Source organism: Azolla caroliniana, unplaced genomic scaffold (assembly GCF_043228905.1).
Source record: "Azolla caroliniana isolate FFs.n. ecotype wild unplaced genomic scaffold, voAzoCaro1.0.p SCAF_9, whole genome shotgun sequence".
Taxonomy (NCBI): Eukaryota; Viridiplantae; Streptophyta; class Polypodiopsida; order Salviniales; family Salviniaceae; genus Azolla; species Azolla caroliniana.
In genome coordinates this window covers 10,931,507-11,003,595 of record NW_028230444.1, presented here as the reverse complement: position 1 = coordinate 11,003,595, position 72,089 = coordinate 10,931,507, and the positions used below count along the sequence as shown (strand labels likewise).

Here is a 72,089-nt window from a genome sequence, read left to right as displayed (position 1 = left end):
TGCCGAAAATCTTCACGACACCGTGAGCTTAGCCAAGGTATCCTGAAAGCGTAGCATGAGTGGTAACAACTTATGTAATGGTAGCGAGATATTAGCGCTTGTAAGGGCTTCCCACAGATGGTCATCTTCTACCGTGGTGGATGGTCCTGCGGCCGGTGGTGCATCGATGGTCACGTCCTGCATCTCTGAGTGCATCCGTTCCACGTTGCTTTTGTTGGCGGTCTCAATCCATTCCTTGGCCTCTTGTCGGACGTCATCTTGTTCTTGCCATTGGTTGGGGTGGGTCTTGCTATGTGTAGTGACGTGTTGGACGTCAGCCATAATCGTATTCACAATCGGGGCCTTGCCGCGGTCCGTGGTTGGGCATTGGGTAGCGTAGTGGCCGGCTTGGTTACACTTAAAGCAGATAACGGGTGCCGAGTTGCTTGTGTCACCGTGCTCAGTGTGTGGGAAGGGTTGTGATTGATTCCCGGCCGCTTGGGTAGGCGTGTTGGCCCGTGACGCGGTGTGCGGTGTGCGGGTGTTTGGAGGGAGGTCCCAACAACGATTGTCGTTCTAACGGCAATTGTTCCGCGGACCTCTATAAGAGTTCCGTCAGTCGTTTCGTGAATATCGTTGATCGTACCAGTCCACCTAGTCGTCACCGTACTCATCGTACTCATCGTTTGCTCTATATTGGTCGTCGTGGTACTGATCATGGTCGTCTGATCTCCTGCGATTGTTAGGGCGGTACCGGTCGTCGTAGCGACGATAGTCGTCGTCGCGGCAGTGACGATTCGGGGATCATGGTCGCTCGTTTGCCCGATGTCGGTATGACTGACGTTCATCCTGTCGGGAGTACATATTGCGCAACTCGATCTGGCGAACCGGAGTCGTGATTGTGCGGTTGAGCATGTTGTACTAACATTGTTCGATCGTGTGAGCTCAGGACTGACATATTGGGCAGTGTGGCCGATGAGGGCACTCAAGAGCCAGATGTCCTGAGCCTAAGCAAGTCGTGCATTGAAGAGCTTGTTGCAAACGATTCTCCCCCTGCGGAAGGGAACTTTGCAAAGAGCCCATGGAGAAAGTCATGGTATGTTGTGTCTGATCGATTGCAAGGACGCGTGCGATGACTTGCTTGATAGTCTGGTTCGAGAAATCTGTAAGTGCGAGAGTCGTCCGTAGACGCTCCCTTAAGCTGGATAGGAAGGTATCCGAAATGTGATGAGTGGGGACGTCATCGACCAGTTGTCGGTAGAGATCCTGAAACCGGATCATGAACTAGGCGACCGTCTCGTTAGGTTCTTGGCTCATGGAAAAGAATTGCTAGAGTAGTTTCCGCTTCGGAACTTAGCGGTGAAATAATTGGAGGAACTTTGTCCTGACGTCCTGGAACGTTGTGACCTTCCCCATGTCGAGGCGGGAGTACCATCAAGCAGTTGGGCCATTGAGGGATAAAGCAAATTCTGCGAGTTTGGAGGCCTCGATTTCGGCAGCCAATAACCGCTGCGTCGAGTGGTTAGCCTGCCATGTGGACACGAACGCCCGGGTGTGTGCTTCCGCGTCGGGGTCGTCGGTATATCAGGGGTAAGGGTAAGGCATGGTATCAAGATCCGGTTCCTCGGGTAAGGCCGGAAAAGGGTTAGGGTCAAGTTGGGTGACCTCTGGGGGCTCGGCGGGGAGGTTGGTGCGGAATCAACTCGCGACTGGGTATCGGGTGGCGAGGATTGCAACCGTTGAGTCTCCAATAGCTCCTAGAACGATTGGTCAGTGACCACCGAGTAAGAAGTTCCTTCAACTGGCTCAGGGGGTCGGGCAGGTGGCCGAGAACGCGTGATGCGATGGGGCGCCGTAATGGCGGCTGGAGTTTGCTTCCAACGTAGTTCGTTGTGACCTTACCACTGTAAACGGGCGTGCCAAATTGTGTTAACCATTTCTAGGGAAACACCTTCGATGAGCCCACAGAGGTACGTTGCACTTGAGGGGGAGAACCGGAACAAGTAAAGGCACTCAGGCAGTTGGAAACGAGGAAACGACCGAAACAGGGGGAAACAAGAAGAAAAAGGGAGCCGAGTCGACTGAAGAAGTCGGTGTTGGGAGACAGGTTCCTCCGAATGGGAAGGGAGAAGAACAGTGCCGATGAACAAACTCGGCCGAGGCCGAAACCGGATGAGGAGTACCCGGCTACGGAGAGCCAGATGGTGAAGACCCGGTGAGGAGTGCTCTCCGGATGAAGAGACATATTCGTAAATATGTCTCTGAGAGTCCATCGTGGCTATATTTGTAAATAGCCGAAAAGTCATATTAGTATAAATATGACTTAGGGCAAACCTTTTGATATAGTTGTTGTCATTCTTGTTGGTGCAAGGAGAGAGAGAGAGCGTAACTGTGTATAGAGCGAGAGAGAGAGAGAAAGAGGTTGTTGCCTCTGTTGTAACCACCGCCTGTGGCGAGGATCATGAGCACGAGGTCATTGCCTCCGTGAACTCAATGTTGTACATTCTCACATAGTGATAGTTTGCAGCCTGTGGGCTGCCGTGGTTTTTCCCTTAGTTTGGGTTTTCCACGTAAACATCCTGCGTACTCGTCTCTTCTTCGTGTCGTTCATTATTTCCCGTTTTCTGTGTATGATTCTAAGCTCGGTTGTGGCCGAGCGTTGCGTATAGGGAGCATGCAGTTCTCGTCAAGTGGTATGAGAGCAAAATGACACAGAAAATGGACGAATCGTTTGGCGGCGTGTTCAAGCTCACCAGCTCCAACTATTCAGTGTGGAAGTCGAAGATGAGGGACATGCTCGTGGTTAAAGATCTTTGGTTACCGGTTCAGTTCGGGGACAAGAGACCGGACAAGATCGACGCCACAATATGGGAGGTGATGCACATGAAGACAACGACGTACATACGGTGCTTCATCAACATGAGCCTATACAACAACTTCAATGAAGAGAGCAAGGCTCATGAGCTCTGGGAGAAGATCAACATTATGTTTCAAAACAAAAATGTTGTTAATCAAGTTTCGGTATTCCAAAAGCTAGTAAGACTCCAGTACCAAGATGGCTCCAGCATGGCGGAGCACATGAATGCCTTCCAAGGGTTGATCCACCAGGCAACTTCATTGGAAGTACCTCTCGTCAATGAGGTACTAGCGCTACTCCTGCTCGGTTCCCTCCCGAATAGTTGGGAGACGTTGGTTGTCACTTTGGGCAACGCCGGGCCGGAAGGAAAACGGTTATCCCTAGCAAGAATAAAGTCGAGCTTGCTAGATGAGGAGGCGCGTCGAAAAGATAAAGATACAAGCTCAGACTCCAAAGCGCTCCTTACCGAATCGGAACGCGGAAGAAAAAGAAACCGTAGTCCCCAGAACCGGGAGAAGTCGGGGACACGGTCAAAGTCAAGGGGAAGGCCTACTTGCTTCTATTGTGGCAAGCCGGGACACTTCCAAAAGAACTGTCGGCATTTCCGAAAAGACAAGGAAACCGACGGTACCAATTCGAAGCAGACCCCGGACCGGAACTGTAAAGACCGGAGGGGGCCGGACCGGAAGGGAACAACGGCAATCGCGGCAAGTGAAGAAGAGTTGATGCTCATCACCGAGGAGAGTGAGATAAACCTTGCCGGCGACGAGATGACCTGGGTGGTAGACTCCGGAGCGTCGTTCCACCTTACCCCGGACCGGAAATGCTTCTCATTCTACGCAGCCGGTGATCACGGTTGTGTCCGGATAGGGAATGAAGGTACATGCCGAATTGTCGGCATAGGAGACGTGTGGCTGACAACACCAACCGGATGCAAGTTGTTGCTGAAGGATGTCCGACACGTTCCGGAGGTTCGTCTGAACCTGATATCAGCCGGTCGGCTAGATGATGAAGGCTACACGAGTAGCATCCGGAACGGTGTCATGAAGTTCAGCAAAGGGAGCCTGATTGTGGCTCGGGCCCGGAAGGTCAACACACTGTACCTGATGAATGCTCGGTTATGTCCGGAAGAAGTGAACGTGGCATCCGACACTGCTGGTGAGTTGTGGCACACGAGGCTGTGTCATATGAGCGAGAAAGGGATGAAGAGGCTTGCAGACGACAACCTAATTCCAATGAAGAACGTGCACTTGGAGAAGTGCACTGATTGTCTGGCCGGTAAGCAAAACCGGACCTCCTTCCGACCAAGGCCACCGATGAGACGTAATGCACCACTGGAGTAGGTGCATACGGATGTGTGTCAAGTAGACACGAAGTCACATGCCGGAGCACAATACTTCGTGACATTCATAGATGAACATAGCCAGAAGTTGTGGGCCACACCGTTGAAGACGAAGGATCAGGTGCTATCCGTCTTCAAAGAGCTCCACGCGAGAGTGGAAAGAGAAACCAGCCGGAAGCTGAAGGCGGTTCGAGCAGATAACGGAGGAGAATACTGGGGGCAGTTTGAGGAGTACTGCCGCTCGAAGGGAATCCGACTCAAATTTACCATGCCGAAGACGCCGGAACTAAACGGGCTGGTCGAGAGGATGAACCGGACCATAATGGAGAGGGCCCGGAGTATGCTGGCGCATGCAAAACTACCCAAGAAGTTTTGGGTTGAGGCACTGTCGACGGCGACATATGTGATAAACAAATCACCCTCAGTACCCTTGGACGGAGACACGCCACAAAGAGTCTGGACCGGTAAGGAAGTGTCCTACCGGCATCTGAAGGTATTCGGGTGTCTCGCGTACGTGCATGTAGCTAAGAACCGGAGAGGAAAGTTAGATCCAAAGACCCGACCATGCATATTCCTCGGTTACGGTGACGATGAGTTCGGCTACCGAGTGTGGGACCTGGTCGACAAGAAGGTATTCCGGAGCCGAGATATTATCTTCATGGAGGACAAGACGCTTGCCGACTGGGAGTCGGAGAAGAAGATAATGAACTCCGAGTCGACCGGTAAGGATAGACTCTACAATGAACAGACCCAACCGGCAAGAGACTGGTTAGCACTCGAGGAGCCAGCCAGTTACGGTGAGGATATCGAACCGGCAGAAGAAGAAGTAGAGGAAGCTGAAACCGGAACCCACCAAGACCCCGAATCAGATTCGAATGAAGAGCAAATAGAGGAGCCGGTTACTGAAGCCCAGAGACGGAGATATCCTCTAAGAGAGAGAAGGGCCCCCCGGAGATTTCCGGATGCAGAGCATGTGCTGCTAACCGATGAGGGGGAGCCAGAAAGCTTCGAAGAAGCGAAGGATGACACCCACAGCCACAAATGGTTAAGTGCCATGCAGGATGAGATGGATTCCCTGCATGAGAACCATACGTACGAATTGGTGGAGTTGCCGAAAGGAAAGCAGGCACTCCGAAACAAGTGGGTGTACAAGTTGAAACCGGGAGATGCCGGCAACCCCCCGAGATACAAAGCCATGATCGTGGTGAAGGGGTTCCAGCAGAAGAAGGGCGTGGACTTCAACGAGATATTTGCCCCGGTAGTTGATGGAAACTCGACGTTCCTTATGTCCGACGCTCGGCCTCAACCGAGATTCTTTTCATACACAGAAAAACAGGTAATGTAACGCGACACAAAGAGGAGAAATGGTACACAGGAGGTTTACGTGGAAAACCACAAAATAGGGGAAAAAACCACGGCAGCCCACAGGCTGCAAACTGTCACTATGTAGGAATATACAACAGTGTGATCACAGAGGCAACGACCTCGTGCTCACAGATCTTCGCCACAGGCGGCGGTTACAACAAAGGCAACGACCTCATCTCTATCTCTCTCTCACTGTACAGTTACGCGCTCTTCTCTATCTTCTTGCACCAACAAGGAAGAATAACAACAATAAAAACGGCTCACATAAAAGTTTGCCCTAAGTCATATTTATATAATATGACTTTTCGGCTATTTACAAATGTAGCCTCGATGGGCTCCCATCCGGTTCATACCGAGCCTACACCATCCAGCTCTCCGCAGTCGGGTACTCCCCATCCGGTTCATATCGGGCCTACACCATCCGGCTCTCCGCAGTCGGGTACTCCCCATCCAGTTCATACCGTTTCGGCCTCGGCCTGTCGTCCTCGGCCGAGTTTGTTCGTCGGCACTGTTCTTCTCCCTTCCCATCCGGAGGGACCTGTCTCCCAACAAACTCCCCCTTCACTCCGGCATGGGGTGTCTTTCCAGCCCCATCCTCTTCCGGCATGCATCCAGCTTGTCAGGTGTCAGCACTTTGGTCAGCATATCTGACCCGTTCTCGGCCGTGTGGATCTTCGCCAGTGCGAACTCCTGGTCATCTACCCTTTCCCGGATCCAGTGATACCTCCGCTGGATATGCTTCGTCCGGGAATGGTAGGCCGCATTCTTAGCAAGGTGGATGGCACTTTGACTGTCGCAGTAGAGTCGGTATTCCTCTTGCCGAATACCGAGCTCTCCGATGAAGTCCTTCATCCATAATATTTCCTTACCGGCTTCTACAGCCGCCATGTACTCCGCCTCTGTGGTTGACAATGCAACTGTCTTCTACAGCCTCGACTGCCACGAAACAGCTCCCCCTGCATATGTCATCACATACCCGGATGTAGACCGGCTGGTATCCACATCAGCCGACATGTCCGAATCGGTGAAACCGTCCAGTTGAGGTTTCCCGGAGCCGAATCAGAGACACATATTTGAAGTGCCCTTCAAATACCGGAGTATCCATTTGAGCGCGTTCCAATGCTCCTTGCCGGGATTACTCATGAACCGGCTCACCACTCCGACTGCGTATCCAATGTCTGGTCGGGTACAAACCATTGCGTACATCAAGCTCCCGACGGCAGAGGCATATGGAATCTTCATCATATCTGCCTTCTCTCCTTTTGTCTTCAGGCTTTGCTTGCCGGACAACTTGCAGTTTGCCGGAAGTGTCGATCCGACCGGTTTTGCATCTGACATGTTGAACCGGTGAAGCACCTTTGTCACATACTTCTCCTGTGACAGCCATAATTGCTTCACTGACCGGTTCCGAATGATGTGCATCCCCAACATCTGTCTTGCCGGACCCAAGTCTTTCATTGAGAAGGTCCGGTTGAGAGCCTTCTTCAGCATCCGTATTTTGCCTTGGTCTCGTCCGACGATCAACATGTCATCCACGTACAGGAGAAGTATCAGGAAGTCCCCTCCTTCGAACTTCTTCACGAACACACAGTGATCGGCCTGCGTCTTATGGTACCCTTGATCGGTCATGAAGGAGTCGAACTTCCAGTACCATTGCCGGGGAGCCTGCTTCAGTCCGTACAGGCTCTTCTTCAACCGGCATACCAGGTGCTCCTTCCCTTTCTCCACAAATCCTTTCGGTTGTTGCATGTAGATTTCCTCTTCGAGGTCGCCGTGAAGGAATGCCGTCTTTACGTCCAGCTGCTCTACCTCGAGATCTATGCTTGCTGCTATACTCAACACCGTCCGGATGGAGGTCATCTTTACTACCGGGGCGAATATATCATAGAAGTCCACGCCCTTCTTCTACTGGAACCCCTTCACCACGATCCTGGCTTTGTATCTCGGGGGGTTGCCGGCATCTCCCGGTTTCAACTTGAACACCCACTTGTTTCGGAGTGCCCGCTTTCCTTTCGGCAGCTCCACCAATTCGTACGTATGGTTCTCATGCAGAGAATCCATCTCATCCTGCATGGCACTTAACCATTTTCAGCTGTGGGTGTCTTCCTTCGCTTCTTCGAAGCTTTCCGGCTCCCCCTCATCGGTCAGCAGGACATGCTCTGCATCCGGAAATCTCCGGGGCGCCCTTCTCTCTCTGAGAGGATATCTACGTCTTCGGGCTTCGGTAACCAGTTCCTCCATTTGCTCTTCATCAGAATCCGATTCGGGGTCTTGACCGGTTCCAGTCTCAGCTTCCTCTACTTCTTCTTCTGCCGGTTCGGTATCCTCACCGTAACCGGCTGGTTCCTCGAGTGCTAACCGGTCTCTTGCCGGTTGGGTCTGCTCATTGTAGAGTCTATCCTTACCGGTCGACTCAGAGTTCATTATCTTCTTCTCCGACTCCCAGTCGGCGAGCGTCTTGTCCTCCATGAAGATAATATCTCGACTCCGGAATACCTTCTTGTCGACCAGGTCCCACACTCGGTAGTCGAACTCATCGTCACCGTAACCGAGGAATATGCATGGCCGGGTCTTTGGATCTAACTTTCCTCTCCGGTCCTTTGCTACATGCACGTACGTGAGACACCAGAACACCCTCAGATGCCGGTAGGACACTTCCTTACCGGTCCATACTCTCTGTGGCGTGTCTCCGTCCAAGGGTACTGAGGGTGATCTGTTTATCACATATGTTGCCGTCGACAGTGCCTCAGCCCAAAACTTCTTGGGTAGTTTTGCATGCGCTAGCATACTCCGGACCCTCTCCATTATGGTCCGGTTCATCCTCTCGGCCAGTCCATTTAGTTCCGGCGTCTTCGGCACGGTAAATTCGAGCCGGATGCCCTTCGAGCGGCAGTACTCCTCGAACTGCCCCCGGTACTCTCCTCCGTTATCTGCTCGAACCGCCTTCAGCTTCCGGCCGGTTTCTCTTTCCACTCTCGCGTGGAGCTCTTTGAAGACTGATAACACCTGATCCTTCGTCTTCAGCGATGTGGCCCACAGCTTCCGGTTGTGGTCATCTATGAACGTCACGAAGTACTGCGCTCCGGCATGTGACTTCGTGTCTACTTGACAAACATCCGTATGCACCAACTCCAGTGGTGCATTACGTCTCATCGGTGGCCTTGGTCGGAAGGAGGTCCGGTTCTGCTTACCGGCCAGACAATCAGTGCACTTCTCTAAGTGCACGTTCTTCACTGGAATGAGGTTGTCATCTCCAAGCCTCTTCATCCCCTTCTCACTCATGTGACATAGCCTCTTGTGCCACAGCTCACCGGCAGTGTCGGAAGCCACGTTCACTTCTTCCGGACATAACCGGGCATTCATCAGGTACAGTGTGTTTACCTTCCAGGCCCGAGCCACAATCAGACTCCCTTTGCTGAACTTCATGACACCATTCCGGATGCTACCCGTATAGCCTTCATCATCTAGCCGACCGGCTGATATCAGGTTCAGGCGAACTTCCGGAACGTGTCGGACATCCTTCAACAGCAACTTGCATCCGGTTGGTGTTGTCAGCCACACGTCTCCTATGCCGACAATTCGGCATGTTCCTTCATTCCCCATCCGGACACAGCCGTGATCACCGGCTGAGTAGGATGAGAAGCATTTCCGGTCCGGGTTAAGGTGGAAAGACGCTCCGGAGTCTACCACCCAGGTCATCTCGTCGCCGGCATGGTCTCCCAACAGTAGTAAAGATGACCTCCATCCGGACGGTGTTGAGTATAGCGGCAAGCATGGACCTCGAGGTAGAGCAGCTAGACGTGAAGACGGCATTCCTTCACGGTGACCTCGAAGAGGAGATCTACATGCAGCAACCGGGAGCATTCGTGGAGAAAGGGAAGGAGCACTTGGTTTGCCGGTTGAAGAAGAGCCTGTATGGACTGAAGCAGGCTCCTCGACAATGGTACCGAAAGTTTGACTCCTTCATGACCGATCAAGGGTACCACAAGATGCAAGCCGATCATTGCGTGTTTGTGAAGAAGTTCGAAGGAGACGACTTCCTGATACTCCTTCTGTACGTGGACGACATGTTGATCGTCGGACGGGACCAAGTCGAAATACGGATGCTGAAGAAGGCCCTCAACCGGACCTTCTCAATGAAAGACTTGGGTCCGGCAAGACAGATGTTGGGGATGCATATTATCCGGAACCGGTCAGTGAAGCAATTATGGTTGTCACAGGAGAAGTACGTGACAAAGGTGCTTCACCGGTTCAACATGTCAGATGCGAAACCGGTCGGATCGACACTTCCGGCAAACTGCAGGTTATCCGGTAAGCAAAGCCCGAAGACGAAAGCAGAGAAGGCGGATATGATGAAGATTCTGTATGCCTCTGCCGTCGGGAGCTTAATGTACGCAATGGTTTGTACCCAACCGGATATAGGATACGCAGTCGGAATGGTGAGCCGGTTTATGAGCAATCCCGGCAAGGAGCACTAGAATGCGGTCAAATGGATACTCCGGTATTTGAAGGGCACTTCAAATATGTGTCTCCGATTCGGCTCCGAAAAACCTCAACTTGACGGTTTCACCGATTCGGACCTGTCCATTGATGTGGATACCAGTCAATCTACATCCGGGTATGTAATGACATATGCAGGGGGAGCTGTTTCATGGCAGTCGAGGCTGCAGAAGACGGTTGCATTGTCAACCACGAAGGCGGAGTACATGGCAGCTGTGGAAGCCGGCAAGGAAATATTATGGATGAAGGACTTCATCGGAGAGCTCGGTATCCAGCAAGATGAATACCGACTCTATTGCGACAGTCAAAGTGTCATCCATCTTGCTAAGAATGCGGCCTACCATTCCCGGACGAAGCATATCTAGTGAAGATATCACTGGATCCGGGAAAGAGTAGATGACCAGGAGTTCGCGCTAATGAAGATCCACACGGCCGAGAACGGGTCAGATATGCTGACCAAAGTGCTGATACCCGACAAGCTAGATGCATGCCGGAAGAGAATCGGACTGGTAAGACACCCCAATGCCGGAGTGAAGGGGGAGTTTGTTGGGAGACAGGTCCCTCTGGATGGGAAGGGAGAAGAACAGTGCCGATGAACAAACATTCTAACATAGTGATAGTTTGCAGCCTGTGGGCTGCCGTGGTTTTTCCCTTAGTTTGAGTTTTCCACGTAAACATCCTGCGTACTCGTCTCTTCTTCGTGTCATTCATTATTTCCCGTTTTCTGTGTATGATTCTAAGCTCGGTTGTGGCCGAGCGTTGCGTATAGCGAGCGTGCAGTTCTCGTCAGTCGGCAAATCCGAAAAAGTCGGAACAAGCGGCAACGGCGGTAGAGTCAAGAAGGACATAGCCGACTGGAAGACGAAGACGAAGACGAAGACGAACATGGTTTGATGTGGTAAAGGCCCTGAAGATTGAGGACAAGTTGGAGACAGCCAATTCGAACAAGAGCTGGAACAAATTGGAGGCGTTTGTTTCGAAGGAGCCTGTGAAATGTAATGTGCGGAAGCTATACGAAACACAGAATACCGACAGAGAAAAACAGGTTTAATGGAGAGCTTAAGACACAATGTACGCGGGAGAGACAGAGAGGGAATAAACACATAGAAAAACTAAATTCAAAATAATGTGTAAACTCTATACATAGGATGTGCTTAGGGAGCACTTTTATACAAGTCCATACGGACTGACAGAAGTATTGAGACATACTTCAATGCTCATAACTGAGCTCCTACACTAACTCCCAAATATATTCCCTCGCGGATTATCTGTTCAACGGCCTCCCGGTTTCTGCACCGTTACGGCCTCTTGTTGCGCACCTGGTTTACGCACCTAGTCTACGCACTGGTTTATGCACCCAATCTATGCACTAGTTTACGCCAATGTTGAGCTTGTATCTCAACACTCCCCCTCAAGCATAACTTGAGGCTCTTCCGATCCTTCACTCCGGTTTCTCTTGACTTCACGCCTTACTTGCGCTCCTCGACCCGTTCGATTCCGCGTGCCTCGACCCTTTCGGTCGGCTTGTCTGCTCGTGCGGCCTTTTCCAGCTCCCTTGTTGTCACAGTGTTGGCGCCTCTTTTGCTGCCCATTATTCCACTTGGCCTTCGGTTGATTCGGTGTCTCCAAATCAAACATCGGAGCCAAATCGGTTTCTGCACCGTTACGGCCTCTCGTTGCACACCTGGTTTACGCACCTAGTCTACGTACTGGTTTACGCACCCAATCTATGCACTAGTTTACGCCAATGTTGAGCTTGTATCTCAACACTCCCCCTCAAGCTTAACTTGAGGCTCTTCTGGTCCTTCACTCCGGTTTCTCTTGACTTCACGCCTTGCTTGCGCTCCTCGACCCGTTCAATTCCGCGTGCCTCGACCCTTTCGGTCGGCTTGTCTGCTTGTGCGGCCTTTTCCAGCTCCCTTTTTGTCACAATGTTGGCACCTCTTTTGCTGCCCTTTATTCCACTTGGCCTTCAGTTGATTCGGTGTCTCCGAATCAAACATTGGAGCTGGATCGGCTGCCTCCGATTCATCTCCGCTTTTGTCTGAATTGGTTGTCTCCAATTCGTCCTCAATTTTGGCTTTCTCACCCTTGTTGGCTTCATCTCCCCCATGCTTGGCTGGCTCCGGCTCTTTCTTTCGGCTGTTACCCTCTCGTCCACTTTCGGACTCTTCCGTGGATCCGCCTTCGGCTTCTTCAACCGACATCAAATCGAATTCGTCATCCGATTTGATGTCGAGGTCACTTCCGCTCCTTTCCTGCTCCTTTCTGTGGTCTTGCGGGACTTTTCTCCCCCTCAAGTTCGGCATGTCGAGGCGCCGCAAACCAAGCACACCCAAGAATTGCCGTAACTTTTCTAGACCAAGGGGCTTGGTGAAGATGTCGGCGTTCTGCCGATCCGTCGAAACATAGTGAAGTTCGAATTCACTGGAGAGGACACGCTCGCGGACAAAGTGGTTGTGCACCTCAATGTGCTTAGTCCGGGCGTGGAAGACGGGGTTCTTCGTGTTGAGAAGCAAGCTCAACATGGTATGTGATGCTTATTGGGAAATAAACTATAGTAGCTATTTAGCTACTTGTGAACATAAAGGAGAAACATCTAATTAGCTACTAACAGCTAATTAGCTATTGACAGCTATTTAGCGACTGACAGCTAATTAGTTGCATATGTAAGTAACTTATTACTTAGGTAAAAAGTAAGAGAGTAGGTAAGTAAGATATATACAAGAAGTAGAACTCTGAGAGAGAGAGTGAGGATAGAGAGGAAGAACTCAGAGAGTGAGAGTAGAAGAGAGGAATAGACGAGAGCAAGTAGAGCTCTGCGTGTAATGAAATAGAAGAAGTTTTGGCTGCTACAGAGGTAAGGTCTCCTTCCCCCTTCCCTTCTGTGTTTGAGCACCAAACGATCCAGCACACCACGATCCGCCGCGCACATAAGAAAAGCCTGAGTACCTTCTTCACGTTTTCTTAACCCTTCGCAAGTTGGATGTTGTTGAGGTTATCACAGTAGATCATCGTCAGCTCGGACACCTCCACTTGCAGATCCTTAAGTAGCCACTTCAACCATATGGCTTCGCATTTTGCGACAACCGCTCCTCGATACTCAGCCTCTGTGCTCGACAGTGCAATTGTTGGCTACTTCTTGCTACTCCACGCGATCGCGGCGCTCCCAAGGGAGAACGTGAATCTGGATGTGGATCGGCGATCACCGGCGTTTCCGGCCTAGTCGGCATCTGTATAGCTGACTAGCTACGCGGTAGTACCAGTCCGATATAGTAGCCCCCGGTCCTTAGTGCCACTAACGTACCTGAGTACGTGTTGCGCGCACTGAAGGTGCTCCTCGGTTGGTCGCGCCATGAACTGACTAATCAAGCTGACCGGGTAACTGAGGTCCTGTAGTGAAGCTCTTCGTCTAACTGGTCAAACTGACTAATTTGCTCATTCAGTCCACTTAGCCGAAATGAGATCGGACTCTCTTCAAGATTTTCGACTTTGCGTTCATTAGGAGGCATCTCAACCTCGCTAACCTCCTCTTTAGAACTCGGATTGCAGTTGAGGTCCGGATTGGAATGCTCCGAACTTCGATGCCAATCCTCTGAGGCAGATCTGCACCATTTCGCCCTCCTCAATGTTCACATCGATGGAGGCGAGGGAATCGCACATATCCTTTATCTTGGAGGTGTAGTCAGCCACCGTCATGTCGCGTTGACGCACATTGCTCAACTCTTGTCGGAGTTGGAGCTTCCTGTCTATGGTGCTTGCGGCGAAAATCTTTTTTAGATTTCCCCAAGCATCCTTCGGCGTTCTTGCATCCCGAATGTAGCTCAAGAGTTGTTCGCTCACACAAGACGTGAAGTAGTAGAGAACTCTGCTCGCCAACTGTTCCCAGGTCATGAAGTCTCTGTGTGTCGATTCAAGTGCTGCATCATTCGCTCCATTAACATAGCTCTAGTATCCATGTCCGAGCAGGTATTGGTGCATCTTGTACAACCAAGATGCATAGTTACTTCTGTCAAGCTTCTTAGTTGGAAGCGAACTAGCCATACCTCTATCCATTTTTTCCTTTTCATTCTTCACTGAGATTAGGTTTTTTTGTTGTTGTTTCGAGCTGAAGTCAGTTGCAAAGGTTCTCAACCCTCGCGCTTTGATACATGTGAAATGTAACGTGCGGAAGCTATACGAAACACAGAATACCGACAGAGAAAAACAGGTTTAATGGAGAGCTTAAGACACAATATACGTGGGAAAGACAGAGAGGGAATAAACACACAGAAAAACTAAATTCAAAATAATGTGTAAACTCTTTACGTAGGATGTGCTTAGGGAGCACTTTTATACAAGTCCATATGGATTGACAGAAGTACTGACACGTACTTCAATGCTCATAACTGAGCCCCTACTCTAACTCCCAAATATATTCCCTCATGGAATATCTGTTCAACGGCCTCCCGGTTTCCGCACTGTTATGGCCTCTCGTTGCGCACCCGGTTTATGCACCCAGTCTACGCACTAGTTTACGCCAATGTTGAGCTTGTATCTCAACAAAGCCGAATCAACAGAAGGCTAAAAAGACTGCAAGGCAGCGGAATTCGACATCGACACAGAGGAACCGGCGGGTCGAGAAGCGTTGAAGTCACAGCAGCCAAGGCGTTGAGATGGGCCTTGGAGCAAACAAGCCGACAAGAAGGTCAAGGTGCGCAAAACTGGACGGGTCGTGGGAAGCAGAACCGGACAGGTCAAGGAGCGTGAGCAAGGCGGGAAGACTCTAGGAAAAGCCGATTGCAACGATCAGCAAAGTCCAACACTGAGATCCGACCTATGGTTGAGCTTGAGGGGGAGTGTTGAGTGGACAAGCTCAACCTAATCCGGATCAGCTGAGTGAGCCAAAGCTGAATCGGTATCCAGAACCATAGCCGAATTGGTGTCCGAAGAAGAGCATTGGATTGGAGAGTCAGACCCACATGCGAATCGATAGGTCGTTGGAGGTCTACACACCTAGACTACTAGGTAGTTATCCTAGGAGTTAGTGTCAGTAGCTCAGTACGATGTTGAGATACAAGCTCAACATTGGGTGCGTAAACCAGTGCGTATATTGGGTGCGCAACGAGAGGCCGTAGCAGTGCATAAACCGGGAGGCCGTTGGATAGATATTCCGCAAAGGAATATATTTTTGGAGTTAGTGTAGAGGCTCATTGATGAGCATTGAAGTACGTGTCAGTGCTTCTGTTAGTATGGACTTGTATAAAAGTGCTCTCTGGGCACATCCTATGTACAGAGTTTTAAAGTATGGTTTTGGTATAGAGTTTTCTGTGTTTTGCTCTCTCTTTGTCTCTCCCATGTACGTTGTGTTGATTAAGCTTTCCATTAAACCTTCCTCATCTTCTTTGTCTTTTGTCTGTTGTTACCCGGTTGTGTCTGTTAAGCTTCCGCACGTATTCTTTTTCATGGTATCAAAGCGCGAGGATTGATATCCTCTACTATCGACAAAATAGACAAACCCTAATCATGGTGAAAGAACAGAAGAAGAAAAGAATGGACAGAGAAATGGCTAGCTCGCTTCCGACGGAGAAGCTCAACAGAAGCAACTACGCATTTTGTTCGATGGAGCTAATGACGCAACACCCGAATTGACACATAGAGATTTCTCGGCTTGGGAACAGGCGGCAAGCAGAGTTCTCTACTATTTCGCATCCTATGTGAGCAATTAACTTCTGAGCTACATTCGGGATGCGAAGACGCCGAAGGATGCTTGGGGAAATCTCAAAAAGATTTTTGCCGTGAGCACTAGGGATCGGCAACAGTTCGGTTTAGGCTTAGCTGGTTTGGCCTGATCGAAGCCAAAACGGCTAAGCCTAAACCGTTTACGGGATCTCAAACCTAAGCCGAACCGGTTCACAAACCGGTTTAGCCTAAACCGGTTGGTGAACCGGTTTGGTAAACGGCTTGTAAACAGGTTTCCAAACCGGCTTGGAAACCGGTTTAGAAACCTCCCTCCCTCTCTCTCTCTCTCCCTACCTCCCTCTCTCTCTTAGATGATCCACTATATACTATATACTATATACTATATACTATACATTGTACAAGCTCTCCCTCCCACTCTCTCTCACGTCTGTGGTCTCGACTCTCTCTCTCTCTCTCTCTCTCTCCTTATATGTTGTCTCCCTCCCTCTCTCTCTCTCCACTTCTGTATAGTTCTCCCTCCCTCACTCTCTCTCTCTCCCATCGTCTGTTTAGTCTCCCTCACTCTCTCTCTCTCTCTCTCTCTTTCCCCTTGTCTGTTGTCTCTATCCCCCTCTCTCTAAAGTTTATAAACGGCTTAAACGGTTTAGCCGGCTTGAGCCGGTTTGGCAAGGCTCAAGCCAAGCCAAGCCGAACTCAAACCGTTAAGGCAAGTTCAAGCCTAAACCGAGTCGAGCCGAGCCGCCAAGCCATTTTCAATCCGGCTAAGCCAAACGGTTTAGGCTTGAGCCGAGCCGTTGCCGATCCCTAGTGAGCAACACACCCAGAAAGCTCCAACTCAGGCAAGAGTTGAGCAATGTTTGACAATGAGATATGTCGGTGGCTGACTGCACCTCCAAGATCAAGGACATCTACGACTCTCTCGCCTCCGTCGATGTAAACATCGAGGAGGACAAAATGGAGCTGGACTGCCTCAAAAGGTTAGCATCGAAGTTCGGAGCTTTCCAAACTGTGGTCTGTACGATGGAGAATACGTCGTCATTTGTCAACTTATAGTTGATGCTCCTAATAGAGGAGTACAACGCGGGTGTGTCAACGAGTACGCACGCGACAATAAGATGTTGTACACGGAGGAAGATAGGCCCCGTTGTCGTGGTGGACGAAGCGAGTCGGCGCACAATGGAGGCAGCCGACAGGATCAAGATGAAAGGCATGGTCGTAATACCAACAGTAGTTCCGAACCTTCCAGAAGCAGGGGGAGTCGAGGCGGCGTCAGAAACCAGCAAGGAAAACCTGTCCCGCAATGCTGGTACTATGGCAAGAAAGGGCATAGGGAGAGCGAGTGCTGGAAGAAACACGTTGATTCGGAGAAAACCACATCCGGATCCGGGCGGACCGATCAAGGAAATCAGTAGCGATCGTTCTACGTTGAGGGCTCTGAACAAGCCGAAAATGGATTGGGCGCAACCTTCATAATGAAACACAAGGCCAATTCGATGGCGGTGAACACCTTGAAACCAAACGAGGTGTAGTATGGTGACTCTGGAGGTCAAATCATATGACAAGTCACGAGGAATGGTTCTCGTACTTGGAGAAACCGGAAAAACAAGGAGTGGTCGAAACTGGAGACGACACTCCGCATACCATCGAAGATGTTGGAGAAGTTCCCCTCAGTCATGTCGGGCAGAAAGGGAAACTCATGAATGTGCTACACGTCACGACAATAACCAAGAACTTGGTGTCGGTCGGATAGATCGTCGGCTAGGGGATGCAAATTCAATTCACGCATCTCAGTTGCTACATTGAAGAAGAGGGCAAAGTCATTGCGCAAGGGCGTCGAGAAGGGAGGATGTTCATCCTCAACGCCAATGAGTCGGAACTGCATTGTTCGCGAAAGGACAAAAGGTCGAGTCAGACATCGACCTATGGCACAAGCGGTTCAGCCATCTTAACTTCCCGTGGTTTCGTGAAATGCGGAAGAAGAACTTTGTTTTCGGATTCCCGAAATTTAGTGACCGGAATGACCAAGTCTGCGAAGCTTGCCAGCTTGGGAAGCAACACAAACTTCCATTCCCCAATGAGCATAATCGGAGTCGAAATCCGCTCGATGTGATCCTTTCGGATGTATGGGGACTGGCACAGAATGTGAGCATAAAGGGAAGTCGTTACTTCATAACCTTCACCGATGACTTCACTCGGCACACTTGGGCGTACTTGATCGCGAAAAAGAGCGAAGTGTTTGCGTGTTTGCTAAAGGTGAAGAGCCTTGCGGAAAGGGAAACTGGGCGAAAGATCAAGTGCCTAAGGTCCGATGGCGGGAAGGAGTACTTCTCCGACTAGTTCTCGAGTTATCTACAGAAGGAGGGAATTCGACGTGAATTCTCATGTAAATACACGCCGCAGCAGAATGGCGTAGCCGAGAGGAAAAATCGGACAATAAAGGAGGCGACAAGGGCAATGCTTGAAGAGAAGCATCTGTTGAAGTTCTATTGGGCTGAAGCGATTAGAACAGGTGTCTACCTCCATAATCGGGCATCTGCCAATGGAGGAGTGTTGCCACATGAGTTGTACTTCAAGAAGAAGCCGAACTTCGCACACTTGAGGGTTTTCAGTAGCATCACGTATGTGCATGTGCCGAAGGAGAAATGGAGGAAGGTGGGTGCCAAAGCCAAGAAGTGTATCTTGGTTGGCTACTCGGACGAACAAAAGGGTTATAAGTGTTATAACCCTTGAACCAAACAAGCTCGAGTTAGTCGTGATGTTGTGTTCGACGAGTCCGCGTCGTGGTACTTGTCTTCGCCTCCAACCCCTAACAACTCCATTCCGATCTCTGACAAAGAGGTCAGTGAGGCTGAAATGCCTCGATATGAAGGAGACATTGGAGCTCCTGAAGAGAGTATGATCTCATTCAGGCTAAGTGCGCCGAATGAGCGTCTGAGTCGGCATGACCAGTCTGACGTAGAGCCAACGAGTAGTGGAGACTCGGTCGTGCAATCCCCATGCAGGAAGTCGGGGAGACAGTTTACCCGCAAAGAGAAGGGAAAGAAGAAGATGTTGGAGTATGACTTGATAAAGACGAGTCGGATCGAAGCGAATCCGACTCAGAGAAGAACGAAGATGGACCTTCGGAAACGAAGTCCGCGTCGACCAAGAGGGCCTCAAAATCAGTTAATGAGCAATTATGCCGATCCACCCTCCATAAGAACCCCGTGGCGCGGTTCGGATACAACGAGTACATGGTGCATCATTACGCGTACATGACGCGAGTGGCTGAACTGTGTGAGCCGGAGAGCTACGTAGAAGCGGCGAAGGACGCAACGTAGCGTGTTGCAATGGCGAAAGAGATGCACGCATTAGCGGAAAATGAAACCAAGGACCTGGTTGACGCTCTGAACGGTGTAAAATCAATTGGATGTAGGTGGGTGTACAAGGTCAAGTACAAGACCGACGGCTCTGTCAACCGTTACCAGGCCCGGTTAGTGGCGAAGGGATACACACATCAACACGGCATCGACTACGATGAGACCTTTGCACCTGTCGCGAAGATGACAACCGTTTGTGTCCTACTTGCGATAGCCGCAGTAAAGGGGTGAAATTTACATTAGATAGATGTAAAGAATGTGTTCATGCAAGGAGAACTTGAGGAATAGGTGTACATGGTACAACCCCCCGGATTTCAGTCCGAAAAGAACACCTCGGCAGTATGCCGACTGAAGAAGTCCCTTTACGAACTAAAACAAGCCCCGCGTGCGTGGAACGCGAAGATCACGCAGCGCCTGTGTTGGATGGGGTTTGCGACGTCCAAATCGAACTCTTCATTGTTCGTCCAGCAAGGTCGACGTGGACCGCTTAGTATTTTACTTTATGTTGATGATTTAGGCATTGTTGATGCCAACCTAAAAGAAATCGCCCACGTAAAGTCCTAGCTCGCGGCATCATTCGACATGAAGGACCTAGGGGACCTTCATTACTTCCTTGGGATCGAAGTGATCCGCACCCCTGAAGGCATATTGATGATCAGCAAATGACATTACGTGTTGAGTATGCTCTTCAACTTCGGGATGGCCGACTGTAAGTCCATCTCAACTCCTCTAGACAGAAACATCAAGCTTCACCGAGATTCGGGAAAGGCGTGCGACCCAACACAGTTCCGAGAGATTGTCGGAAGCCCAATTTATTTGACGATCACTCGGCCGAATCTCAATTACCCGGTCGGCCTAATCAGTCAATTTATGTCACAGCCCACGGTCGAACACCTTCAGTGCACGCAAAGGATATTGCGCTATGTCCACGGCACTAAGGATAGGGCGTTGTTATATCGAACCGGTATTGCCACACAACTTGTTGGCTATTCGGATTTTGATTGGGCCGGAAATGCCGGCAATCGTAGATCCACATCTAGGTTTGCTTTCTCGCTTGGGAGCGTTGCGATCGCCTAGAGTAGCAAGAAGCAACCAACAATTGCATTGTCGAGCACAGAGGCTAAGTATCAAGGAGTGGCTATCGTGACAAGTGAAGCCATTTGGCTCAAGAGGCTACTCAAGGATCTTCAAGTGGAGGTGTCCGCTCCGACAACGATCTACTGCGACAACCTCAGCAACATCCAACTTGCGAAAACCCCCTGCCTTCCACACCCAGACCAAGCACATTGAGGTGCACTACCATTTTGTCTGGGAGCGTGTCCTCTCCGGTGAAGTCGAACTAGTGTATGTTCCGACGGATCGGCAGACTGCCGACATCTTCACCAAGCCCCTTGGTCTCAACAAGTTGTGGCCGTTCTCGGGTGCGTTTGGATTGCAGCACCTCAACGTGCCGAACTTGAGGGGGAGAAAAGACCAAAAAAGGGAGAAGGAAAGGAGCGAAAGTGACTGTGAAGCTGAGTCGGATGAAGAATTCGATTTCGGGTCGGCTGAAGAAGCTGAAGGCGGAATAGAGGGCAGCAATGGAAGGAAAGAGTCGAAGTCAGCCAAACAAGGGGGAGTTGAAGCCAAGAAGGGCGAGAAGGCCAAGACCAAGACATGGTCTGATGTGGTTAAGGGCCTGAAGACAGAAGACGAATTGGAGACAACCAATTCAGGCAAGAGCGGAAACGAATCGGAGACAGGCGATTTGGTTCGAATGTTCGATTCGGAGACGCCGAATCAACTGAAGGCCAAGCGGAGGAAAGGGTAGCGGAAGAGGTGCGCGGAATCGAACAGGTCAAGGAGCGCGAGGACAAGCCAGAGCGAAGATCCGGAAGAGCAGGCGGAACCTCAAGTTGAGCTTGAGGGAGAGTGTTGAGATACAAGCTCAACATTGGGTGCGTAAACGAGTGCATAGACTGGGTGCGTAAACCGGGTGCACAACGAGAGGTCGTAGCAGTGCGTAAACCGGGAGGTCGTTGGATAGATATTCTGCAGAGGAATATATTTTGGGAGTTAGTGTAGAGGCTCATTGATGAGCATTGAAGTACGTGTGAGTACTCATGTCAGTATGGACTTGTATAAAAGTGCTCTCTGAGCACATCCTATGTACAGAGTTTTAAAGTATTGTTTTGGTATAGAGTTTTCTGTGTTCTGCTCTCTCTTTGTCTCTCCCGCGTACGTTGTGTTGATTAAGGTTTCCATTAAACCCCGGTTGTGTCTGTTAAGCTTCCGCACGTATTCTTTTTCATACGAGCATTGAAGTACTTGTCAGTTCTTTTAAGGACTTGTATAAAAGTGCTCATTCAGCACATTGCATGCATACAGACAGAGTAATATTTTTAAATTTGAATTTATGTCATTCTACTCTCTCTGTCTCTCCTGCGTACTCTGTGTGTGTGTACTCTGTTGTTATCCGGTTGAGCCCGTTTGTCTAAGCTTCCGCACATTAACTTTCACAAATCTTTCATGTAATGTTATTATCTTTGTACTTGCTATTCTCTACTCCTTGTCAATATACATCTTGGGTATTCTATTTTCCTATCTATCTTGTGTCTCTCATCTCTCCTCTTTCACACACACATAACACACATCTCTAGTCCATTCCATTGCATAGAATCACACTTGATTCTTTACAACACTTATAGGTAACGCGTTGGGTCCTACCCCCCCCAACTTGAGCTTGGTCATCCCTATCATGTTCAAGCTCCGGTACTTGGGTTCCAATTTGATGGAGTGGTGGTTGTTGTGGGAGGATTGCAGCCAAGGTCAGACGATTTGGCCTAGGTGGCGACCTAAGTGTTCAATTATTGGCCCTTGTCCGAACCTTCCATTGGGTGGTTACCAACAATTATCTTGTGCACGTAGTGGTGGGGATGCCATCAATGTAGGAGAGGGCACTCATGTCCTGTATTGTATCCTTAGCATGTCGGACAATGAATGATCTCTCTTGTGGCATAAGCTTGGGGCCATTCCACTCAAGGAAGCCTGGGTGCCGCTTTCTATGTGGGTTTGGGGACATTTGCACAGTTGTTAGTTGGGGCTTGAGTCGGCACTTGTATGTCATAGAGTTCTCAAACATCATCACCACCATGCATGCCTCGATGAATGGTTGACGCATTCTCGCTATGAGGAAATTTTTCAAGGTACGGTTGTAGAGTCCATTGATTAACCGACTCACAAGCTTGTCATCAGAGGTTCTTTAACTTGAGTTTCTCCAACTCTTGTGAGCACACACACATGCCTGCATGGGTCTTGACACTTCGCTAGCCAACATGGGTGTTGCTTTCACGCTCCTATGTAGCCGCAGAAAGCCATTATGTTAATGAAAGCAACACGTCATGCCACGATGAACCGCTTCATCGAAAAGTGATAGGGCCCATATCTGCTCGCGAGGAAAACCTGGGAAATCAAGTCAGACATCTTGCCGCCTACATTATATCAATTATGTAGGCTCTTGGCACAACTTATGTAGGCATGAACCATTTCCTTCACATCTTGTTTGAGTGTGAATAGTTGGTCTACTAGGGTCCATTTGTTCCCACGCCAAACGAAATTCATCAAGAAGTGCTTGATGAAGTAATCGAAACCGATCACAATGTCCTCGATGAGGGTTCGAAAGCATATGCCAACTTGGTCATTGAGCATGAGATTGAATGTTGCCACCTTTGTGGCCTTTATGATTGATTCATATGCTCAATGTATTTATATAAAGTGATGTACATGGTCATATGCATCCTTGAATCCAAGTAAAGGGGGACAAACTTTGAGATTGTGACGCTTTTTCCGCAATCATTTGTGTGGTTTCTCGAGCTTGCGATCGCGGTTCTCTCCCGTTCCATCAATGAGACTAGAGTTTGGATGGATTGTAAGGCGCTGGTGAAGTGGGCATTAGGAGGTGAGGTGAGGTGGGGTGTTGGTTTGTGTAAAAGATTGCTTGCAGAAGCGTTAGAAAGAACAATACACAAAGAGAGAGAGAGAGAGAGAGAGAGTACGCGGGAGAGACAGAGAGTTAGAGACCAAAACACACTATTTTTCAAGATTATATTAATACTCTGTGCTCTGTATCTACAACACGCTCATCAGCGCTATTTATACAAGTCCACACGGGACTGTTAGAAGTACGGTGTACTTCAATGCTCACACGAGCGTCTGACACTAACTACGAGACTATAACTACCTAGTAGTCTAACCTATACTAGGCTTCTGGTTACGGATTGGATCCGGCATATCAGCTCCTCTTGCTTACCGGTCCTTACTGCTTACTAGCTCGGTTGCTCACCGGCATACCGATTCCTCTCGCTTACCGGCTCAGGCTTATTCAGCCGATCCGGCTCCGGTTGAGCTTGCCGCTCAACACTCCCCCTCAAGCTCAACTTGAGGTAGGGTCGTAGTGTCAACCTGCGGCAACCGGTTCTTCCAACTGACTTCTCCTGGCGTCGCTTCACCTTGCTCGCGCTCCTTGTCCGGTCCGGTTCCGTTTGCCGCAACCCCTTTGGTTTTGCGCGCCTCGACCTTCGGCATGTCTGCTCAATAGGCACATCTCACCTCCTTCGCTGCTATGACTCCGGCGCTTGCCGATCCATCGGTTCCACCGTGATGGCATCGACTTCCGCTGCGTCCGTGTCTCCTTGGCCTTTCGTTGATCCGAATCGGCTGTCTCCGACTCGTTCCAGCTGTCCGAATCGGTATCCTCCGATTCGATTTTCGGCTTCAGGCCTCTCACCACATTGGACCACGTCCGGGTCTTGGCCTTCTCCGTGCTATCCTTGGCTTCTTCAGCCAGTTCACCGACTTGTTCGGATGTGCCGACTTCCTTCGTTGACTCGGCTTCATTTTTCTTCTTGCCTCCACCTGTACCGGTTCTTCTCTTACCTACAGGTACAACAGTTTTTTTGCCTTTGCCCGTTTCGGTAGTGTCTTTGCCCTTGCGACTCCCCCTCAAGTGCGGCACGTCAAGATGTTGAACACCAAGCATTTCGGTAAAGTGTTGCAACTTGTCCGACCCAAGGGGCTTGGTGAAGATGTCGGCAACTTGTCGATCCGTGTGAACATACCGTAGTTCAACTTCACCGCTCAGGACCCGCTCACGCACGAAGTGATAATGCACGTCTATGTGCTTTGTGCGAGCATGGAACAGAGGGTTCTTGGCGAGTTGCATGCTGCTGAGGTTATCACAGTAGATCAGGATTGGGGTTGGTACCTTGATCCGCAGGTCTTGCAATAGTCGCCGAAGCCAAATGGCTTCGCAGGTGGCAATGGTCACGCCCCCAAGAGAAAACATAAAGACGGAAGTTGAGCGATGATCCGTTCAATCGCTAGCCTAGTCGGCATCCGTGTAGCCGACAAGCTCTTCGGTTATACCTTGCTGGTATAAGAGCCCCCGGTCCTTAGTGTTGTTAGAAGTACGGTGTACTTCAATGCTCACACGAGCATCTGACACTAACTACGAGACTATAACTGCCTAGTAGTCTAACCTATACTAGGCTTCCGGTTACGGATTGGATCTAGCATACCGGCTCCCTAGCTCACCGGTCCTTACTGCTTACCGGCTCGGTTGCTCACCGGCATACTGATTCATCTCGCTTACCGGCTCAGGCTTATTCAGCCAATCCGGCTCCGGTTGAGCTTGCCGCTCAACACTCCCCCTCAAGCTCAACCTGAGGTAGGGTCGTAGTGTCAACCTCTGTGGCAGCCGGTTCTTCCAACCGACTTCTCCTAGCGTCGCTTCGCCTTGCTCGCGCTCCTTGTCCGGTCCCGTCCCGTTTGCCGCGACCCCTTTGGTTCTGCGCGCCTCGACCTTCGGCATGTCTGCTCAATAGGCCCATCTCAGCTCCTTCGCTACTATGACTCTAGCGCTTGCCGATCCGTCGGTTCCACCGCGATGGCATCGACTTCCGCTGTGTTCGTGTCTCCTTGGCCTCTCGTTGATCCGACTCATCCGGATCAGCTCTTGTCCGAATCGGTATCCTCCGATTCGATTTTCGGCGTCAGGCCTCTCACCACATCGGACCACGTCTGGATCTTGGCCTTCTCCGTGCGTCCCTTGGCTTCTTCAGCCGGTTCACCGAAGTCGAATTCTTCATTCGACTCCGCATCATGGCCATTACGATCGTGATGACCTCCACATAGCATGCACTTCTCTTCCTGAGTGTACACTTCTTCTTCACAACCGCTCACTCCAACCTGTTCAGATGTGCCGACTTCCTTCGTCGACTCGGCTTCATTTTTCTTCTTGTCTCCTTCTCTACCGGTTCTTCTCTTACCTACGGGTTCAACAGTTTTTTTGCCTTTGCCCGTTTCGGTAGTGTCTTTGCCCTTGTGTCTCCCCCTCAAGTGCGGCACGTCGAGATGCTGAACACCAAGCATTTCAGTAAAGTGCTGCAACTTGTCCGACCCGAGCAACTTGGTGAAGATGTCGGCAACTTGCCGATCCGTGTGAACATACCGTAGTTCAACTTCACCGCTCAGGACCCGCTCACGCACGAAGTGATAATGCACTTCTATGTGCTTTGTGCGAGCATGGAACAGAGGGTTCTTGGCGAGCTGCATGCTGCTGAGGTTATTGCAGTAGATCGGGATCGGGGTCGGTACCTTGATCCGCAGGTCTTGCAGTAGTCGCCAAAGCCAAATGGCTTCGCAGGTGGCAACGGTCGCGCCCTGGTATTCAGCCTCAGTGTTGGATAGAGCCACTGTTGGCTGCTTTTTGCTGCTCCACGCAACAACTGCGCTCCCAAGAGAAAATATAAAGTTGTAAGTTGAGCGACGATCCGTTGCATCGTCAACCCATTCGGCATCTGTGTAGCCAACAAGCTCTTCGGTTATACCTTGTCAGTATAAGAGCCTCCGGTCCTTAGTGCCGCTTACATACCTCAGTATTTGTTGCGCGCACTGAAGATGCTCCACGGTCAGCTTCTGCATGAATTGGCTTACCACTCCAACCGGATAGCTAATGTCGGGTCGGGTGATGGTCAAGTAGATCAGGCTTCCGACTATTTGTTGGAACCATTTCTCATCGCAGGATGGTCCAGAGTTGGGACGGATCTTCTTATTCCGGTCCAGGGGTGTGGAGACAGGTCGGCATTCCGTCATGCCGAACTTGTACAGCATATTCAACACATAATGGCGTTGAGAAAGCAATATGCCGTCGGGGGTGCGGATCACCTCGATCCCCAAAAAATAATGAAGGTCCCCCAAGTCCTTCATATCGAATGCGTCCGACAACTGGGACTTGACGCGGTTGATTTCCGGAAGACCTGTGTCGGTGATGACTAGATCATCAACATAGAGTAAGATACACACCGGACCGTTTGAGCCTTGACGGATGAACAGGGAAGAGTCTGACTTAGAGGCAACAAACCCCATCTTTCGCAACCGGTGTATGATCTTAGCATTCCAAGCACGGGGGGCTTGCTTCAAGCCGTACAACGACTTCCTCAGCCAGCATACCGCCGACTTGTTCATCTCTGACTAAAATCCGGGGGGCTGAGTCATAAAGACTTCTTCTTCAAAGATCTCCTTAAAGGAAGGCATTCTTCACATCCATCTGATGAAGATGCCACCCCCTTGCCGCAACAACCGCCAGTACCACACGAACCGTCGTCGTCTTCGCTACAAGGGCGACGGTCTCGTCGTAGTCGATTCCGTGGGTCTGCGCATATTCCTTCGCCACTAACCGGGCCTTGTACCAGTCAACTGTACCGTCAGCATTGTACTTTACCTTGTACACCCACTTGCATCCGATCGGTTTATAGCGACGGGGAGGGTCAACTAGGTCCCAAGTTCCGTTGGCATCCAGGGCCCGCATTTCTTCCTCCGTAGAGGCACGCCAACTTGCGTCCTTTGCTGCTTCTGCGTAGCTCTCCGGCTCACACACTTCCACGACCTTGGTCATGTACGCATAATGATGCACCATGTACTCGTTATACCCGTACCGTTTAACGGGATCCTTCTGGCGGGTGGACCGGCGTAACTCACCGTTACCCGGTATGAGACCCTTCTTGGCCAGTTCGGTCTTCGTTCCCGAAGATCTGCCTATGTCCTTGTCGAAGTCAGATACGCACCGATCCGACTCATCATTGTCGGTCTCGAATTCCGACATCTTCTACTTCCCTTTCTCTTTGCGTGTGTATCGTCTCCTCGGTTCCTTGCGCGAGGAGAGCATGACAGAGTCTCCACTACTCGCCGTCTCATCATCCGACTGGTTGGACTGATCCAGTCTCTCATTTGGTCCGCTTTACCGGAACGATTCCGGACTCTCATCTTGAGTCCCAACTTCATCTTTCTCTACCTGGGCCGGTTCAGGCTCACTAGCCCCATCCTCTGACATTGGGTCGGGATCGGAAGTCGGAGTCGGTAAGGAATACCACGATGCCGATTCATCAAACTCGACATCTCGGTTGACTCGGACTTGCTTCGTCTGGGGGTTATAACACTTATACCCCTTTTGCTCTTGAGCATAGCCGACTAGGATGCATTTTTCCGATTTTGCATCCGGCTTTCTCCGCTTCTCATCCGGCACATGTACATAGGCTATGTTGCCGAATATCTGGAGGTGTCTCAAATTCGGCTTGCGCCCGAAATACAACTCATGAGCTGACACCTTGTCCCTGATCCGGTTCTAGATGTAAACGGCCGTTTGGACTACCTCCGCCTAGTAGAACTTAGGCATGCTCTTTTCCTCCAGCATTGCCCTAGCCGCGTCAATCAGCGACTGATTCTTCCTTTCGGCCACACCATTCTGTTGCGGTGTGTATCTGGAGCCGAATTCTCGCCGAATTCCTTTTTGTTGCAGATAGCTGTTGAATTGGCCGGAAAAGTACTCTTTTCCGCCATCCGACCGTAGGCATTTGATCTTCCTCTCCGATTCCCGTTCCACCATCTTCTGGAGGCTCCGGAAACACTCGAAGACTTTGCTCTTCCGCTCAATGAGGTAGATCCACGTATGCCGCGTGTAGTCGTCGATGAAGGAGATGAAATATCGACTCCCGCCAATGCTAACATTTTGTGCCGGCCCCCACACATCCGAATGGATAAGATCAAGCTTGTTACGGCTTCGATTTCTTTCGGTGGGGAATGGAAGCCGATGTTGCTTCCCGAGTTGGCATGCTTCACAAATCTGGGCTCTCCGGCCGCTAAACTTCGGCAAACTGAAAACGACTTGTTCCGTTTGCAGGTCTTGAAGCCTCCGGTAGTTGACGTGGCCGATCCGCTTGTGCCACAGGTCGATATCCAACTCGACCTTCTGTCCTTTGGCGAACATTGCGGTGCCGATATCATTGGTGTTGAGGATAAACATCCTCCCATCTCTACGCCCTTGCGCAATAACTTCACCCTCATCCTCAATGAAGCCCCCGAGGTGCGTAAACCGCACTTGCATCCCCTGGTCAACGATCTGTCCGACCGATACCAGGTTCTTCATGATCGTTGGAACATGTCATACATTCATTAGCTTCCCCCTCTGTCCGACGCGGCTCAAAGGGACTTCTCTGACGTGCACGATCAGGTGGGGAGTGTCGTCTCCGGTTTCGACAACTCCCGGTTGATCCGGCTTCTCCAAAAAGGAGAACCACTCCCTGTGGCTCGTCATGTGGTTCGATGCGTTGGAGTCAACGTACCACACTTCCTCCGATTTGGAAGTGGTCTTCTTCATTGAGTTTGCCTTGTGCTTCATCACCAAGGCTGGCCCCTTACCGTTCTTGGATCCTCCCGATCCGTTTGCGTAGTGCGAGCTTTGCCGGCCTTCCTTACCGGTCTTGCCGGATCCGGATTTGTCCGAATCGGCACGCTTTCTCCAGCACTCGCTTTCCCTGTGGCCCTTTTTGCCACAATACCAACATTCCGTAGCGGGTTTGTCTTGCCGGCCTCCGGCACCACCTTGACTCCCTCTGCTTGTGGAAGTCCCGGAACTGTTGTCGGCACGCTCACTGTGCCTTCGTTCCTGCTCTTGCCGGCCGCCTCCATTGCGTGCCAACCTGCCTCATCCACCACGCCTGCGGGACCGATCCGCTCCCGTGTACAACATCCGGCTGTCTTGGGATGCACTGGTAGCTGCACCGGCGTGGTTCTCCTCTACAAGGAGCATCGACTGTAAGTCGAAAAATGAGGGCGTATTCTCCCTTGTACAAACCGCAGTCCGGAAAGCTCCGAACTTGGACGCCAGGCCTCCAAAACAGACCTGCACCATCTCGTCTTCCTCTACGGTGACGTTAATAGAGGCAAGCGAGTCACAGATCCCTTTGATCCGGTCTGTGTAATCTGCCACCGACATGTTCTTCTGTCGAACATTGCTCAACTCTTGTCTGAGTTGCAGTTTCTGAGCAGTGGTGCTTGCGGCGAAGACCTTTTTCAAGTTTCCCCAAGCATCCTTCGGTGTCTTGGTGTCACGGATATGGCTGAGCAGCTGGTCACCGACACTGGACGCGAAGCAGTACATCACCTTGCTTGCCGCCTGTTCCCACACTGGGAAGTCCTTGTGTGTCGTCTCTGGTGCTGAGTCGTTCACTCCGTCGACATAACTCCAGTAGCCATGCCCAAGTAGGTACTAGTGCATTTTGTATGACCAAGATGCGTAGTTGGTTCTGTCGAGCTTCTCCACCGGGAGTGACGTAGCCATACCTCTGTCCATTTCTCCTTTTGTATCTGTTTTCCGATCTGTTAGGGTTTCCTTCACAAGCGTAGATGTCTGCAACAGAGGTTCTCAACCCACGCGCTCTAATACCATGTAAAAGATTGCTTGCGGAAGCGTTAGAAAGAACAATACACAGAGAGAGAGAGAGTACGCGGGAGAGACAGAGAGTTAGAGACCAAAACACACTATTTTTCAAGATTATATTAATACTCTGTGCTCTGTATCTACAACACGCTCATCAGCGCTATTTATACAAGTCCACACGGGACTGTTAGAAGTACGGTGTACTTCAATGCTCACACGAGCGTCTGACACTAACTACGAGACTATAACTGCCTAATAGTCTAACCTATACTAGGCTTCCAGTTATGGATTGGATCCGGCATATCGGCTCCTCTTGCTTACCGGTCCTTACTGCTTACTGGCTCGGTTGCTCACCGGCATACCGATTCCTCTCGCTTACCGGCTCAAGCTTATTCAGACGATCCGGCTCCGGTTGAGCTTGCCGCTCAACAGTTTGCCACATGGTTAGTATCTAGAACTCTTGGAAGTGATGTTTCTTGGGCTTGCCCACTTTGGGAGTTGCCTCTTGTTGTGCTAGAGAGAAGATTAGACTCTAATCCATGTGGAGATGGGGGTCTCGTGTTGGTTTTGCATTGTTCCCTCTAGGAGCTTGAGGTTTTGTTGCGTTCTAACATACACCACTTTTTGTTTGGATAATGTGGCTTCAAAATCTTGCATGAGTGAGTCAGGTTGGTCATCTTTGGTAAGTTGTGATGTCCACAACTGCATTTCTTGTTCAATGGCTTTTAGTTCTTGCACCATATCTTGGAGATGCCAGTCAAGGTTCCATAGATCTTTAGGGGCAACCACTTGCTTGGGAGTAGCTTCAGGAGTTATGTTGCTCGGGGGGCTAGTTGAGCTCTTTGTCCTTCGTTGGTGCCACACTCTCCACGAGTGGTGTGCTAAGTGCCGAATACTTAACATTGTCACTACTAATACAAAGCCTTTACTACCCATGGATCCTTACCATCTTAGACATTCCAAAACACTCTTAGTACATGAGATGAGGCAAGAAGTCCTCCAATTAACATGCAAACCAGATGTCAAGGCAAATGGATCCAATACGAGCATCCCCTTCTCAAGATTCTCACGTGAGGCTCATAGAACCATGAAAGAATTATCCGCCAAACCCCGTGCCACCATTTGTCCACAGATGGAAGGTGTAGACCCACCATATCACCATTAGTTGCATGCTTGAATACATCACCAACAAGAGGTGAGTAACAATGGGCATCCTTGACAAACATATCTCATGAGGGCAAAATCTGAAGATGCCATGGACATACATGATGGTCCAGTGGTGGTGCACAGCCCATTTCCATCCATTAACCCGGAAACAAAAGACCAATTGACGCGATCGTAATGAAGCGCACACACAATCTCTCTTTCTCACTCTCTTTGGGACAAGACATGATGGGTGAGGGAGGAACCAACCTTCTTTCTCTTTCTTTTACTTTCGTTTATGATATGGAGAGAGAGAGAGAGAACGATCAATCATCACATTTTAATTCTATTTTCCCTTCTTCATACTTCTCTAGGCTCCTCTCTCTTTGTTTCTGAGTGAGCGAGCGACTGTGACTGTGATTGACTCTGTGTGACCGCAACACAGAGCGAGGGAGTGTTTGGTATGGACAATGTTTCATTCTTGCCATCGCCATCGCCATCGCCATCGCCAAGTCGTGAACATGAAGTAGCAGACGATGTAGAAGAAGGCGACGAACAAGAACAAGAACATGAAGAAGAAGATGGAGAAGAAGGAGGAGGAGGAAGACGAGAGGATGACGAAGACGAGGACGAGGACGAGGATGAAGAAATCGAAGCCCTGAAGAACAAGGGAGCTTCGGATTCACATCTGGAGCCGTCTTTAGGCTTCAATCAGAAAACAAGCAGAAAGCTTAATTCTTTGCAGAAAGGCCTTCAGAATTCGGACCAGGATGAGGAAGGAGAAGAAGAAGAAGAAGAAGAAGACAACAATGAAGATGACGCAGGAGAAGGGAAGAACGAAGATGAAGAAGGAATATACGATAAAGATGAAGATGAAGATGAAGATAATGAAGAAGAAGCAGAAGGAGAAGTAGAAGGAGGAGGAGGAGGAGGAGGAGGAGGAGGAGGAGGAGGAGGAGAAGAAGATGACGATGATGATGAAGAAGAAGATGAAGAAGAAGAAGAAGAAGATGATGATGATGATGAAGAAGAAGATGAAGAAGAAGAGGAGGAGGAGGAGTATGGATATGCACAGAGAGAAGAGGATATATCTGCGAAACGTGAACCATCAGATCATCACATGATCATGAATGAAGACTATGATCCTGCCATTCATTTGCCTTTAGAAGAGGATCTGATGATGGAGAAAGATGACGATCTTGAATTATTGAGAGAAGCTGAGGTTGGAAAAGAAGAAGAAGAAGACATTGCAAATGAAGACGATTCATTGAGTTTTTTGCAAAGGCCACCAGAGGAAGATGATGGAACTGCTGAAGAGCAAGAAGAATTTGTTCATGAACTGGAGAAATTCTTTGCTGAAAGAAAGATGGAATATCGACACCCAAAATTCTATGGGGAGAATTTGAATTGTCTCAAGTGAGCTTCTTGAATTGTTTGGTTGAATTTATAGTTGGAATTATGTTTTTCCCTATTTCATACACAAAGGGAATTAGTTTTAACATGTTCAAGTAAATCTTTTGATGTGATGGATTGAATGTATAGAGTAGAGTTATAGTTTCTCAGTTTAATACCATATTGCTTATGTTATGTATATAAAGAGACATTTTTTAGGTGTGAAGACTAGAAAGTTCAATTATTTTAGCACACCATCTTTAATTTTTCATTGCAGGCTTTGGAGAGTGGTGGTAAGGCTAGGAGGTTATGATGCGGTGAGTTTATTCTTTTATTTGCTCTTATGTGTGTATGTTGAGAGAGAGATTTAAAAAATATAGTAATGTCTACTAGAGGGAAAAATCGTCCTCTGAGACAAATCATGTTTATAAATATGAGTTACTTTGGGTTATCCTTACCGAGCAGAAAGAAAAGCTCTAGGCTTTTGGAAGATCCATGATAATGAACTTACTGCATGAGATGGCTTTACAATTGGTAATGATACCTGAGATGGTTTTACAAGCATAAATTGCATAGCTACTCTGTATGAGATGAGTGTTGCATAGCCACTGTGTTGGTAAAAGAAAAGTAAAAGTAAAATGAAAAACTAACTTTGTTTTCTTAATACATTGTTTAGATTTTCGATGAGTTGAATTTTGTGGTTTAGACAGGCAAAAAGTATTCCAAGTGCCATTGGCAATAGTTCTGTCTTCATTAAGCAAGTACAACTTTGTAGGAATTCATGAAAAATCATGCCTGATGTCCTCATATGCAATGGATTACGAAGAGACACATTCTTCTATTTCTGGTATGCTGAGGCCACATATGTCACATATTCTCTTTTTCTGCTCAATATTCAGCTAACTCCCAATTTCCATTTTCAAAATGCGTGAGTATGCGTGTGTCAGTGTGATGGCACATCTTGCTTGCTTTGGTATTAGGTTCCCCAATGTGAGCTTTGGTATTGGCGAATCTTCATTGGTAACTTCCCAATATTGAATATTAATGTGGCTGCATTAGTTCTCGATCTATGTTAGGTTGTTCTCTAGATGGCTTCTAATGTGGCTGTGTAAAATATAGGCTTATGTTCTCCACTCTTTTTCTTTTCCTCTGTGTGCATCTAAATATTTGTCAATATGCCATCTTGAAAACCATTTCTCGATGTCTTAAGCCCACCTGGATGGAAGAAAAGTTCCTTGGTTTTTTGTGGTAAGCATTCACAACACCTTGGACAGGTGAATTAGAGGCTTTGTCCTTACGTTCAATATGTTATTGTAGAAGCATAAACTGTATTGGAATTTTTCTGGTTACTAGAATCATTACAGAAGATGGGGTTGTGTTTGTGCTCAATATGTTATTGTAGACACATAAACTTTTTTGGAATTTGTCTCATCGCTAGAATCATTAGAGAAGATGGGGTTGTGCTCTTAATGATGGCATAGAGATTTGTTTTGAACTTTCTCTATTTCATTCCATGAGCAGAGTTTGCACCATGCATGCATCACTATTTGTATAATCTCCCGCCTTGGAGTTAAATCCAGTGGCACATGCTCTCAAATATGTGATGTTGGGTTGTGGTGATATCCATTCTTGTAAGTTGTAAGGAAGGGTTCTTGGATGAAACTCTTCTACTTGGTCAATATGTAGACCAAATAGAATAGGTGATAAAGGAATCTGTGTTTCACTCCATCATGCTCATGAACTCTCTAGAAGAAAGAAAGATATATTGACATCTTTTAAGAGGCCAAAATGGCTGATAAGACCAAACAAGAGATTACATCTTAAGTGTTGTCTTGTCTTTGAGAACAACAAATCAAAATAAAATAAATGCTACTATGTAAACATACAACTAAATAAGATAAAAAGAGACTAACGAATCTTATTTGTCTTCAACCTACATCTTCTTTGCTTGTATAACCAGGTCATTATTATGTTTTTGCATGTTGATGTGTCGGGTACTCCATTTGTTTCATATGTTTGGTTCATGTTTCTCTTCACGTTCTCCTTATGCAGGTCAATATGTAGGATAGAATAGATGTTTTATTGTCCATGAGAAGACCGATCTTGACCTATGGGACCAAATCAAGATATCCTCTTGTATGTGACTCCTTTCAAAGAAATGGGTTTACTACTTTGCCAGTACAAACTCTCTATTTGAAAATATTTCACGCTCATATGTGCTCATCACCCTTCTTGGTGGACATATGAGTATGGCACATTGGATACGTTTTGGCATTCTTAGCCTATATTCTTGACTTCTGTAATATACTTGTATATTCTTTGCATGGGTAGGACCTCTATAGACCAAGCCCTTATTTCTAATGGCATGAGAAGATAGGATATTGAGGATTTTACCCACAATTGTCTACATAAGAACAAAATTTGGATTTTCTATGTTTCATTCCGTGCGCTAAGTGAGATACTGCCACCCCACATTTCCACCCCATAAAGCAACAGTTCGATCACCATAGCCTTGAATAGCATCAATCTCACTTCCCATCCTTGAGCCTCACTTTGGTTGGATTGATTCTCAAACATATTCCAACCTGCTTGAAGTCTAGACTCATGTCATACATTCCACCTATTTGTTGATGGGATATTAATGCCAAGATATTTGAAGCTTTGCAACACTTGTAATTGGTCCTTTGTATGTAAAAGTGGGGTAGTATCTTGGTTGTATTGCCTTTGTTGCCATCATTTTTATTTTTTCTACATTAACAAGTAGCTCAGTGATTTGATATAATGCGTGCAATACATCATGTACGTGTTGCATATCATCCAAACTATATCATAATAAAACAACATCCTTGGCATATAGAAGCATAGTACGTAAAATTCGTGTTCGTCTAGCATAGCATTCGTTTTCCTACATTGGAAAACGAATGCGAATGTTATTCAAACATTCTTGTATTTTTTTTTTCCCATATTTTTAATGTTTTTTTTTCATTTTGAAGGCTTATTTACCTCATAATAACTAGTTAATCCAAAAGTATGGTATTTATCATTCTTTGAGGTTGTTTTTCTTACGCGAATGTTTCACTCATTCACGAATGCGAATGCACATATAGTACGTATGGCTCATACTATGTATAGAAGTATAAAATTTAGCTCATGCATGAGTTTTGGGTCATCTGATCCTTATTCTTTTGCAGCCTCGTTTAATGTAACCAAATGATCGACAGTTGATTTTTTTGGTTGAAAGCCTGCTTGAATAAGTGTTCATTTGTGATGATGTTCAGCTTGTAACCTAATCTTTTTTTCCATGGTAGTGCTATATAACTTGGCCATAACTGAGGAAATCATGACAGTTCAATAGTTGGATACAAAATTTTTATCTCCTCCTTTATGGATTGGTTTAATCCAATTCATGAGCCAATCTTGCTTGATACCTTGATCCATGATAGTTGCTATCCATTGACGAGTTTGCGGTCTTGTCCATTTCAAGAGCTCACTTGTCATTAATTTTGCATCTAGCGCTTTGCCATTCGACATCTTTTTTGCCCCTCCATTAACATCTTCAATAGGCACACAAGCATTATATGGTGTTAATACTCAATGTCATAGGCATTATCCCATCATGCAATTAAAGCATATGTACTTATTGCTCCATCTCTTTGTCGGGGAATTCACTATGTTAACATAGAGTAAATGATAAGAAGAACTCTTGTTTCACTCCTATGGTGCCCATGAACTTTCCAGAGAAGTCTCTATTTGTTGTCTTCAACATGCATCTTTATTTTGCTGGTATAACCAGGCCACTGCAACTTCTGTGTGTTGACACTTCACGTTTTGCATCATCCCATAGGATTGTGCTGGAAGATTTCTTGAAATCTATTGAACAATACAATGGTTGTCTTATATATCAACTTGCCGATGACTTAGAGACAAACACCATGATCAATTGTGTTGTCTTTTGGTTGGAAAATTGCTTGTCCCACAACTCTATTGCTGTGTAATTCAGCCTTCACAGGGTTGATGCTCAGCAGTGTTGTCTAGATGTTACCATACAAGATTACACCATAACTGTGATAATTGATGAGCTGATTTCTATTGCCTTCGATGTATGGATTTTGATTCAATTATCTTACGAGTCTTGAGGAAACCTTGTGCTATTGCCAGATTTAATATTGCATGGGTCCATTCTTCAGTCATTGGGCCTGACCATTTTGGCATTTCTGAGCAAAGGTGAATTATATATTTGCAGCCTTGGCATTTTTATAGTTTTCTATTTTTCTTGTTTTTCATCATCTTTTTACACACAATGTTCATTTGAACCAAAGGAAACACTTTGTCCATGTATTCTTCCACAGGTCAAGATTCTGACAAGAAAAATGTCCCGTTACTTACACGCCCTGATAGCTCAGATGGTACATGTTCAAGTTAGAGTTAACATCTTCAAAAGAAAAAAATTAAATATGTGACCAAATAAGTTACATCCAGCGAGATTTAATAACAAAACTAAAAAAATGACAAATGTAAGAAATTACATTGAGTGTGATGTGTCAAAGAAACCTACGAAATAAAATAAGTTACACACCAAATGGGAAATTAATAGATTTCTATAAGGTGTATAGAAGAAACCAATGAAATGAAACAAGTTACACTTAACGGTAAATCAATAGGTTTCTTTGAGGTGTGTTGAAGAAACCTATGAAATGAAATAAGTTACTGTTCACAAGTTCCTCATGCATTGGTCTCTCTAGAATGACATCAATGTCCTCCATAGTAATACTTGAGTGCACTCGGTGGCACAAGGCGGTGCTCTGGTTCCACTGAGGCATTGCATGATTAATTTTCTCCTAATAGCATGATTAATGCATGATCCACATATCTCTAATCTTGGTTTAGTTCAAAAATTCCTAATGAATGTGTGGTAACAAAACCTCATTTCGGTATGATATATATGATCCCAACAATCAGATGATATGGTAACCACACGCAATAATACTGTAGAAACCTTAGAATCAGAGAAACATGGAAACCTATCTTATACAAGACCTAGAATGAATCTCAGTATAGCATAGAAAATCTAGAGTCAGAGAACCCTAAAGTCTATGTACTGATATAATCAGTCTCGGTATAATCTACATAGACCCTACATCCACTTAGTGGCAAAGAGCTGCACATCCAAGGGCTTTGAACAAGATGATGCTAATGTGTAACTGGCTGTGTGGACCTCATTCTTGTGCAATACATTTCTAGTCCGAAATATCACGCTAAAATTGACTTCCTTACTGTTGTACCAAACATTTTGCAGATTCAGTGTTCCTTTGTTTTTATCTCCAGAGAGTAACAATCTGGTATGTTTTCTCCATAATCCAGTAACTGTCTCACCATCTATATTAACTGCAATCATGCCACAATTTCCTGACTTCTTATATAGGGGCTTCGAACCATCCAACACACTTCATTCAGCTCTTCTTTTACCCGCATGCCCTCTCTGCTTTATAGCTGGTAGCAACAGTAAATTGAAACAATTTCTTTTAATTTTGATATAATGGTATGTAGAGGTTCAGATCCGTGAGATGTGAGACTTAGAAAGTACTTGAAATTCATAACTAAGCTCTTACAACAACTCGTTTTTGGATGAAGGTCACTGTTGGTAAACAATGGCGTCAAGTTGGCGATACATTCAAACCTCCCAAGTAACATTTAAGATAATGAAATACATTTAAATAAAGTTATTAGAACTCTCACTCACGACATTTTATTAAACAGTCAACTTTTGCATTTGCAGGTCATGTACAACTGTATCATGGTCATTTCATGGGTTTTATAAGAAGGTATTCAATGACTAAGACAGGGAAATTTATACTGGATTTTGATTTAAATTTTGTTTTGATATGTTCAATTCATGGATGAACTGAATGCCTGTAAGTGTTGCAATTATATTCCTTTTTTACTAAATTTCGCAAGTCAAAATTATTGTACATTATGATGCTAGCGTTCATGGATGAAATAGGTTCTAGCTTAGTGTGTGAGAAAGGATATTAATCAGCTAGAATCGAAAAAGTTCTATGCAATGGAAAAACTGTAAGCACTTTGGAACAGCAGAGCAGGTTGTTGAAATTATGGAGGAGAGATTTATGATGGATTATACATAATCGCTGATTGTGTCCAGTGGGAGTTATTTCAAACTTTACCGATAGTTATAATCTCTTTCTGCTGCTTTCCTGCTCTTCAGGAATTCTCAATCTGTTCCATCCGTTATTGTTCATGGCCTGCTAGTTTGATCAATAGACAACTCCTGAATCCTCCCTTAGAGCTCACCATCCTGCAAGCCTTCCCTTATCTTCAACAGAATACCATTACACTTACAGCTGCTCATCCTACCAAGTCATCAGAGACAGATGCCTCACCCTCTTTATGATCCATGTGCAATTCATAGAGCTTATAAGAGCCCCTGACCTGAGACAGCAAGGACTCTCCTATTGCCAGACATCAGGAGTTACAATTACAAGAGCTGATAACAGGCCATACTCACAGGTTATTCATAGAATATTTTGGCCCCATGAGACTTCCTGCTATTGATCTACTAATGTTCTCAATGTTCGATATGGGATCGGCCACAACCGAACTTCAAGCACAAGAGAGAAAGACAAAGAACTGAAATACAGAGATGATGCATTGACACAAGGACACAAGATGTTAATGTGGAAACCTTGGAATGGGGAAAAAACCAGGAGAGCCCACAGATTGCCGCCTTCTCCCGGCTTTAGCTTGTATACCCACTTGTTCCGAAGTGCCCTTTCGGCAACTTGGTCAACTCGTACATGTGGTTCTCATGCAAAGAGTCCATCTCATCTTGCATCGCATGCAACCACTCTCGGTTGTGGGTATCTCCCTTAGCTTACTTGAAGCTTTCTGGCTCCCCCTCTTAGGATCCAACTTTCCTCTCCAGTCCTTGGCAATGTGTACATATGATAAGCAACCGAACACCTCAGATGTTGGTAGGACACGTCTTTGCTCGTCCACACCCTCTATGGGATATCACCACCGAAGGGCACACCCTCTGTGGGACCTATTAATTACATAGACTGTCGTCTTCAGTGCCTCAATCCAATAGGTCTTCAGCAACTTTGCATGTGCCAACATACATCGAACTCTTTCCATTACGGTCCGGTTCATCCTTCTGGCCATTCTGTTTAGTTCTGGAGTCTTCGGCACTATATACTCCAGCCGGATACCTTGAGACTGCCAGTATTCCTCAAACTGACCTCTGTACTCACCCCTTTTATCAGTCCGGACAGCCTTCAGCTTTTGTCTGGATTCTCTTTTCGCTCTTGCTTGGAACTCTTTGAAGACGGACAGCACTTGGTCCTTTGTCTTCAGCACGAAAGCCCACAACTACCAGCTATAGTTGTCTATGAAGGTCACAAAGTATTTTGCAACGGCATGTGACTTTGCATCAACCTGGCATACATCCGTATGTACGAGTTCCAAAGCATTCTTCCTCCTCATCGGAGGCCTAGGGCGAAAAGCAGCCTTGTTTTGTTTTCCGGCCAGGCAATCGGCACATTTGTCCAGATGCACTTTCTTCACCTCCAACAGGAGTTCTTTTTCGGCTAGCATTTGCATCCCCTTTTGACTCATGTGGCATAGCCTCTTGTGCCGCAACTCACTGGCTGTGTCGGCTGCCATGTTTGCCTCATTTTGGCTTAGTCATGCATGCATCACGTATAATGTATTTTGCTTCCGGGCACGGGCCACAATCAGGTTTCCCTTGCAGAATTTCTATGTGCTATTTCGGAAGTTACCATTGTAACCTTCGTCATCAAGCCGTCCGGTCGATATCAGATTCAATCTGATGTCCGGAACATGGCGCACATCCTTCAATACCATTTTGCAACCTGTCGTTGTTAGCAAACATACATCCCCGATACCGTCACTCTTGCATGCACCGCCGTTTCCCATCTTTACGTAGCCGTAATCTCCGGCTGTGTAGGATTAGAAGCATTCTTTGTTGGGGGTCGGGTGAAACGATGCACCGGAATTGACCATCCATGTCGATTCTTTGCCAGCGAGGTTTACTCCGTTTTGTTCATTGATGAACAACTCCTCCTCGCCCGTGGCGATGGCTGAGGTGTTCTTGCTGTCCGGAATCTTCTTCGGCTCAACACCATCAGCCCCCCCTTTGACCTTTCGATAATGCCGTCAATTCTTTTGGAAGTGTCCTGGCTTCCCACAATAGAAGCATGTGTAGGATTAGAAGCATTCTTTGTTGGGGGTCGGGTGAAACGATGCACCGGAATTGACCACCCATGTCGATTCTTTGCCGGCGAGGTTTACTCCGTTTTGTTCATTGATGAACAACAACTCCTCCTCGCCCATGGCGATGGCTGAGGTGTTCTTGCTGTCCGGAATCTTCTTCGGCTCAACACCATCAGCCCCCCCTTTGACCTTTCGATAATGCCGTCAATTCTTTTGGAAGTGTCTTGGCTTCCCACAATAGAAGCATGTGAGCCTTCCCTTCAACTTCAACCTCGGTTTGGACCTGTCCCTATTCTGCGGACTTTCTGGCTGCCCCTTCCTCTGTTGGAGTCACCTTCTATGACTAGGGCCTTATGATCGGATATAGACTCTTTGTCCTTCCGGTGAGCTTCTTCCGTCAACAAGCTCGACTTTAATCTCCAAAGACAACTGCTTCCCTTGTGGTCCGGCGTTACCCAGGGTCACCACGAGTGTCTCCTAGCTGTCCGGAAGGGATCCCAGCATCAACAATGCAAGTACCTTGTTTACCAGAGGTACATCTAAAGAGGTGGTCTGATAAATGAGTCATTGGAAGGCGTTCAAGTGCTCCGTGATGCTCGAGCCGTCCGGATATCTCAGTCTTATTATCCTTTTGAAGACGGAGACTTTGTTTACAATGTTCTTGTTCTTGAACATGAACCCAAATTTCTTCCAAAGAACATCAACCTCGGTCTTTTCATTGAATTTGTTGTATAGGCTCATGTCTATAAAGCATTTGATGTATGCTGTTGACTTTAGGTGCATGACTTCCTACATTGATGCATCAATCTTGTCTAGCTTGCCTTTCCTGAACTGCATAGGCAGCCATAGATCTTTGCAAACGAGCATATCTCTCATCCTCGACTTCCAGACTGAGTAGTTGGAGCTGGTTAGCTTGAACATCCCACCGAATGAGTCCATATTCCTATTGCTTGAAGGTTATGAGCCTTTTTCTGATACCGGTTTGTTCAATATGGGATCGGCCACAACCGATCTTCAAGGACAAGAGAGAAAGACAAAGAACTGAAATACAGAGATGATGCACTGACACAAGGACACAAGATGTTAATGTGGAAACCCTGAAATGGGGAAAAAACCACGGGAGTCCATAGACTCCAAACTGTTCTACTATATCAGGAGAGGATACAAGAGACTCACAGGCAACAACCTCGAGCTCGTCTGTCTTACCAACAGTTGCACACACTCTCTCTCTTAGCTCACACTTAGTACAGTCAATACCACACTGTACAACTCTCAGTCTACAATTACAACGACTACAACTTCTTTTATTTTTCTGATGTTAACCCTAAGTGTATTTATACTTATACACTGTATGGGCTATTTACAAATATAGCCTCTAATCGGCTACGGCCCAATCGGTTTCCCGGATGCTTTCCAGATGCCTATCGGATGTCTTCCGGACGATCCGATTCCTAGTCCTAGTCCGGATCAAGCTGTCCTACACGTCCCATCCAGAGGGACATGTTTCCCAACACTCAAATCCATCTAGAACAGGTATAATGTCAGTGAAGATTTGACACTCAAGGGAGCCACAGATTTATAAATTGTGATACCTGTGTCCAAATAGAGATGGAGAGAGATACTGTAGCTAGATACAGTTCATCATCACTCACTGCTCAAATCACCCACTAGGATCTTTGGAGTAACTCCTTATGCGGAGGTTTGTGGTAGACATGTTAGGATTATCCATAGAGATGCTCTAGCATTACCACACTCTAAAACTGCACGTTAAATCATGGAGCATCATGGAGCTCTTCGATAGTCTTGTTCAGCACCTTCTACCATTGTAGCTTTATCATTGACTTAGTAGATTATTTTGGAATTCATACTTCAGCTCTTCTATGAGATATCACATGTTATCATGGTTGTAACAGATGAACCCATAGGCCATGTAAAAGTCTGTTAATAGAATCATCAATATGTAGCTTCCATCAGACCCATTCAAAGTCTGTGACTGAACTTTAGTCTTTGTCTTCAACCATTCCCACACTGTTTCTGCGTACCAGTTCAGCTTGATCTGCAACCTTGTGACCCTTTGCAGGGATTCAATCTGGGCTCCTTTGTTATTCTTGTTGGCATGTGGTAGCCCTCTAGACTCTTTCAGGTTGATATTGCAGTGCTTTGTGCTATCTTCAGCTTGGCCTAGTCAGATTTCTCTATGTTTATGATTGAACATTGCTTGTTGAAGATTCTTCACGTGGTCTAGCCAGATGCCATCTATAACATATTGTCTTCTAGCCTCGTGTGTCTGAGTCAACTGTCAGTCATTGTTACTTTTTGAACTGCTCATTATTGTGTCATGGAAACCTCATCTGCTAGCATCATCTAAGACCTCCTCTTCAGCTCTTTGCTTCATCCCCTCAATTTACTTCATAGCTACTTTCCAGTGGTGGTTAGTTGGTGCATGGCTTGGTTTTGTTGGTCCACCCAGCAGACAGAAGTTAGATATGAGAGATCCACCTTGAGATTGAACATTCATTGAAAGTCCCTTGACTTGGCTTCACTTACTTCTCTCCTCCCTGGACTTCTGTTTAGCTCTCTTACCTATTAGCTGATCGAAATTCTATTTTGGTGTCTAGACTTTGAGTGTAAGATGTAACTAATGCTTCATCTTCTTACTTTGTTGACCTTGACTACGAGGTTCTGCTCTTTAGACATCATCGTTCTTTGCAACTCTTGATCTTTGAATTCCAGATGCTGGTTGTCTTAAGTGAGTCTATTGCTTTTATTCTTCCAGATGTTAAGTTAGTGAACAGTGCAAATGTAGCCTGTTTTAACATTCTAGATGTAAGGTGCATTTGCAGCCTGTTACACATTGAGAATACATTATTTTCATTGTTATCTATTCCTCCTTTTATTGCGATGCAGGCCTTGCTTGACTATGAACGATACAAAATGCATGGGATATTCCCAAGTCCAAATGCATCTCAAACTGTCCCAGGAGAAGTTCTAAACAGTGCTTCCCAGCCTGGCGCTTCACAGGTATAAATACACATTTATTTTTCGACCAGAAGGAAGACAAAATTTTCATATTTCTTTTATCATGACTAGTAGTTGTAGGACTGAAAATATAGGTTCAATTCAGAAGAGCCTTTATTCTTCTTTTCAGCAACCATCTACTTCAAGTTTAGGACGAGCCAGAAGAGATGCAGCATCAAGAGCCATGCAAGGATGGCATTCTCAGCATATCTTTGGAAATGGAGATGTAGGAGACCATGTTGTTAAGGTGACATCACTATACCATTCTATTAAATATGATAGTCATTTCTTACATCCATGATCTTTTGCTTATTGTGGGGGTTGTATAGCAAGAAAAAGGACAGGGTTCGTCAAAACGATCAAAACAACTGAAAATGAGTATGTCAAACTTTTCCTAAATCTAAGCTAGAAATATGAATCACTACATTTTTTCTGATGCTCATGTCCTGTCACAGGTCTTCCAAAGAAGAAGAAAGCATCTAATCTGGAAAGACATGTGCATAACAAGGGCTCAAAGACACCATATATAGACTGTACTATACAAACTAAAGATGAAAACTGGGAGGACACAAGTGATCCTTCTTACTTTTCCTTACACAAAAAGAAGCCCATAAAGCAACAACATGCTAAGCAGGCTTGGAAATCTAATGGTCGTAGCTCATCAAATGGTGATGACATATGGGTAACTGATGAAGGGCCCAAAGTTGATTGGGTCAAAATAACTGTGCATAAAACTGTGAGTCGTATCTAATTAGTTCATTATCATACTCTTAATTGAGTGTCTTATATTTGATTCAACCAAGTGCTAAAAACATTGTTTTTGTTAACAGCATGATTGCTTTGAGGTTTATGCTCTTATCCCAGGACTGGTTCGAGAAGAGGTATCATTCTCCAGCTATTTCAATGCATTTTATGATGCCAGCTATGCATGAGAAAGAAAGAAAGAATTATTAATGCCTTTTAAGAAGGCCGAAATGCCCAATAAGTCCAAACGAGGGATTGCATATTAAATTAACTTTTCGTCTTTGAGAACAACAAACTAAAGTAAGTATAACTAAATATAAGGTACCAAAGAGTCTCATTAGCTAAGCATGCAAGGTTCTGAGCTTAAATAGACTGAAACTTTTATCTTCGAGCTATCTCCATCATGTGCTGATCCAAGATGGAGAGGTCTATGAAAGGAGGGAAGTATCTTTGGTGATAGGTGATAGTGGCCTTTTACTATTGATTAAAAAGGTGATAGGGCTGTGGCCCAGATCATGTATTGTAGCTACATTCAACCCCTTTCAAGTGTCTTGATACCCCAGAGAGAGAAATATTAACATACTTTAATAGACTGAAATGGCCTTTGAAACATAATGGAAGGTTGCATCTTTGAGAACAACAAACTTAGACAAATCTTATGAATATACCACATAATCTCTTTAACTAACACCTCAACTCTGAGCTTAGATGGATTTAAATTTCTGCCTATGAAAGACCTCCCACATGGGTTGATTCAAGATGAAAGGTCTTTAAAGCAAGAGAAGCAACTTCATGGTCGAATGTGATGGAGAGATATAGAAGAAGTTAGAGAAGAGAATAGGAAGAAAGAAAGAAAGATATATTAACGTCTTTTAAGAGGCCAAAATGGCCTATAAGTCCAAATAAGAGATTACATGTTAAGTGTTGTCTTGTCTTTGAGAACAAATCAAAATAAAATAAATATTACACAGTAAATATAAAAGTAAATAAGATGAAAGGAAAAGAAACGAGGGAATCTAGTTTTTGGCACATGTGAGATTCTCAAGATAGGTATGTTGTAGCTTTTGTCTTTGGAAGATCTCTAGCATAGGTTGATCCCAAATGGAAATTTCTCCAAAGCGAGGGAAGCACCTACGATGGCGGGGGATAATGGCTTTTATTTGTCGATGACAAGGGTGTTGAGGTCGTGGTCCATGGGGCTAGGGTCCACGTGCACGGCAAATTGCCATTGCCCGATCAATTGTAACCCCTTTGTTATGTCTTGGTCTGGAGCCCTTTTGTGTATCCCGTGATTGACTTGTAGCATTAGTAGGAATGATGGGGCTAAAGAAAGTTGTGATTGTTCTTTGTGGATGAGATTGTGTGACTGTATTCTTCAACAACTTTTCCCGATCTCTCTTGAGCTCTAGCAAGAAAAGTCCTAGGCATCGTTGGTCCTCATATTCCATTACCTTGCCTAGTGGGCCAAAGCCTTGTTTAAAGAGGCAATGGTATCTCCCTCTGATTTCATAAAAGACACTACAATGACAAACATAGTGCTCTTCAGATTCCACTCCTTGATGACACAATTGGCAAATTCTCTCTTCTAGAGGTAGTTGTGTATATCTTTGCCTACCTCAATCTGTAGCTGATGTGATGAAGTTCGCAGCTGCCCTATCACGCTACGCAGTGCATAGGATAGATGTATGTCCATATAAGGTGGCCTGATGACGAATCCATCCTCCAATGTATGTAAGAAGTGTCTTATAGTGGGCCATCTTTGTACCAAGTGGTATTTTGGGGTTGATCCATGTTATCTTGTTTTCCAAGTTAATAATATCAGTTCGGATCACTCTATTCTTTTCTGCTTTGGTCATATTTAGATGGGGACAGTCCAAACTATATTGGAAGGGGGGTAGTGCATTTATACTCATGCCATGTGACTCGAACCATTGCTGCATTTCAACATACCAACAATGAGTGTCTCCATTTTCAGCCAGTTGTCTTGATGACATAAGTGCCAACCTTGGGTATCTTTGCTTAGGGAGCTCCCAAAGACGTTGGATAAATGTCACTGATCGGAATAGTGGCTCGGTTATTATAGTCTCTGCCCGGATTATATTGTGTGGCACCGATGCTTTGCTCCTTATCATGCGAGCAATCATTGACACTAAAGGTCTCTCTAAATCATTCACAATATAGGTTCAAGGAATTTTTACTGGGCAGAAAACACAGAGGAACAGACATTGTAGAAAATGCAGACAAACATTGCAAAAAACACAAAGGATCAGGCATTGTAGAAAATGTAGGAAATCAGATTTGGCAGAAAAGGCAGGGAATCAGATTTGGCAGAAAACGCAAAGGATCAGGCATTGTAGAAAACATAGAGGACAGACATTGCAGAAAACACAGACAGACATTGACATTGCAGAAAACACAGAGGATTAGACATTGACAGAGACACAGATAGTGAGAGAGAGAGAAAGAGAAGGGAATACTTTAATATATTGGGCAAGAGTTGAGTTTGGAACAAACATTACCACATCCTCGAAGGGATCCTTCCACATTGCAAACAATGGTCTGCTCTATTGTAATGGGAAGGTTTGTGTTCTAGATTTGCCTGAGGTCAAAAAGAGAATTCTTTTTGAATGCCATGATGCACCCTCAACAGGGCACCCTGTAATACATCGCACACTCGTTCTCATCTCCACTCAATTCTATTGGCCTAAGATGTGTCTTGACATACATAGTTATGTGACTAAATGTCACCAATGTCAAGTTAACAAAATCGAGCGACTTAACGCCGCTGTACTTTTACATCCCTTGGAAATTCCCAACAATAAGTGGGAAAGTATATCCATGGATTTTATTGTTAGCCTTCCTTGTACCCAAAAAGGCCATGATGCTATCTTTGTTGTGGTTGATCAAGTAACTAAAATGGTATCTTTGTTGTTGTGATTTATTGCTACTAAAACCACGGTAACAACTCCTGAATTGGCTTACCAATTCGTTGATGAGTTATTTCGTTTTTATGGGTTTACTAACAACTTTTGGATACAAGTCTTTAAGAAGTTAGAAACTACATTGAGCATGAGCTCCACGGATCATCCTCAATCCGATGGACAGATAGAATAAGTAAATCAAATTATTGAGGACATGCTCCGGGCATATGTTGGTGCAAAGCCAACAAAGTGGGAACATTATCTCCCAATTTCGGAGTTTGTTTATAACAGCTCCAAGCATACGTCTATAGGATATAGTCTTTTTATGTTGTTGTATGGTTTTTAGCCACGAGCCCCGATTGATGTTAATATACATCGTGATGAATTGCGAAGTACGCAAAACTTTCTTCGGGATATGCAAGATATGTTGCATATTGCATGAAATAATACAAAAACAACTCAAGATAGAGCGCGTTTTTATGCCGATCATAATAGGCAACCTCATGTATTCAACCTTGGACAAAGATATTTTTACGTGTACCAGAGTAAAAGGAACGCTTCACTTGCTTTCTATATTGGCAGTCATTACAAAAATTAAGCTTTGTGCCTATAGCATCAAGCTTCATTAGATTACAATGCCTAGTGAGACACTTTTGGCTCATATGGCCAAGTCTCTTATGCCACAACTCCATATGGGAGTGAACTTTAACCAAAGCAATAAATTTGCCCGATATAGCATTTCCATGTAAGCAATAAAGAATTCCCTTCTTTGTGCCATTCACAATCAGCTTTGAACCTTTTGTCATTTTCCATGATCCTTCCTCAAAGAGAATGCTATAACCATGCAAACAAAAAGCAAACTCTTCTTGATCCCTGGTACATAACGCACATTATGCAAAACCAGCTCATTAGTGCCATTTGTAGAAATAGGCAGTGCCAATACCCTCAATAAAACATGCATAATTATTTCCAAGGTATTCATGACCATGGTTGCGCGCAATAAAAGTAGAAAAACACTCCTTGATAGGAGTCACATAATATGAAGCACTAGAATTAACTGTCCGTGTTTGGGCCAATGCATCATTGATCGTCAGCAAAGCATCAATAAGATCATTCTTAGTGATGCACATGTCTTGTTAATGAACATTTAGAGAGGCATCATATGCAAAGTATCATCAGTTGAAAAAGTAGCACATAAAATGTCCTCAACATTTGATAGCTCCCCTATGATTACATTAGAGGCCAAATTGGCCTTCTCTTTGTCCTTTTAATTGTCATGTGCATCAATCTTGTCCGTTTTCTTATCTCAGAATTCTTCTTTCTTTCGAGTTTTGCTTTGTAATAGCGGCAATCAGGTTTATTGTGGCCTTTCTTGCTACACTGATAGCATGTTACATCATTGCTTTTACCTTTGCTGCTATTACTTTTGTTTATGGGTACGTAGTTACTTCTCTTATCTGTCCTACCTCTAACCATGTTGGCTGAGCTGCCACATTCTCTACTTGCTTTTCCCTTGATCTCTTCATTATGTATGGAACCCCTAACACCATCAAAGGTTAAGTTGGGGTTATTAGACAACGAGACTGCCAATGTCTCCTATGAGTTAGGTAGTTTCATAAGCAAGAAATGGCTCTGAGCTTGTCATCAAAAGGAGCCATTCCTGAGTCTTGCAGCTGTGATATGTGCCTGTAAACAAGGACAAGTGTTCAATTGCACTCTTAGACTCATCCAACTGCAAGCCAACAAGCTTTCACATCAGATGTACTTGATTAACAGGCATAATGTTTTCATATGTAGCCTTCAACTTAGCCCATATTTCGGAAGCAGATACCAAGCCTTTGAGATCTACCAAAATCTCATCAGAAACAACCATCTTAATATATGTGACAACCTTTTTGTTCAAAATCCGCGATGCATCTTCTGACATGTTCTCTGGTTTTTTTGCCTCCAATGCCCTGTCACAATCCTTCAGAAAGAGAAATCCTTGCATTCTCTCCTTCCACAAGTCAAAACCTGTTCCCTCAAATCGTCGAATCTCAAATAGATTCGTCACATCTGAGGAGGATGATGCCATAGTTGCACAATGAAAATGTCAACCTGCTGAAATTCTAGATCAAATGCACCAAAACCAGAGACTAACCTCAAGAAACAGTGCACCACAGCTCCAAAAGGTCACAAGAGCAATTTGGGCCAAAAATAAGCAATTTCGGGCACAAAAACAGATCTCTAAATTTTCTGCGTACAGAATTTCAGAACCTTAATCTGTGCTAAAAATCAAGTAATGTTGTTGTTTTTGACCTCAGAGAGCATACATAAAGCTAATACTCAGCTTTTCAATGCATATTGGAGCAAAAGCCCCAATTTTTAGGCTCTGTTTTGCAGAAATATATGGATAAATTTGCTGAAAATAACCTGCTTTAACTTGTATATCACCTAAAAACAGCTTGTTATGGACTGTTGCGACACCCAACAAGTTCCTCAAAGCTTTGGGGCAAGGTTCTTTGTGATGAATACCTTATCTTCATTGTACAGAAACCTGTGCAACAGTTCTGAAACCCTAAATCTGCTCTGATACCAGTTGAAAGGGCTAGAAATTGTCAATAGGGCTGAGGAACACTTGGGGCTTTAGGTGTAGCAGTAGATCAATGGCTGAAAAGATAGATAGAGAGAGAGGTAGTTGGAGGAGCTCACCTTTTGAAGTGAGATCCAAAAGTTTTTAACTTATGTTTTATATGACTCATTTAGGGTTGGCCAAACTCACACTGAACTTGGCCCAAAAATAACAAAAAAAGTGATAAGTGGCTTTTGGCCTTTATAAATAGGCCTATACACATGTACACACTATAAGGGGATCATTTAGGGCCTTTACCCCAACAAACTATTACAAATAGTTGTAAGATTAAAGATAATGTAAAACAAGAAATATAAGTGACATTTGGCCTTTATAAATAGGACTACGCTACACACATGTACACACTATAAGGGGGTCATTTAGTTGCCACCTTCTCCACTTGCTTTTCTCCTAATCTCTTCATTGAGTATGGAGCCCTTAACACCATCAAAGGTCAAGTTGGGGCTATTAAACAATGGGACTACCAATGTCTGCCATGAGGCAGGTAGTGTCATTAGTAGGAAAATGGCTTTGAGCTTGTCATCAAAAGGAGCCATTCTTGAGTCCTGCAGTTGTGATAAGGTACCTGTAAACAAGGACAAGTGTTCAGCTCTGCTCTTGAACTCATCCAGTTGCATGCCAACAAGCTTTCGCATTAGGTGTACTTGATTAACATGCGTACTGTATTCATATGTAGCCTTCAACTTTGCCCATATTTCAGAAGCAGATACCAACCCTTTGAGATCTACCAAAATCTCATCATTAACAACCATCTTAATATATATGACAGCCTTCTTGTTTTAAAATCTGCCACGCATCTTCTGACATGTTCTCTGGTTTTTCTGCCTCCAATGCCCTGTCACAATCCTTCCAAAAAAGAATTCCTTGCATTTTCTCCTTCTACAAATCAAAACTTGTTCCCTCAAATCGTCGAATGTCAAATAGATTCTTCACATCCGAGGAAGATGATGCCATAGCTACACAATAAAGAGACCTGAACACTTTTTCTTTGCTGTACAGCACCTATGCAGAAATTCTGAAACCCTAAACCTGCTCTGATACCAGTTTTAAGGGTTAGGAATGATGTCAATAGGGCTGAGGAATACTCAGGATTCACCCTAGTATAGGCTCTTTAGATGCAACAGTGGAGCTATGGTAGAAAAGATAGAGAGAGCAGTAGTTGGATGAGCTCACTTTTGAAGTGAGATCCAAACGTTTTTAACTTATGTTTTATATGACCCATTTAGGGTTGGCCAAGTTCACACTGAACTTGGTCCAAACAATAATGAAAATAGTGACTTTTGGCCTTTATAAATAGTCCTATACACATTTACACACTATAAGGGGTCATTTAGGGACTTTACCCCAACAAACTGTTACAAACAGTTGTAACCTTAATGATAATGTAAAACAAGAAATATAATTTTCCTAGAGGCCCAAAGCCTTCAAATATGAAATAAGAGTGGGTTTTGTAACCCATGCATTTATGAAAAGGGATCCCCCTAGCTACATAATGAGTTAGTTGTGGAGTGGAGAAAAAGAACGCAGTAGTAAATGCTGGAATAAAGTAGATCTAGAGAGAGAAACGTGTAAAGGGAGTGTACAACAAAGAGATTAGTTCTGGGGATGTCACCCTCCAACAGATACTTCATCTACATAGAGACTGAAGAGAGTGGGTGATAGTGATCATCTTTGTTTTACTCCAATTGAACTAGCCAGTCTCTGACAATCTGTTGGGAGGTCACAGTTTGCTCGACACGGATTCTTACAGTGCCTAGATTGCCCATTGCATAGTCCTTTCCCCTCTCACAACTGTTTAGGACTTCAAGGGTAGTTTCTATTATGGTCAAGGCTAGGTAAGATTTTGTTTAATACTGAAAAACAAAGTTGGGTTTCTAAGGACTTACATTTACAGGTACGAATACAATGCGAACCTGGGGGCCAGCTTATCATAGCAGGTGAGCCAGAAGAACCAAACAATCCATGGGGACTCACTTCATTCAAAAAGGTAAGAAACTGTTGGTTCTGATTATTCATGTTTCAAATGAATTTCTAATGAGTCGTTTTATATCTCATGTAGATCATTAACTTGCCACTACCAGTTGATGCAAGTCAAACATCAGCAGTATTTACTCTTCGTGGACAGCTTTTTGTTACCATGCCGTATGATCAAAGTGCACATTCCTAATATAAGGCATCCTAAAAAGTTCACAATTGTTACCATAAATTTGATCAAACTCTGGTAGGAAAATTAGGGAAAGGCTTCAAAATTATAGTTCATTTTGGCCTCCATTCAATGTGGGCGTTAATGCCAAGATGGTTCTTTTTATGTATATAAACTGGCATCATTTGCACAGGATCAAGGGCATTGCTTGCATTTGTGTAGAGCATGAACCAATAAAGTTTAATTCTTATACAGTGTGAACAAATTTACAATTTTTCATGCTAGATTGATATCAGTGCCAAGTTTTTGCATACATAGATAAGAGCGTAATTCATTTGCATAATGTTATATATAATGACTCTTTAGATTGCTATAATTCAAGTACGTTTTTATTTCCATTTGCTTAATATTAGAAACATAATCAATAATTAGTGCTCTATACTACCAATGCTGTAATGTGCTTAATATTAATGGAAGCACTTCACATTAGGCTTGCTACTAATGGTAATTCTTCTATAATATGCTTAATGTTAATGGAAGCATTTAACATTAAGCTATTGCTCCTTGAAACAAATTTGGTAGCATTATAGTGCTACTTCAATTTTCATAACATATAGTGCTAAAACAGCAATACATGGTGTTTGCTTCAACTATTGGCACTTCACAAACATTGGACTTGCTTATGCATGAAATCGTTGATGGAAGCATTTAACATTAAGCTATTGCTCCTTGAAACAAATTTGGTAGCATTATAGTGCTACTTCAATTTTCATAACATATAGTGCTAAAACAGCAATACATGGTGTTTGCTTCAACTATTGGCACTTCACAAACATTGGACTTGCTTATGCATGAAATCGTTGATTTATGCTTCTGTCTACTTCCTTGCTGATCTGGAAGATTCCACATTGTGAAAACCACACCTATGATATTGAGTTCAACAAAGTGAGCCATGTTTGTTTCACCGAGGCCCAATCTATTGTTGCAAATGACGAAGCAATACTTGACTCAGCTCGCTTCTTTATGCTTTAAGATATGTTATCAGGTCCAGAAGTAGCTGTTTTAATTTTCAGTAGTTTAAATAGTGGCTTTGCATCATAACAAATTTCCCGTGTTGAACCTATCAAAGTATTTTTTATCGAAACTAAAAAATGCTATGAGTCAAGGATTCTTCCTTCCCCACCACTTTCAACTAATACCAGTCATTTTAGTTGAAGATGTATTAAGGTAAGTTTGTGAAATTTCCACTATGCTCATTAGTGAACCAAAAACTTGGAATTATCTTCTTGCCTACGATATGAAAAATGAATATTGAATTCATGAGTAAATTGAATCCATATTTTCTAAGGAGGTGTCTCTTTGGGTAGATGTTGGTTGGGAGGAAAACCAATCAAACCTACCCCACTATCCAAATATATCAACAACCCCTCCCTTGGGAGACATGCGGTGAACAAGGAGCTGGCACTCATGGTTAGGGAGTGCCAAGCTATGTGGACAGAGATCAATACACAAATGAAAGTAGGCCAAAAGTTGCATTGCTGCATCTGGGTATTTTCTCTTTGTGTTCTCTGCCTCGGTCTCTTTGTGTAGCTTCAACATTCAACTCTCTGTTTTAGTGTCCAAGGAGGTGTTGTTCTCCCCCTTCCTTGTTCAACGTTTTGTCCATTGCGAACAAGAGCCCGTGTGCTCATCTTCTAGAGTCCGGAGTTGGATCCGGATCTGATACAAGTCTTAAGAGCCTATGTGCTCAATAAAGCACTATCGATTCCGAACACGACACTGCAAGCTTACCAACCACTCATTCTCCCGCCAAGCCGACCTGCAAGCTGTTGAAATCCGTGACATCTTTGGTGAACCCGACGTGAAAAGGGCGGCAAAGGAGTTCCAGGATGAGAGGCAGTGAGCTCACTGAGGCGATGGCAGTAGCTGTTGACCGCTTGCTGACTGCACGAGAGAGCTCTGTTGGCCTCGACAGGGCCATAGAGAACATAGTCGGCATGACAAGCCGATTTAATGGAAAGGATGTCTTGAGTTATATGGAGGCCTACATGGCTGAAATGGTCATGAGGGACATTCTCGAGGAAAGAGGGTTGGGCAACTTTGCTAGGCTTGTCACTGCGAGCATCCACGATGAGGTGCTTGAGATACAAACAGTCTGTCGCCACTGGAAGGAGCTCGAGTTGAGGCTCCTTGCGTGGTATGGTCTCGATGACTCGCTCTGAATGTCGAAGAGGGAGCTTATGGAGTGGGTCAAGCTCCCTGAAAAAAGGAAGAACACATGAGCGCTTCTCTAGGAGTTCGAGAAGCGGTTTGCACGACTATTGGCGCTAGACCAGACCGTGTTTGATATGAGCAAGGTCCTATTGTTCATCAAGTTGGTCAACTCGTGCGACCGTGAGGTAGGTTTCCTTCGCAAGACAGACGACGACGTTACGACTGACTGGGTCATGGTGAAAAGAGTCTGCAGTCGTTTCAACAAATTGCAGGAATGGTGGAGCGATGAAGGGTTGTCATCGGCCGGCCCATTCGTGAAGGGACGAGTAGTGATAGAGGTGCCGACTCTGCCGGATAAGGTGAGAAGGTAGGCCGACTTGGGCCCAGTACCAACCAACGTGGTCGAGGTATCGTCCGAGAGTGCGAGGCTGGAGGGGTTGATGAAAATTGTGCGCGATCTCCAAATCGCTCAGGCTTAGAGGGATGGCGGGGGTCATTCACGTGACCGGCACCTGCCTAATAGCCTTAGATGCATGTGGTGCGACGGTGTCGACCACATCTAGAGGGACTGCGCCGACTTCGCCCTACGTGCTGAAGAACAATGTGGTGTACCTTTGGAATGGCCCGGTACACGCAAGCAAAAAACGAAGGCCCCTTGAGATGAACACCGACGAGGCGGTATGAAGAGGATAATGGAGGAGGAGGCGGCACGACACGTCAAAGCTATCCACTACCAGGCATCGGCAGGTATTCAGGTAGGAGGAGAGAAGAACACCAGCTTTGGAAGCGACACCAGATTTTGGCCGGTGATACTTGAAGGCTTCTCCGGGAAGAAGCTGAAGAAGGAAGAGGCGGATCGCGTGGAGAGGCAAGTTTGAGAGGTCATCGGGTCGAGCGATCCGGTAGAGAAAAAGATTGGCTTCGTAGAAGCTGTGTGCTAGAACTATGAAGTTCTGGTTGAAGACAAGTGGGTCGGGAAGGCCAGAGGAGCCGACCCTTCAAGTAGGTACGGTACCCGGAGCGGGCCAAGGAAGAATGATGATGGCCCGACTAACGTGTAGGAAAAGGAAAAAGGAAGATTTTCGAGCTTCCGACTGAGCTTGGAGATTGAGAAGTCGATAGACCTACGGAAGATCTTTGAGGAGCACATCCTCGATAGTTGAGTGAAATTCATCCAACAAGAGGTATTGGGTATTGCCAAGAAGGAGTTCCATGACACAATCCTCGACCGGGTAAAGAGGAATTGGCTCTCGCTTGAGCCGGAAAGCGAGAAAGTGTTGAAGGAAAAGTGACACACATTGACGAAGTGGCAGGAGAGGATGAATGTGTTGATAGCCACTATATGAGGCTGCATTGGATGAGGGCAACAATGTAGACACTGGTCCAGATTGGAGATGTGAAGGAGTTGGTCATAACGTTGATTGACCACAGTTCGGAAATCAACCTAATGTCCATGGACTTCTATAAGAAGGGGAAATGGCCGAACAACACTAAGCACGGTGTCGTGGAGAAAACCGTCCCTAGGCGGAACCGGAGAATATCGAGAGAATCGGCGGTGTGCACCATGTGCACACACCCTTGTATAAACGTGTGAATAGTAGGAGTCAAGTCGGGACAGGGAATCCCATGTAAGTCGGGATTTATCCCACATTGTAACGCATCCCTCTCCTTGTTCTATAAAAGGAAGGGAGCACCCTTTGTGATGGGGTTGCCCATTTTGTGTTAGAGGGTATACCGTTAGATTTAGGGTTAGTTCTTCTTCTTCTTCTTCTTCTTCCTCTTCGCGGTGTGGGTGGAGAGTTCATATATGTCTGTTTAGGGCTGTTTCTGCTCGGTCTCCTGTGCAAGACCCCGCTCTGCGCGACGAGCCCGAGAGCTCCCCGGACGGCGGCGTGGAAGCAGACTGCTGTTGTAACCTACCCTACCTTGGTCCGGCTCGAAGCCGGGAATGTTTTCTCCCCCTTTGTAATATACATACTCGTATCTTTTTGTGCATATTCGTGTCTCTGTTGGTGTCGGGTGCTTCCCTTCCCTGCGTTTCCTGTACATGAGGGTGTGAGTTGGGTCGGTGTGTGTGTGTGTGTGTGTGTGTGTGTGAGTCGGTGTCAAGCGCGCGCTTCCTCTCTTTCTCCCTCTCTTCCTCTCTCTCTCGTACGGTTGCTTCCGGAACGCGTCCGGAATCGTCTTCCCGGCTTCCCTCGTCTGAGACCCCCGTGGTCCCGCCTTTCTACACGCACGTGCGTAACAACGTGACATCTTTGGTGAACCCAACGTGAAGGGCGGCAAGGGAGAATGGAGTCGGAAGAAGATGACTTCGCACAACTTTTCGTTGAAGCGGTGAGGGAGTTTGGACGAGCGATAGCAAGCGCAAGTGAAGGAGCTCCGAGAAGCTGATAGTTCGTAGGAGGCCTTCGAAGAGGCACTCCTGAAGGCATATGGAGGACTGCGAAAGAGCCGGGGACAACACGACTTCGACCAATGGGTAGCAACGGCAAAGACCCATCGGGGCGCAACGAAGGCGTTCCGAGAGTTCAAGCGACGGCTTGCTCGGCTCCCGGAGCGGGAACAAGGTTTGGTGGGGGCGGACAAAGTCCTATTGTTCGTCAGGTCGATCGACCGTGCGGAACAGGAGGCCATCGGGATTGAGCTCGAAGACGAGGACGGAGCGAATGGCCTCACCGAGGACTGGTCGAAGGTCGGAAGGGTGTGCCAACGGCTAGATGACGAGCGAGCCGAGAAGGCTAAGAGGAAGGCCCGCGACGGCATGCCATCACAACAGGAAGAGGCCGAACGGCAAAGAGAGTCTGCAAGGCTCGGCTTCGGGGCCAGGATTGCGAAGGCGTACGCGGCTCTCGGGGTGAGGCTCGAGGAAGAGGAAAGATCAAGGCCGCAAGCCGAGGCCGAGGAGCCGAACTTGCCCCACGAGATGGCGGAAGACCGGTACGACGGTACCACGAGAGAGGGTGCGAAACAAAACGCCCTCTCGACTTGCAGAGATAGAACGGCCAAGGACGAGGCCGAGATACCGATTGCAGAATCGGAACGTTGGGACCAGCGGTTTCGGGCGTGTCAGCCCGAAACCCCGGTCAGGGGAGAAGCAAGCCCAAACGGGGCTTGCGCGATCGGTAAGGAGACGACCGCCGACCACGAAGAGCCGGTGGCTACGGACAAGGTTGTAAAATGGACGGGCGATTCCTCGTGTCTTCCCACACTTGCTCTCGAGACAACGGCAGTCGGGCCTGAGTGCCCACGTGAGTCCCAAGAGGAGGAAGGCGGCGACGAGAGACCGAGAATCATCGGCATGAAGGTGCCGATACGGGAGAGAGTGCGGGACGAGCCGCCCTGTTTTACATGGGGTGAAAGACCGACCGGGTGAAGGTCGGGAATTGGAAGGGAAGTGATCAAGGGTTCGGAACGAGTTTGGGGAGGTCGGCATGAGAGCCGAAACTCCGGACATTGGTGAACCAAGCCCAGGCGGGGCTTGGTTGATCACAGACTGGATGCTTCTCACCGAACGTGCTTGGGAGCGGTACCCCGAACGAGCGTCCGCAAATCATTACGGGACGGAAGCACCACTTCTTATCCGGAGACTCAAGCAGCCGGCAGCGAGCGCCGGCGTGAGACCTAGAGAGATGGGAGATGGAGGCGGGTACGCGAGAAGGAGAGCAACGATGAGTTCGGGAGAAGTACAAGGGATGAAGAGGAGAACGAAGACCGGTCCTACAGACATCTTCACACCGATCCGGCTGTCGGCCTAAGCGCCAGCGTGAGTCCTATAGGAGAGGTCAGTGGCGACAGGAGATCGGGACCCGGCAATCCGGAGAATGACGAACGGACCCGGATGAGAACCGGGCGGAGCGGACTCCCGGATAACCATTCCGGGAGGGAGGAAGAGAGCAGGCCTATGAAGAGGCTGAGGACACAGTACATCGGTACCACGGGAGAGGGTGCGGAGCAAACCGCCCTCTCAGCATGCGAAAAAGGGTGACCCGGGACAGGGTCAGGAAGACAAATCGGAGGCCAGAGGAGGATCCTGCACACTGTTTCGGAGACCATGACGGTTCGAGTCGACGTGGTGACGTAAGACCATGGAGAAGGAAGGTGGCGGCGAGGGGATGAAGGCAAAGAACTGCGGATGGGCAGTCCCACGAAGGTCCTCACACCGATCCGGTTGGTGGTCCGAGTGCCGGCGTGAGTCCTATAGGAGAGATCGGTGGCGGCAGGTGAACGTGACTAGACGACGAGCGGTGCTGTAGCGACCTTACACACACCGGTTCTAGAGACTCCGGCGGTCGGCCCGAGAGCCGACGTGAGACCTAGAGTGAAGAAAGGTGGTGGCGACAAGGCGGGCAGACCAAGGTCCCACGAAGATCCTCACACCGATCCGGCGGTCGACCCGAGAGCCGGCGTAAGTCCTATAGGAGAGATCGGTGGCGGTAGGTGAATGTGATCGGACGATGGAAAGCAGAGAAGGAAGGTATCAGGCCGGCGAAGCGGCTATAAATCGAAAGATCTACCGGCAAGGTCACGTGCATAAGGAAGTCCGGTCCTACGGGATCCCTACACCAGACCGGAGACCCCGACAGTTCGGCCAGTGTGGCAACGTGAGACCTCAGGAGAAGGCTGGTGGCGGCAGGAAACGGGACTTGACTACCCGGAAGACACGAGGAGAGTCCGGGAGGGACTCAAACAAAAGACACCCGAATTTTGGCAAGCAACGAAACGAAGACCGGTCCTATGGGACCCTCACACCGATCCGGAGACCCCGGCAGTTCGGCCAACATGGCAACGTGAGACCTAGGGAGAAGGCCGGTGGTGGCAGGGAATGGGATCCGGCAACACGAGATAGCGGATCGGGAGTCGGTAAGACGGGGGCGGACGAAGTGCGAAACCCTTACGGGCCGGTTACGGTTTCGGAAGGAGCCGGTAGGGCCAAACACGGGGAGGTGTGTTGGGCCGGAAAGGCACACATGGGACAGAACAAGAGTCTCGCAAGTGGCCATCACGGGCCGGATCGAAGCGTGACTGCGGGACGGAGTGCGGCACAGGCAGTGCCAAACAACGAATGAGGGTATGCGGCACACAGAGGTGCTGGAGCGGAAAGGCGAGCGCGAAGACGGGTTGCGTGGTTCGGAGGTAGCGCGTAGAAGGCCAGAGGAGGATCCTCCACACCGTTTCGGAGACCATGGCGGTTCGAGCCGACGTGGCGACGTAAGACCATGGAGAAGGAAGGTGGCAGCGAGAGGACGAAGGCAGCGCGAAACATGGATGGCAATAGGGACAACACGAATGATCGACGGAGACCAAGCGGGCCACTATGGGCATTCCTCAAGCAGAGGACATCGGGCATACGGCGAAGAGCGGGGCATGCATACGACCGAACAAGGGCCAGCGGAAGTACGCGTACTACAGAGAATCGCGGCGAACGACCCATCGACGGGACAAATGAGCCTACGGAGAGGCAAGCGGTGAGGATGAGCCAGTCCGAAGCAAATGACGATCTGGAGGATGAAGGGTAAGCGCGGGCCGGTCGTCTCCGGTGAAAAGTCTATTTTGGTGCATACCGGTGGATGCGCGGTTAGGTGGGGGTGGATGTCGTGGAGAAAACCGTCCCTAGGCGAAATCGGAGAATATCGAGAGAATCGGCGGTGTGCACCATGTGCACACACCCTTTTATAAACGTGTGAATAGTAGGAGTCAAGTCGGGATAGGGAATCCCATGTAAGTCGGGATTTATCCCACATTGTAACGCATCCCTCTCCTTGTTCTATAAAAGGAAGGGAGCGCCCTTTGTGATGGGGTTGCCCATTTTGTGTTAGAGGGTATACTGTTAGATTTAGGGTTAGTTCTTCTTCTTCTTCTTCTTCCTCTTCGCGGTGTGGGTGGAGAGTTCATGTCTGTCTGTTTAGGGTTGTTTCTACTCGATCTCCTGTGCAAGACCCTACTCTGCGCGACGAGCTTGAGAGCTCCCCGGACGGCGGCTTGGCAGCAGACTGCTGTTGTAACCTACCCTACCTTGGTCCGGCTCGAAGCCGGGAATGTTTTCTCCCCCTTTGTAATATACATACTCGTATTTGTTTGTGCATATTCGTGTCTCTGTTGGTGTCGGGTGCTTCCCTTCCCTGCATTTCCTTTACATGAGGGCGTGAGTTGGGTCGGTGTGTGTGTGTGTGTGTGAGTTGGTGTCAAGCGCGCGCTTCCTCTCTTTCTCCCCCTCTTCCTCTCTCTCTCGTACGGTTGCTTCCGGAACGCGTCGGAGTCGTCTTCCCGGCTTCCCGGCTTCCCAGCTTCCCTCGTCCGAGACCCCCGTGGTCCCGCCCTTCTACACGCACGCGCGTAACAACGCGACAATGGATGGAAGATATGTGCGGTGACCCGCGCTATGGAGGAGCTACAAGGTGCATGCCTGAATGTCCGGGTGAAGGTCGGAGACGTAAAGATTTATCAACCCGGTCATACTAGGTGAACCATACATTATGGGGGCTCACATGGAGACGAAAGTGCTAGACAACGGTTCGGCATATGCAAGAGTGAAGAGCCAAGACGATTGTCATTTTGTCCAGTTCCTGATGGTTCGGCCGAATCACAAGCGACTCTCTCTCAAGGGAAGGCCGAGAGGATTTTTGAAGAGGGTTGTCAAGGCGTGGGGGCGCGATAGTCTAGACAACAGGCCGAAACCCCACACTTGTACATTAGGTAGGAAAATTGGCTCTCTGATAATGGATCTCGTATAGCATATGGCATCAGTGATCGGGAGAGACAGAGGTTCGAGGGGCACCTGAAGGCATACAGAGTTGTGAAAGATTGCTTACGGAAGCGTTAGAAAGAACAATACAGAGAGAGAGAGAGAGAGAGAGTACGCGGGAGAGACAGAGAGTGAGAGAGCAAAACACACTATTTTTCAAGATTATATTAATACTCTGTGCTCTATATCTATAACACGCTCATCAACGCTATTTATACAAGTCCACACGGGACTGTTAGAAGTACGGTGTACTTCGATGCTCACACGAGCGTCTGACACTAACTACGAGACTATAACTGCCTAATAGTCTAACCTATACTAGGCTTCCGGTTACGTATTGGATCCGACATACCGGCTCCCCAGCTCACCGGTCCTTACTACTTACTGGCTCGGTTGCTCACCGGCATACTGATTCATCTCGCTTACCGGCTTAGGCTTATTCAGCCGATCCGGCTACGGTTGAGCTTGCCGCTCAACACTCCCCCTCAAGCTCAACCTGAGTTAGAGTCGTAGTGTCAACCTCTGTGGCAGCCGGTTCTTCCAACCGACTTCTCCTGGCGTCGCTTCGCCTTGCTCGTGCTCCTTGTCCAGTCCGGTCCTGTTTACCGCGACCCCTTTGGTTCTGCACGCCTCGACCTTCAGCATGTCTGCTCAATAGGCCCTTCTCAGCTCCTTTGCTGCTATGACTCCGGCGCTTGCCGATTTGTTGGTTCCTCCGCGATGGCATTGACTTCCGTTGCGTCCGTGTCTCCTTAGCCTCTAGTTGATCTGACTCATCCGGATCCGTCTGTTGATCCGAATTGGCTATCTCCGACTCGTTCTAGCTCTTGTCCGAATCGGTATCCTCCGATTCGATTTTCAGCTTCAGGCCTCTCACCACATCGGACCACGTCCGGGTCTTGGCCTTCTCCGTGCTTCCCTTGGCTCCTTCAACTGGTTCACCGAAGTCGAATTCTTCATTCGACTCCGTGCAATGACCTCCGAATAGCATGCACTTCTCACCCTGAGTGTACACTTCTTCTTCACAGCCGCTCACTCCGACCTGCTCGGATGTGCCGACTTCCTTCGTCGACTCGGCTTCATTTTTCTTCTTGTCTCCACCTCTACTGGTTCTTCTCTTACCTACGGGTTCAACAGTTTTTTTGCCTTTGCCCGGTTTGGTAGTGTCTTTGCCCTTGCGTCTCCCCCTCAAGTGCGGCACATCGAGATGCTAAACACCAAGCATTTCGGTAAAGTGCTAGAACTTGTCCGACCCGAGCGGCTTGGTGAAGATGTCGGCAATTTGCCGATCTGTGTGAACATACCGTAGTTCAACTTCACCGCTCAGGACCCGCTCACGCACGATGTGATGATGCACTTCTATGTGCTTTGTACGAGCGTGGAACACAGGGTTCTTGGCGAGCTACATGCTTCTGAGGTTATCGCAGTAGATCAGGATCGGGGTCGGTACCTTGATCCGCAGGTCTTGCAGTAGTCGCGGAAGCCAAATGGCTTCGCAGGTGGCAACGGTCGCGCCCCGGTATTCAGCCTCAGTGCTAGATAGAGCCACTGTTGGTTGCTTTTTGCTGCTCCACGCAATAGCCGCGCTTCCAAGAGAAAACATAAAGCCAGAAGTTGAGCGATGATCCATTGCATCGCTAGCCCAGTCGGCATCCGTGTAGCCAACAAGCTCTTCGGTTATACCTTGCCGGTATAAGAGCCCCCGGTCCTTAGTGCCGCTTACATACCTCAGGATTCGTTGCGCGCACTGAAGGTGCTCCACGGTCGGCTTCTGCATGAATTGGCTTACCACTCCGACCAGATAACTAATGTCGGGTCGGGTGATGGTCAAGTAGATCAGGCTTCCGACTATTTGTCGGAACCGTTTCTCATCGCAGGATGGTCCGGAGTTGGGACGGATCTTGTGATTCCGGTCCAGGGGTGTGGAGACAGGTCGGCATTCCGTTATGCCGAACTTGTATAGTATATTCAACACATAATGGCGTTGAGAAAGCAATATGCCGTCGGGGGTGCGGATCACCTCGATCCCCAAAAAATAATGAAGGTCCCCCAAGTCCTTCATATCGAATGCGTCCGACAACTGGGACTTGACGCGGTGGATTTCCGGAAGACCTGGGCCGGTGATGACTAAATCATCAACATAGAGTAAGATACATACCGAACCATTTGAGCCTTGACGGATGAACAGGGAAGAGTTCGACTTAGAGGCAACAAACCCCATCTTTCGCAACCGGTGCGTGATCTTAGCATTCCAAGCACGGGGGGCTTGCTTCAAGCCGTACAATGACTTCCTTAGCTGGCATACCGCCGACTTGTTCACCTCTGACTAAAATCCGGGGGGCTGAGTCATAAAGACTTATTCTTCAAGATCTCCTTGAAGGAAGGCATTCTTCACATCCATCTGATGAAGATGCCACCCCCTTACCGCAGCAATCGCCAGTACCACACGAACCGTCGTCATCTTCACTACAGTAGCGAAGGTCTCGTTGTAGTCGATTCCATGAGTCTGCGCATATCGCTTCGCCACTAACCTGGCCTTGTACTGGTTAATTGTACTGTCGGCATTGTACTTTACCTTGTACACCCACTTGCATCCGATCGGTTTACAATGACGGGGAGGGTCAACCAGGTCCCAAGTTCTGTTGGCATCCAGTGCCCACATTTCTTCCTCCATAGCGGCACGCCAATTTGCGTCCTTTGCCACTTCTACGTAGCTCTCCGGGTCACGCACTTCCACGACCTTGGTCATGTACGCATAATGATGCGCCATGTACTCGTTATACCCGTACCGTTTAACGGGATCCTTCTGGCGGGTGGACCGGCGTAACTCACCGTTACCCGATATGAGACCATTCTTGGCCGGTTCGGTCTTCGTTCCCGAAGATCTGCCTATGCCCTTGCCGAAGTCAGATACGCACCGATCCGACTCATCCTTGCCGGTCTCGAATTCCGGCATCTTCTACTTCCCTTTCTCTTTGCGTGTGAACCGTCTCCTCGGTTCCTTGTGCGGGGAGAGCAAGATAGAGTCTCCACTACTCGCCGTCTCATCATCTGACTGGTTGGACTGATCTAGTCTCTCATTCGGTCTGCTTAACCAGAACCATTCCGGACTCTCATCTTGAGTGCCGACTTCATCGTTCTCTACCTGGGCCGGTTCAGGATCACTAGCCCCATCCTCCGACATCGAGTCGGGATCGGAAGTCGGAGTTGGTAAGGAATACCACGATGCCAATTCATCAAACTCGACATCTTGGCTGACTCGGACCTGCTTTGTCCGGGGGTTATAACACTTATACCCCTTTTGCTCTTGAGGATAGCCGACTAGGGTGCACTTTTCCGATTTTGCATCCAGCTTTCTCCGCTTCTCATCCGGCACATGTACATAGGCTATGCTGCCGAATATCCGGAGGTGTCTTAAATTCAGCTTGCGCCCGAAATACAGCTCGTGAGCTGACACCTTGTCCCCAATCCGGTTCTGGATGTAAACAGTCGTTTGGACTGCCTCCGCCCAGTAGAACTTGGGCATGCTCTTTTCCTCCAGCATTGCCCTAGCTGCGACAATCAACGACCGATTCTTTCTTTCGGCCACACCGTTCTGTTGCGGTGTGTATCTGCAGCTGAATTCTCGCCGAATTCCTTTTTGTTGTAGATAGCTGTTGAATTGGCTGGAAAGTACTCTTTTCCGCCATCCGACCGTAGGGATTTGATCTTCCTCTCCGATTCCTGTTCCACCATCTTCTGGAGGCTCCGGAGACACTCGAAGACTTCGCTCTTCCGCTCAATGAGGTAGATCCATGTATGCCGCGTGTAGTCGTCGATGAAGGAGACGAAATTTCGACTCCCACCAATGCTAACATTTTGTGCCGGTCCCCACACATCCGAATGGATAAGATCGAGCTTGTTACGGCTTCGATTTATTTCGGTGGGGAATGGAAGCCGGTGTTGCTTCCCAAGTTGGCAGGCTTCACAAATTTGGGCTCTCCGGCCGCTAAACTTCGGCAAACCGAAAACGACTTGTTTCGTTTGCAGGTCTTGAAGCCTCCGGTAGTTGACGTGGCCGATCCGCTTGTGTCACAGGTCGATATCCGACTCGACCTTCTGTCCTTTGGCGAACAGTGCGATGCCAACATCATTGGTGTTGAGGATAAACATCCTCCCATCTCTGCGCCCTTGCGCAATAACTTCGCCCTCATCCTCAATGAAGCACCCGAGGTGCGTAAACCGCACCTGCATCCCCTTGTCGACAATCTATCCGACCGACACCAGGTTCTTCGTGATCGTCGGAACATGTAATACATTCATCAGCTTCCCCCTCTGTCCGACATGGCTCAAAGGGACTTCTCCGACGTGCACGATTGGGTGGGGAGTGTCGTCTCCGGTTTCGACAACTCCCGGTTGATCCGGCTTCTCCAAAAAGGAGAACCACTCCCCGTGGCTCTTCATGTGGTTTGATGCGCCGTAGTCAACGTACCACACTTCCTCCGATTTGGAAGTGGTCTTCTTCATTGAGTTTGCCTTGTGCTTCATCACCAAGGCTGGCCCCTTACCGTTCTTGGATCCTCCCGATCCATTTGCGTAGTGCGAGCTTTGTCGTCCTTCCTTACCGGTCTTGCCGGATCCGGATTTGTCCGAATCGGCACAGTTTCTCCAACACTCGCTTTCCTTGTGGCCCTTTTTGCCACAGTACCAGAATTCCGTAGCAGATTTGTCTTGCCGGCCTTCGGCACCACCTTGACTCCCCCTGCTTGTGGAAGATCGGAACTGCTTTCGGCACGCTCACTGTGCCTTTGTTCCTGCTCTTGCCGGCCGCCTCCATTACGTGCCGACCTGCCTCGTCCACCACGCCTGCGGGACCGATCCGCTCCCGTGTACAACATCTAGCTGTCTGGGGATGCACTGGTAGATGCACCGGCGTGGTTCTCCTCTACAAGGAGCATCGACTATAAGTCGAAAAATGAGGGCGTATTCTCCCTTGTACAAACCGCAGTTCGGAAAGCTCCGAACTTGGACGCCAGGCCTCCAAGACAGACCTGTACCATCTCGTCTTCCTCTACGGTGACGTTAATAGAGGCAAGCGAGTCACAGATCCCTTTGATCCGGGCAGTGTAATCTACCACCGACATGTTCTTCTGTCGAACATTGCTCAACTCCTGTCTGAGTTGCATCTTCCGGGCAGTGGTGCTTGCGGCGAAGACTTTTTCAAGTTTCCCCAAGCATCCTTCGGTGTCTTGGCGTCACGGATATGGCTGAGCAGCTGGTCACCGACACTGGACACGAAGCAGTACATCACCCTGCTGGTCACCTGTTCCCACACTGGGAAGTTCTTGTGTGTCGTCTCAGGTGCTGAGTCGTTCACTCCGTCGACATAACTCCAGTAGCCATGCCCAAGCATGTACTGGTGCATCTTGTATGACCAAGATGCGTAGTTGGTTCTGTCGAGCTTCTCCACCGGGAGCGACGTAGCCATACCTCTGTCCATTTCTCCTTTTGTTTCTGCTTTCCGATCTGTTAGGGTTTCCTTCACAAGCGTAGATGTCTGGAGCAGAGGTTCTCAACCCACGCGCTCAGATACCATGTGAAAGATTGCTTGCGGAAGCGTTAGAGAGAACAATACACACACAGAGAGAGAGAGTACGCGGGAGAGAGAGAGAGAGAGAGAGTGAGAACACACTATTTTTCAAAATTATATGAATACTCTATACTCTGTATGTTCTGTCTCTACAACACGCTCATCAACGCTATTTATACAAGTCCACACGGGACTGTTAGAAGTACGGTGTACTTCAATGCCCACACGAGCGTCTGACACTAACTATGAGACTATAACTGCCTAGTAGTCTAACCTATACTAGGCTTCCGGTTACGGATTGGATCCGGCATACCGGCTCCCCAGCTCACGGATGGTCAAAATCGGTGGGGGTGGCTTCCTAATACGTGCAGAGGAGGACCCGTTTCGGAAAATGATCGAGAGTGATGGGAGGGCTTTTGCATTTCAGCCGGATAAGATCGGAGGCGTTGACCCAACCATCGTCAAATGGATGGTGATAATCACGGTACTACATGTACCGTTGAACCTTAAACTGATTCCAGTGGCAAGAGCTCAAATCCTGAATCTGATGGAGCTATCACCGAGAAGATTGAGATGGGGATCCTCAAACCGTGGAGTGTGCCCCATATTCGAATTGGTGGTTTATGGTGCCAAAGAAGAACGACACGTTGTGCTTCATACAGGACTTGCAACCAGTCAATAAGGTGACAATCCGAAATGCAGGGGTAGGATCGACCATCGATGAGTTCACGGAGGCCTTTGCCGGAAGGTCAATCTACTCAGTTAAGGATTTGTACATACGGTATAATCAGTTCCAACTAGCCATCGAAAGTAGGGACATCATAACTATGCGAACCCCTCTCGTCTTAGTTCGGATGTGTACCGTGCTGCAAGGAGGGACGAATCAAAGGCGCACATGGTAAATGCAATGAATAAGATACTACAGGATTGCATCTAGGACATTACCATGCTGTTCCTAGATGACATCCTAATAAAAGGGTGTCTGGAGGATCAAAAGAAAGAGTCGGTCGGAGAGGACGGATGATGCAGAGGTTCGAGGGGGCACACCTAATCTTCTTGGGAGAGAAATCGGCATTCAGACAGTCCGAGATCTTGGTGGTCAGTCACATGTGTGGACCCTAAGGCTGGAAACTATCTCCGGCCAAGGTAGAGGCCATCTCGGCGATGAAGGAGGAATGCATGTCGACTACGGAGGTCCGGTGGTTCCTAGGGCCATGTGCCTTCTACCACATCTAGATTCCCCATTATGTGCATATTGCCGAGCCACTCTATGACTTGCTGAAGAAGGGTCAGAGGTTTGAGTGGGGAGAAGAGCACACAGAGATTGAAGGGGATGCTGATGGCGGTGCAAGCCCTCCAGAAGGTGGTCTATGGAAAGGAGTCCCCGATATATGTGACGGTCAACACGAGTCTAACCGGAATTAGGTGGGTGATCAACTAGGAGGAAGAAGGCGGAACAAGATTCACCATCTGATTCGGCGCAAAGGTTCTGAGTGAGCGATAGAGAGGATACACCCACGTTAAGCGAAAACTATGGGGTGTCATGAACACATGACCATTACGGCGTCACCCGGACTTGAACCTCGAACCTTGTAATTCATACTTGAAAACCTCAACCATTAAGATAGCTTATTGTTATATGAAACAATAAAAGCTACTTCTTGTATTACATTGATTATTGTAAAAACTCTAGATTATTCTAGAATGTTCTAGAATGTCCTAGAGCATTCTAGGTCTAGAACATTCTAGAACATTCTAGAAATCTCTAAGCTATTCTATAGGAACCTATAAATAAGCGCATACATGTATTCTCAAATCAATTCGAATCAAACTGTCAGAACCAAGGATAAAAGATAGAGTGATGGAAGAAGGATAGAGAAGAATGGATGTATAAGATAGAGAAAGAAAGAGAATGGATACAAGATATGTAATGAGAGCTAAAGACTGGTGTTCGGAGATAAACTATGAGGTGCATGACAAGGAGTTACTAGCTATGGTCAACTCATTCGAGCAATGGCGTCATTTTCTAGAAGGATCACCTCATCAGATTATCATTTATAGTGATCACAAAAATCTCACATATTTTCAAACAGCTCGAGTATTAAATAGACGACAAGCTCGGTGGGCCCAATTTCTAACGCGTTTCGATTTCAAGATCATTTTTCGCCCCGGAAAACAACAAGGGAAAGCAGATGCTCTATCTCGGCGTTCGTATCTAGCACTTCGACCTGGAGATCCGGCCTTTGACAATCAAAAGCAAACTCTCCTCGGGCCATCAAAGCTACAGGTAACAACAATTTATGCCACACCACTTGATTCTACCCTTCTTGACACTATTCGGCAACAACTTCATTCGGATGATTTTGCTAAGGATGTCTTAGTCCACTGTGGTTCAAGTCGTCCATCTTGCTCCACATTGCCAGGGTCATCTCAACATTATAAGGACTTCAAGTGGCAAGATGGTTTACTCTTCTACAAGAATCTCCTTTACGTCCCCGACGGATCACCCCGACTTCAAGTGTTGGAATATTGTCATGATGCCCCCATGGCTGGACATTTTGGTATTTCCAAGACCATTGAGCTGGTGAAACGTTCGTTTTGGTGGCCTCACTTGCAAAAATTTGTCGAAGATTATGTTCGCACTTGTGACACCTGCTGTCGCGCCAAAATACCCCGGCATCACCCTTATATGGCTTACTACAACCATTACCCCCTCCCAACAAGCCATGGCAATCTATTTCTATGTATTTCATTACGGATCTGCCACCTTCCAAAGGCTTTGATACTATTTTAACAGTAGTGGATTGGTTCACCAAGATGGCACATTTTGTACCATGTGTAAAGACCATCAATAGTGAAGAAACTGCAGATCTCATTATGCGTGAAGTGTTTCGCCATCATGGTCTCCCGAATGATATTATTAGCGATCGAGGTCCTCAATTTATCTCACACTTTTGGAAGCACCTATGGGCAGGCCTCAAAATCTCTTGCAAACTCTCTTCGGCTTATCATCCACAAACTGACGGACAAACAAAGCGCACAAATCAAACGCTCGAGCAATATCTTCGATGTTTCATTAGTTATCAACAAGATGATTGGAGTAAAATTTTACATCTTGCTGAGTTTGCATACAACAACACGGTCCACTCTTCTACCAAAGTTACACCTTTCTTTGCCTACACCGGCAACCACCCTCGATGGTCTATACTGGATCTTCCCGAGGTGTCACGAAACCCTAGTGCGGCGCATCACCTCCACCGACTACAACAAATCCAGTTCGAGTTATTGTCACATCTTCAAAAAGCGCAGTTCGAGTTATTGTCACATCCAGTTCGAGTTATTGTCTCCGTTTAAGGTTGGTGACCATGTATGGTTGCTTCATTGTCACATCAAGACTACCCGACCGTGTGCTAAGCTTGACTATCAACGCTTAGGTCCTTTTGTCATCACGGCGCAGATTAATGATGAAACATTTCGTCTTAACCTTCCTGCACATATGCGGCTTCACCCTGTCTTTCATAGCTCTCTTTTGGAACCTTGCCACACCTCTTTAATTCCTGATCGTGTCGTGCCACCACCGCCTTCTGTACAACTTGTGGACGGCCCCGAATACGAGGTAGCTGCTATTCTCGATTCTAAGATTGTGCGCAATAAGCTTTATTATCTAGTTGATTGGCTTGGTTATCCTCCGAGTGATCGCACTTGGGAACCCATCGATAACGTTTGTAATGCTGAAGCTCTGGTCAACGACTTCCATCGTCACTATCCAAACAAGCCCGGCCCAACAATGTTAACGCCGACTTCCACTCGGCGTTCTCGAAGGAGGGATAGTGTCATGAACACATGACCATTATGGCGTCACCCGGACTTGAACCTCGAACCTTGTAATTCATACTTGAAAACCTCAACCATTAAGATAGCTTATTGTTATATGAAACAATAAAAGCTACTTCTTGTATTACATTGATTATTGTAAAAACTCTAGATTATTCTAGAATGTTCTAGAATGTCCTAGAGCATTCTAGGTCTAGAACATTCTAGAACATTCTAGGTCTAGAACATTCTAGAACATTCTAGAAATCTCTAAGCTATTCTATAGGAACCTATAAATAAGCGCATACATGTATTCTCAAATCAATTCGAATCAACACCAGTCTTTAGCTCTCATTACATATCTTGTATCCATTCTCTTTCTTTCTCTATCTTATACATCCATTCTTCTCTATCCTTCTTCCATCACTCTATCTTTTATCATTGGTTCTGACATGGGGTATCTTTTTGGTAGTGAAGGCCGATAAGGATTGTTTGATCGGGATGGAGGTGATTATTGAGACAGACTGTCTCCCGATCCTCGGGATGATATCTGGATGCGCTACCTCAGATCTGACGATGCTCACATGGATCGGGTATATTAAGTCCTAGAATCCATAAATCCGACACATTTCCGGGAAAGACAATACCATGGCTGATATGTTGTGGAGGGCTTGGTTCGAAGGAGAGGACGACATGGTATCAGAAGATGAGGAAGTTGGAGTCGATTTTTTCGAGTCGGCCTGATTGTGAGCGAACAAACGGAGCACTCCGACCCTGCACACGTTTAATGAAGAAGACTACAAAGGGGTGTGGCTTCTGATTAGAAGGTTCTTGAGCACAATGACAACGGATGCATCGTGGACTAAGGAGGAGATGAGTTGAGTCCAAAAGAAGACGACTTGAATCTGAAAGGAGAAGTGGAATCGCACACCACTCTGGGTGGTGATACGAAATGGGGAGCAATCGGTATTGGTGGTCAGGGATGTACCATGACCGGTAGCACTTCGTGACGACATGTGAAAGCTGCCAAGCACATTCCAGGATCAGACACCGTGACGAGTTGCACCCGACCTACCCACCAACCTGTCACTTCAAGTCAATGGTCGATTTCATGATGATGCTGATGGGGGTGGGACAGATGAGGTATCTAGTCCTGGCAAAGGAAGACCTGACGAACCAAGTGGAAGGACGGGTCTTGACAAACAATATGTCTGCGGCGGTATGCAAGTTCTTGATTGAGGATGTCGTTTGCCGATATGGATGTACCGGGAAGATCATGGCCGACCGACTAGGGGTCAAGCTCTCCCTCACGACAACGTATAATCTGGAGGCGAATGGAAAGGTCGAGCGAGGACATGGGCCAATTGTGAAGGCGATCGTGCGAGCACACGACAAAGGAGTGGGGAATTGGCCACGACTCCTACCATATGCGTTGTGGGCCGACTGAACTACGGACAGTTTGATAATAGGGTATATGCTGACAGAGCTCATGTTTGGGCAAAAGCCGATCATGCTACTGGAGTGGATGATTACATCATACATGGCGGTCGACTGAGCGGACGAGATGATTCACGAGGAGTTGCTAGCTGTGCGGATTCGACAACTCGAGAGCGGACCGGAGGCCGTAGAGCGAGCGAAGGCGAAGATAACAGAGGCGCGAGTGAAGAA

The 72,089-nt window shown here is 47.2% G+C and overlaps 1 protein-coding gene across 1 annotated transcript; it reads left to right on the top strand.

Moving 5' to 3' along the window:
- Positions 1–31,344: 31,344 nt before the first annotated feature.
- On the top strand, positions 31,345–52,337 carry LOC147860164 (uncharacterized). The gene is made up of 11 exons (XM_087324373.1): positions 31,345–32,396; positions 32,650–32,689; positions 38,004–38,056; positions 38,149–38,194; positions 43,530–43,643; positions 43,771–43,887; positions 43,970–44,018; positions 44,096–44,376; positions 44,471–44,521; positions 51,832–51,924; positions 51,997–52,337. The coding sequence occupies exons 1-11, from the start codon at positions 31,444–31,446 to the stop codon at positions 52,102–52,104; spliced, it is 1,905 nt and encodes a 634-aa protein (XP_087180499.1). The 5' UTR covers positions 31,345–31,443; the 3' UTR covers positions 52,105–52,337.
- The last annotated feature ends 19,752 nt before the right edge of the window (positions 52,338–72,089 follow it).

Bases quoted from the DNA above. Each gene is read 5' to 3' on its own strand.
- LOC147860164 (XM_087324373.1), top strand. From the start codon at position 31,444: ATGGACAATGTTTCATTCTTGCCATCGCCATCGCCATCGCCATCGCCA. The intron at 32,690-38,003 runs GTGAGTTTATTC...TTTTGGATGAAG, and splicing joins GGCTAGGAGGTTATGATGCG to GTCACTGTTGGTAAACAATG. The intron at 51,925-51,996 runs GTAAGAAACTGT...TATCTCATGTAG, and splicing joins GACTCACTTCATTCAAAAAG to ATCATTAACTTGCCACTACC.